Genomic DNA, 71,507 nt, shown 5'->3' on the forward strand with positions numbered 1-71,507 from the left:
GCTTTATCATCCTGTTGTAGATCAGAAGAAGCCACATAAAGACCATGAAAAGCAACTTGAACGGGCTCATGCTAAGACATCGCCCTCTGCTGCCATTAAGGTCAGTTCAATATAAATTAGTGAAAAACCCAGAAGCCTGTTTAATAAGACATATAACTATTTTTTTCTTTTCAGTTGTAACTATTAGCTGCCTACTTGAGCTTCGTATCAGCACATTGTAAATTGTACCACTGGTCATTACAGACTGAAAAATTGTTGTATCTTACCTGAATTTAGATGTTTCCACAAGGAAGCAAAAGCAATAATATTCGGAACATGTTTTAATTGGATTTCCCGTCATATTGGTTAGTTAAAACAGACATCTTTTTTTAGATCAATAGGATCCCTGTTCATGGGAGGCCCCTGAAACCAGCATAGTTCCGTACAGTTTTTTCTGCGATAAACCTGGCAGATGGGGAAAGAAAAGCAAAAGATAAAAACTGCAGGTTCACTACAGTTCGAGGACAGGCAACATCTCATACAGCAAACTTTTCTGCAAAGGGATAGTAGCCAACATCCTTCTTAGAACCCTTCTGGGTTTCTATATCTGGTAGAGGATTATTAAGAAGCACATATAAGTTTGAGGGAAAGAAAGTAGGTTGTACATGACCTAGATTCCGGACTGGCCATCAGAATAAATTGATCATAGTTGATAGTAGTTAAGTCCCAATCTGCATGTGTGAGCTATGGTTCCTATCCCTAAAAAACAAAATAGAATGTACTATGATGCCTACTACCCCCATTCCAATGAATAAGGGGTATAAATTTAGTCAAAAGTCAAACCATACTAATTTTGACTAAATATTTGAAGAAAGATCAATTTCTATGATGTTGAATAAATATATTATGAAAATATATTTTAGGGTTAAGTGCATTTTTGGTCCCTCATATCTTGCTAAAGTCTAACTTTGGTCCCTCTACTCTGTTTTGGTCTAAACCTGCCCTCGAAGTCTTAATTAAGTCCAATTTTGGTCCCTGGTGGTTGAACAGTTTTTGACTCTTTTTTTGCCACTGTGGATAGATTTGGACAGGTTTAGTCCACGTAGGACTATCTAACCTCGAGATCAGTTATGCAGTTAGCATTACAATGGTTCACTAGGGAGATCATAATCATGATCATTATCCGTTTGGCGTAGTAACCCTAACTCTTCCCCAACACCTAGCGGCGGTGCCTGACACTATGAGGGCGGATAAGCTGGGCGAGAAAGGCAGAATCGGCGGACATGCGAGGGCTTTTGCGTCAGGGGGAAAGGCGGAGGCGGCTGAAGTGGCGAGGATGGCTGCACCAAGCGAGAAAGGCGGATGCGGCACACATGTATGTTAGGGAAGGGGATTTCTTCTATTTGTTGACTAAGGACAAATGATCTCACATAGATTAAAAACCGGCCAATTTTATCCACGATGGCAAAAAAGAGAGTCAAAACCCGGTCAACCATCATTAAACTTAATTAAGAGTTTGAGGGCAGATTTAGACCAAAACAGAGTTGAGGAACCAAAATTAAACTTTTGCTAGACTTGAGGGACAAAAATGCACTTAACCCTATATTTTAGGGTGAATATATTGATATTGATTAAGTATTGTAATTGTTCATATTTTTGTCTATAACATTGGTCAAGCTAAAGATGTCGTTTACTTTGACTAAATTTATACGCCTTATTCATTGTAACGGAGGGTGCTTACTATGATGCATACCTATGCATACTGATGTTTTTTGAAAACGAATGACTTCTCGGAGGCATTAAAGAGCTAATGGCATCTACATTTAGATTTTCCCTGGAAGTATAATGATTCAGTAGAAATAAATAGAACAATATGAGAGCAAAACCCATGTCCCTGGAAGCATCTTACTATTCTTTGGTCTTGCAGACAGTATCTTCAGTGATTCTTTTACATGCATTATTTCGACAGGGCCTCATAATGGTTTCTTTTGTACAGGCAGGACAAGCAGACGCTACAAACAAATATTTTTCACCCTCTAAAATTAAACAATGGGCAATGGATGATTTTGTAAAAACAATATCATGGTTGGAGAGCCAAGAAGAGAAGGTGAGCAATTAGGGTTAATAAAGGGGTGAAGTGATGTGATGAAAGTACACTTCAAGCCTTATGATTTTGTCTTTGCGTCAGCCTCAGATTTGGTATTTTATGAAGTACTTCTACGAGCACTATATGGCTATCATAGAGATCATCTGCACTCCAAGTGACCCACCAATGATGAATTTTGTTTTTTGGATTTTCAAGGGGCCGAACACCCCCAACTCATTTTGAGTATGAAAATGAAACCAGACTTTGTTTTATTAATGCAGATCAGATCAAAATGTTTTCTCGGGCTAATATCATTAATGCAATGTATAGTATCTGTCGTGATGAAACAATCAACTAAAGCACTGGACACAAGGGTGTAACGTTTGCTGTTATATCTGACTTCTCTGGCTTCTCTTTTGATAGCCAGAGCCAAACGAAATGAAGGCAATAGCTGCTGAAGGGGTTATCACTTGTCTGCAGGATGCCATCGAATCCCTTGAGCAAGGCAATGTAAGGAATGCAACATCTCTACCTAGATATGCTGGGCTTTTGAGTTGCTTGTGTTTATTACTTGGAAGTATGAACAAATAATGTACTATATCTTTTATTATTTAGAATGGAGCACATGTGGACGGAGGTAGTGGTCTTAACTAAATAACCTGAAAACATTAAATTGATGTTTGCCTCGACGTCTGTTGTAGATCTGGGTCAAATTTCCATTGACCTTTTTCTGGAAAATGGAAACTTTATTACCCCTGGCATCTGCACCATAGATGCATCTAGCCTGATTTGTAGAATTTGCATTGACTTACTATGATTTTGTGATTATGTTTCCAATAGTGAACACCAGCGTACCGAACATTCATGTTTCCTAAACTATGAAGTGTTCCTTAACATGCGGTATACTCTCAGCTGACCACGATCAACTTCTCTTGTAGGATATCAGTGGAGTGGCGGATCAGTGGTGCTTTGTCCCCCATGTTGTCGATGAGCTAGTGCGACTGGATGGAAGAAGAAACGAGGGATCACTGTCTAAACAACAACTCACCCAACTAGCAGTGAAATGCAAGAAAATCTACCAGGCCGAGTTAGCCCACATGGAGAGTGATGACAAGAAGGGAAAGGTACGTCAGAGCAATCCTCCTGACACTGATAGTCGTGGGAAGACTGGAACAGATGATGCTGAGTACGACAGTGATGATACAATAGAGATGACAGAGGAAGAGATCGATCTCGCTTGCAGACAGTTCTCGGGGATTAGTAGCTAGGTGAGGAAAGTGTTTTTTTTTTCTTCTGAAGAGGAGAATGCTGACTATATATCTCTGGGCACAGTATGTTCGACAGTGATCGAATGTAGTTGTTGTGGATGGGAAATCTTAAAAAGTTTATCTGGAGCATGCGTTCTGTTCTTCGTCTAGTCTTTTTTGCCTTTTTTTTCTACTTCAAACAACTTATCTCGCGGTTTTGATCTACGATCAAGTTATCTCGTGCTTTGGTTTTCAGTATGATACACTTTGATCATGATGTTTGGGAACATGGCAGCCTCTAGGAACACGACTGAAATGTATTTGGAACTGAATTAATAAATATTTAAAATTAAGCATGCATATATTGATAACTTATAAATGAATTGTATTTGGAAATGAACCTAGATATATCTGTTATTAAGCACCACTTAAACAAAAAAATAACTTTATCTGAAATGTTATATAAACAATGATTATGATTAGTACTCATTATGTGTGAATCGTAATGTATGTGGACTTATTTGGAATGTATCTAGAACAGAATTGAAAACACAAGAACAGAACTGAAAACACATTTCAATATATCTACAACTTTTTTCAAAAATGTATTGAACTAAGTTGAACTAAAATTGGAAAACATATCTAGTTCTAAATGGAATCATATATGGAACTGAACTTGGATATTTGGGTTCCTTGGCAAACTAAAAAATACAATGGTCAATATTCCTTATAATCGATATACTTAATTATATCGCAAGAATCTTATGATTTTTCTGAATAGATAGTCATTGTAAATTTGAATTGAGACACCTATTCTATGATGGATTTATACGAACCTTATATTTTAGCGCCTTTAGTAGGCTTAGTAATTTCAGCAATTGCAATGGTTTCTACATTATTTCTTTATGTGCAGAAAATTAAGATTGCCCAGTATTTTTAGTGTAAGTAGTGTCATATGGTAGGGTATGTGGCTCTTTCCTGGTGGTAGATGACTTGTAGTAACGGCTTTTACAATTGGAGGCGGCAATACTAATTAGGGCTTCTTTGTTGGTGGCGCTCTTCAAACACGGAGTCGTGATTTTCAAGGAGAAAACCTGATATTTGGTCTTTATTAGATGTACGTGACAATGATCTTGCTCAAGGCATTGGGTTGGGAACACAACCTTTTCCTAGGGTGAAAATCTAAGCGACACAACGTTCGTGCATTGTTTCCTCCTTAAAGGTGTTGCTTTGGGAGAACCTCTTTTATAGTTTGGATGATGTCTTTGGTGCTAGTTACAATGCTGCTGGGTATATTTTTTCTCTTTTTATTGTTATGGCTCTAGCATCTTGTTGATGCATATGCTAGGTATAATTGGTATATGCGCGATATTGATATATTCTCTTTTTAGAAAAATCTAGAACAAAATAGAAAACATATTTGTGATTTATTTTGAAAATATATAGAACAAAATTGAATTAAATGTGAAACGGTTATAAATGGAATTATATATGAACATGCTATTGGGTAATTTAATCACTATCTTAAATGCTATTCGTTCAGAAATATAATCCTTGTCTAGAAAGTGATAAAAATCGAACATGCAATATTACTAAAACAAATGGTGATGCAACCATCTTAAATTTACTACTCACTTCAATTTAAATTAATTGACTTAATTTTGTTTAGATACGACACATTTATTGACTAGATATATCTGTATCTAACCGTGCTTGTTGACTAGATATATCTGTAGCTAGATAAAGTTGAGTCAATTTAATATGATTGGGAGGGAGGAGCTAACTTACTCAGACTTCCCATACATAAATCACCGGATTTTGACCTCCAATAGGAAACATGATATTTTACACAACTTTTTCACCGGATTCCACGAAGGAATATGGCGCCAAAATTCCACATGGTGCAGAAGAACTGGTCCCTCTACTCCTCGATCCAGATCTACTAGTGGATGACTGGATGGTGGGGTCGTTCCCATCTACCACGTGAAAAACCAAAACAAAAAAAGAGTTAAGAATCTGAATGGATGCATAGGACAAGACCCCGTGGCTAGGTCCACGAACGAAACCATATATAACACCCCAAATCAGAAACAGTGTCAACTGTCGCAAATCTAGCTGGTATACATGGGATTCCGCGCTAAATTCGCGTGCCTAACATGCGCCGTGCATCTCTCCATCGTCTCCAAAGTCGTCTCAGTTCGGCGAGTTCGTAGAGAGCTCTTAATTTTTGCCTAACATCCAATCGAGAGGGAGGGAGACCTCTTCCATTGCGTTCTCATATATAATCCATAGATCCAGCTCCTGTTCCCTCAGCAACAGTGTCCCTGAGCCGAGCTGAGCTGAGCTGAGCTCCGAGATGGATTCATTGCCGCCCATGGCGCACGAGGCCAACGGCAACGGCAACGGCAACGGCCGCCGGAAGAAGCCGCACGCCGTGGTGATCCCGTACCCGATGCAGGGCCACGTCATCCCGGCGGCGCACCTCTCGCTGCGCCTGGCGGCGCGGGGCTTCGCCGTCACCTTCGTCAACACCGAGTCCGTGCACCAGCGCACCGCCCTCGCCCTCGGCGTCGACCCGCTCCGCTACGACGTCTTCGCCGGCGCGCGCTGCGCCGACGTGCGCTACGAGCTCGTCGGCGACGGCTTCCCGCTCGGCTTCGACCGCTCGCTCAACCACGACCAGTTCATGGAGGGCGTGCTGCACGTGCTCCCGGCGCACGTCGAGGAGCTGCTCCGCCGCATCGTCGTCGACCCGGCGTCCACCTGCCTCGTCGCCGACACCTTCTTCGTCTGGCCGGCCACGCTCGCCAGGAAGCTCGGCGTGCCGTACGTCTCATTCTGGACGGAGCCGGCGCTCATCTTCGCCCTCTACTACCACATGGACCTGCTCACCAAGCACGGCCACTTCAAATGCAAAGGTAAAAAAGTCTTCTTTTCCTGCTAGAATGTTTGTTTGCTTCGCCAACCGGTTTGATCCTGGCTGGGAGGAAAAGTATCCGAATATTCCAAAGGCACCATGACGATGATGATACTGACATTTAGTAATAAAATAAGGTTACCAAATAGATATGAACTCGCTAGTATAATATACTACTACCTCTGTCTATTTTTAGATGTCAAAAATTTATCTAAATTTAAATGTATCTAGACATTTTTTAGGCATAGATATATCCAAATTTAGACGAACCACTGGACATCTATTAACGGACGGAGGGAGTACTAAAATATATGATTTCACACAAATGATATTGTTATATTTGTCTCGCAAAATCCTTTTATTTCATACTGCGTCTTTAACCAAAATTTGTGGACAATGTAGATCGTGCAATCGTGGGTCTCGTGTCATCTTGAATTAATAGTGTTACAAGATAGGCTTGGAAGTAATCAATTACAATCCTAATCATAATGGCCTGACCTGATTATACGCAAATATATAGGCCCTAACTATGGAATGGTATAATCGAAGATACTCCGTATAACATACTCCCTCCTGTGATCCTATCCAAAATATGTTGTATATAAAGTTTGGTCAAAGTCAAACTTCGTAAAGTTTAACCATGTATATTGATAAGAATATAAATATATACAATGAGAAACTACAATTATTAAAATTATCATGAAATATAATTTAATATTATATGTGTATATTATAGTAGATACTCGTATTATTATATATATTTGTGATCAAAGTTTGCTAGGTTTGACTTGCACGAAAAATTATGTGCATCATATTATAGGCAGGAGAGAGTATTTGGTTTGGTTAACATTATGAAGTGAATGAAAACCAGAAAAGTCAACCATGTTTTTAGAGCAAGTACAAAAAGACCTAATCAATTGACTATAATAATTTTAATATTATATTTATGTTTAACTGGATAAGAGAGAATATGAGAGAAAAGGTAAGTGAAGTCTAATGTAAGAGTCAACTAATGCACGGGCTCCTAGGCACTTAGGTTGAGCAGTGGCCTTGTATTAGTAAAATAGTGTATTTTTCTACATAACTATTGTGCATATTGACTATAAAAATGACTATAGATGACATGTTAATATCTTATAGGCAATTATCGACTATACTATTGAAAATGCTCTATATGAAGTAGTAAACGCAGCAAAGTGTGTCTCAAATTATATTTCAATTAGGCATCATTTTTTTTTGGTGTGGATATTCTTGGTCAAATGAGAATTAACTTAGTTCTTAATTAGTTAGATGATGTCACTAATCCTAATGTTAGATCTATGACTAGCATGAATCACGTAGCAAATCTAATGGATAGGAATATTTCTATAGTTGCGTCCCCACGTGTAATTAGAAAATTCTACGTTGCAATCCAACTTACAACAAATCATAGGTGCATGAATTGCGATACAATGCGAACGGTGTGGAATTTAACTGAGCAATAACTTAATTTTTAATTAGCTGAAAGTTAGCAAAACCGTTAATTTTTGGCATGTAAACTGAAAGCTGCAAGATGTACATACATTTTGATGATTCCCTATGGGATGTGGTGCAGAGCCTCGTACGGACACGATCACGTACATCCCCGGCGTGCCGGCGATCGAGCCGCACGAGCTGATGTCGTACCTCCAGGACACGGACACCACCAGCGTGGTGCACCGCATCATCTTCAAGGCCTTCGAGGAGGCGCACGACGCCGACTACGTCCTCTGCAACACCGTGGAGGAGCTGGAGCCGTCCACCATCGCGGCGCTCCGTGCCAAGAAGCCCTTCTACGCCGTCGGCCCCATCTTCCCCGCCGGGTTCGCCCACAGCGTGGTGGCCACGTCCATGTGGGCGGAGTCCGACTGCTCCGGCTGGCTGGACGCGCAGCCGGCGGGGTCCGTGCTCTACATCTCCTTCGGCAGCTACGCGCACATCACCAAGCAGGAGCTGCACGAGATCGCGGGCGGCGTGCTGGCGAGCGGCGCGCGGTTCCTGTGGGTGATGCGGCCGGACATCGTGAGCTCCGAGGACCCGGACCCGCTGCCGGAGGGGTTCGCGGCGGCGGCCTCCGGGCGCGGGCTGGTGGTGCCGTGGTGCTGCCAGGTGGAGGTGCTCTCCCACGCGGCGGTGGGCGGCTTCCTCACCCACTGCGGCTGGAACTCCGTGCTGGAGAGCGTGTGGGCGGCCGTGCCCATGCTGTGCTTCCCGCTGCTCACCGACCAGCTGACGAACCGCCGGCTCGTCGTGCGGGAGTGGCGCGTCGGCGTGCCCATAGGGGACCGGGGCGCCGTCTTCGCGCAGGAGGTGACGGAGAGGATCGACGAGGTGATGTCCGGGGAGGAGGGGGAGGAGCTCCGGCAGGCGGTGAAGAAGGTCAGGGCCACGCTCGAGGCCGCCGCGGCGCCCGGCGGGTCGTCGCAACGGGGCTTCAACGACTTCGTCGACGAGCTCACGCGCCGGTGCGGCGGTTGAGCGATTGTCAAGTGGCAGCGGATGCAGCTCATATTCATCAGCTTTTAATCGGTTGATCACTGTTTTGCGATTATAGCGATCGGACAAATAAACGGAGGAGAAAGCAGAAAAGCCGCAAGCAGTTGCACGGCACAAAAATCCGGTTGTTTCATCTGAACTGTGCGATTCGCGTGAGTGGGTGTTGCAACTTGCGACCACAGTATATTTAGTTTAACCAAGTTTTAGAAAAATGTGAAACATCAAATTTGTGGATCAGACGTTTTTGCATTGAGGAACATATGCTCCTAATTTTTTTTAATGAGGTTTAAACATATTGTGAGATGTTCACAAATTTCTATAGAAAATGTCTATGTGTTGGCAAAATCGTTTCATGAAAAACCGATATTTATCGTGAAGTGTGTAAAAAGATAAAAATCGATACCAAAAAAGCTTTTCACAAGAGATTTTTTTAAAATCTTTTTTACATAGGACATGAAAAATATTATTTTTCAGCGAAATTTGGCATACCAACATAAAATGTCAAGATGTACGCACGAAACTTTTGTTCAGAATTTTTTCGACATTACAATTTTTTTTTCTCGGTGACAACAACATATGCACCCACGATCAAATGTAGATTTCCGCAAGTTATTATAGTATAAAAACTTAGTATACGGGAATTCGATTCGGCAGCCGGGTGCTTATGCTTTCTCTACCAAAAATTATACAATAACGGCAATAAAACAAAATTGGTATTTTCGATGTCCATATATATTTTACAAATTTGGTCAAACTTAAATTAGTTTGACATAGGATGAAACTAGACAATCAATTGTTTTTATACGGGAGGATTGACTCACTGACTATATAATCAGCCTATTTTGAATTGAAGATGTTTTAACTTTATCGAAAAATGTAGAAATATCCGTGTTTTTAGTTCATTTTACTATGTATGTAGTCTCTATTAAAATACCCAAAAAATGTTATTATTTGGAATGGAGGAGTATGCGCTAGGGAATGACTTATATTGATTTACCAGTGCAGCCAGCATCTGTATATTTCAATCACAAGAGAATATACAAAAAAAAAGAATATACACTGGTGTCCGACACATTTGGACCTTCGGTGCGCGCGCACCCAGTTATACATAATTCAAAATAATGCTATTTTAAGGTTTTAGAAAAAAAAAACACACGTGTATATGTTATGTTGATACTTACTCATGTAAGTTTTGACGGAAAAATACGACTGTAGGTGACCTACACAGAAAATAAAAATTCCTATTTCTTTGAAGAGTATAATCCAAACGTTATAGTGTCACTTGGACATTATTTATTTATTCCTTCCCTGAAGATGTTGGAAAGGCCATTTCTCACATGTTCAACCAGTATTCGCGTGCAATAATGACACAAATAAAAAGATAAATCTGGTGAAGAACTTACGATGATCTCGGGCTTATCCTCAAGAAGATTACGTGAAAATGACCAGTGTTTTTCATCATCAATACCTGGTTAACAATTTTAAGTTACTACTTATAGTAAAAGCAGCTACGTACCAATATTCTGAAAATTGCAAGCACAGTTTGTGAAGAACCAATAGAAAACCAAATTGACCCTGAATCCATGAACGGAAAGTGGAAAACACATTCAATTTCATTGGTAACTTTTTAAGGATCTATGTTAATTGGCATGCCAATTCATGACAGCGACTCTACAAGCTAGTTGACCGTATAGGGTTCTCCGTAGTATACGACACAGTCATCACTCACTCCAAATTTATTACAACGACACTCATCATACATCCAGTTGAGCTAGCTATACGAGATCGATCCTGCCGATCGGGTGAATCGAGTTATGTTACCCCGGACACAGTGGGAGAGAGGCGAACCTGGTGCATCGGAGCCATCTCTAAGAGCATGTTTAAAAGACTCCTTATTTGCTCGTCCCGTATTAAGCGAGTACATGCCTGTATAAAAAAAATTGTCACGCACGAATCATTCTGTCTAACAGATATCTTACTTCATTCCGTATTTTTAAAACTTGCAAAACCCGGAAGAATTTATAGATAGTTCATCACATTGATCATAGATAGGGATATACAAAATTGCGCGATCCTATTGGATCGCGACTTCTACAATGCCACCTAGTCGTCGAGGATGACGATTTTGGCAGTGGCGGCGGCCTCCCGAGCCTTCATCTCCTCGATGGCGGCGATGGCTTGCGCCGTCTCCTCCGCCTCCGCCCGAGCCTTGTCGGCGGCCTCCTGCTTGGACGCGGCCAACACCTCCAAGAAGAGGGGGTCCTCCCCTCCTCCGTCTCCTCTTCCTCATCTGCGGCTCGCGGCGCTCCACCGCTGGAGCTCCCCTTCCATGCGGCCTTCCACGCGCGTTGCTGCTCCCACGCGCTCCACCACTTGTCGAAATCGCCGCCGCTCATCGGCTTCAGCGGCGGGTCGACCTTGTGGTAGCGGCCGCCCTCCGAGAAGTCCACGAGCCTCGGCGGCACCCAGTCGGAGCCGGCGTATTTGCACGCTGCACGCCGACTCCCGGCGGCGGAGAACTTGCAGTGGAGGCGCCACGCCTCCTCCATCGTGGCCGGCTCGCGGGATCACTTCGATCCGGCGGCGGGCGAGACGCCACTCCTCCGCGAAGCGCTCATGGCCAGCGGCGGTGCAAATGCGGCGGGCCATGCGTGCGAATTACTCGCCGGAGTGGGTGCGGGGAGGCGGCGGCGCACGGCGGGGCTAGGGTTGCGAGTGAGGGGTTGGACCCCCACTCGCACCCTCACCCTGTATTTGTAGGGGGTGGCGGGGTGGGTTTGACGGGCCCCGTATTCTGCCGATACGGGCCGGCCCGAATACGGGGCCTGCTAAACGGCCGTTTCGCCCTATCCCGCCGGAATTATATGGGGTGAGCGCGTTTGAAGGGGCCTGCTAGACATGCGCTAACAGCGGCTTGCATGGGAAGCTAGGTAAAGATATTCAATATTGACTGATCTGATAAACAAAAATCTTGGGAGACATATATAAGATATTCACCGGTACCAACTCTTTAAGAATCTAACATAAAGGTATGCCAATTTATATGAGTTCACAGCTCGTTTCCTTGTGACATGGAACCAGGGGGCTTTGCGCCTTTTTGTGTAAACTAGGACAATGCCCGCGCGTTGCTGCGGAAGAGAAAAAAATTTATTTAGAAAAAGGTAAATACTCATCAACAACATATATCCTAATGTGGTGATATCAAGGTGCGTTGCCACATGTTCATTTTGTCCAAATTAAGCTCATATCTGTCATCGGCTAGACCACTATCATTTAATCCAAACTACAAGCCGGAGATGAAGTTCTAAGAAAGTGGGCAAAATATCGGCCATGATTAACACGGCGAGCATAACTGGAGCACGAAAGAAACTCCAAGGAAATCGGCGGAATGAAGATGAAGATCGGAGCATGGGAAGATGGAGCTCAATTATATCGATGGACTGGCTGAGATGGCGCATTCATGCCACCTTTGTGTACAAGCAAATTTTGCATAAAATGGTCACATCAACATAAAAAACACACATAACTATATTTTTTTCAAGTGAAATAAGCAGAGAGCTTCCCTCGTGAATTCCGCCATCGGGAACTCAATAACACGGTCCTTCAGAGCATCCTAGGAACCCTTCCGTTTTGTTTATAATCAGCTCACACCACCCGCAAATCGCTGTCAGCCCACACACACAACATTTCCATTAGTACAGACCTTATCACTTCCGTTTAATCAGCTCACACCCTCACATCTTTGGTTTGTGTATTTCGGACTTTGCTTGTTGATGCTCCAGTCTGTATACGTATATAAACCGGTGGGGCTCGACCTAAGACATCAGGGTGGGACTAAATATAGGCTAAGAGCATCCCCACTCGTCTCCCCGAAGAGGCCCCCGAGCGACGTTTTTCTCATCCGACGGCGAAATTCGGTCCAGTCGCGCCCCCGATTTCTTGTTTTCCCCCGGATTTGGGTCTAAATCCATCCGGCCAGTCCACGCCATCCCCGGTTCCCCGAGGTGCGCTCGGGGACTCCGGACGAAGCGAAAGCGCGCGAAACACCGAGAATTCTCTCCCGCGCTTTCGCTTCGGCTTCACCGCAAAGATGGACCCGGCCAGTCAGCGGCACACGCATCGTCTTCCGCGCGCAGTAAAGGCTGCCGCCAGTCAGCTCGCCGCGGACGCGTAGCATCCACGTGGCATTTAATCGCCGAGTCCAGCCCCGCCTACATAACTCGCCGCGACGCGTAGCACCGACGAAACCCCAGCCAGAGATGAACCCTATCCGCCACTGCTCCCTCGCCGAGATCCATGGCGTTCAACAAACAGGACGACGCGGCCAACAACAGCTTCCCCCGCCGGTCGCTCCACGCGTGGGAGGGCCACCTCCTCCACCAGGCGTGGTACCCCTGCCCGCCGGATACGAGGCCTCCCGGCGGCGGGTGGCGGCTAAGTGCGGGCGGCGTGCCAATCCCGCCGCCACCCCGTGGACACGCCTCGACGTCGCCATCGAGGAGGCCCGTCCGACCTTGTCGGACCGAGAGCGCGCCGAGCCACGCTACCACCCCGACAACTACACGGCGTGGAACTCCTACTTCCTGCGGCGGTGGGAGCAGGAGCTCGCCTCCTACGATGGCCCGCCGCCGCCTCCGCGCAACAACACCACCGGACGCAAGCGTTGGTGGAGCGTGCCGGGCCGGACGCTCGATGCCGTCATCGAGCACATCGAGGGCGGCAACGCGCCTGTTCTGACAATGCCTCCGCCGTCGAGGGCATCGGCCAGCCGCCGCCGGGGCAGCTGGCAGCCACGGCGCATGGCTGCCAGCTCCTCGTCGTCCGGATCGGCGACGAGGTCGACGCCGAGCTCCAGGTCGGCGCCAACCTTGGCGCCGGTGAAACGGGAGCCTCTTTCCCCGTCCCGCAATCGTGAGCGTAGCGGCGGCGGAATCGTCATCCGCGAGTCGCCGACGCCACGCGGCCACCAGGCGCCCGGTTCGCCCCAAGCGCGAACCAGGCACCTCCGACGAGCGGAAGCGGAAGCCGGTGAAGGAGGAGGTCCACGACGCCGAGGAAGCCGCAATCCTCGAGGCCGTCATGGCGAGGTCCCTCCAGGACCTCGTCCCCGCCGAGAACGCCATGCCCCTCGACCAGGCCTGCGCCTGGTCGAGGGAGCAGTGGGAGAAGGAGGAGGCGGAGCGGCGAGCTCGGCTCCTCGAGCAGGCCGCTCGCTACCGCCGGCCTGCGACTCCTCCATCCGGTGTCCCCGTCCCCGTCATCGACCTCGAGGAGTCCGACGACGAGTGGTAGAAGCCCTCGCCGTCCCCGCCTCGCAACAGTAGCCGGTGGGGAGACCCCGGCGAAGGCAGCAGCCAGGCGGCGTTGGCGCCTCCGCAGTTCGACGACGACGGCTCCGACGATGATGGCGGCGACGGCGATAAGGACTTCACGGTGTTCTACCGCCATTTTGGCATGTAGAGCGCCGTGTTTTAATATTTAAAGTTGTATTCCCCTGGCCGAATTCGAAATATATTCGAATTCGGTCTCTATGTATGAACTTCGCCCTCCATATAGTAAATATCATTAAAGTTAGTCTAAATTCAATCTTTTTTGCTGTATTTCGTCAAGTTTTCGTTTTTTCAAAATTAAATCGCCGTCTACGACTGGGATCGCGGCTGGAAACTGGCGCCCCCACGCTATTTTTTCGTTCAATACAGACGAAATTAACCCCGGATTTTGGCATGAGGAGGCCAAACAAGTGAAGATGCTATAATGTAACGAGGGTCCTATTTCACGACCCTGTGGCTATCCTATTTGGCCCAGCAACCAAGCTAGGTCCAGCCAAAACGGCCGAAGGCCCAGGCCATCCGCCAATGCACCGAACCCTATCCTCTCGCCTCGCTCACAGTAGACGCAAGGCTTCACTGCTGCCGCCGCTGCTAGCTTCTCTTCGGCCGGTGCTCTACTGAGTACTGAGTACTGCCCGTCGACTTCCCTGCTTCTCTGGAGTCTTGAGCCGCGCCGCAACTGCTCCGGCCAGAGCCGCACGCTTACCCCTGCCTTCACGGTCTGCCACCCGGTCCTATGTTCCCGTCGGTCCTTTGTTCCCTGTCGCCGCTCGGCCGCTCCCTGTCCTCCTCCACGTCTCCCTCCTGCGAAGAGTCCGCAAGGCGCCTTGTCGCGCAGATGAGCCTGGCGAGCGAGCGATCGAGCTTGGCCGGTCCTGGGTCGGCCATGGAGGCGACGCGGAGTTTGTCCACAGAGCATAGCGTGGTGGGATGGGTCTGAGGGTAGACGGATGACGCAGAAGTTCGCTGGAGGGCGGGGAGGATGCTGAGCTCGCGTAGCCCCTCCCCGCCCGTGCGTCCGGATGGGTCTAGCCGGACAAAAATGCGGCCCAACACGGGGACGCACCGCAAAAGCGGATGGCCGCGGCGTCCGGAACGGCGCAAACCCGGCCCAAATCTAGGCTAGGTTTGCGTGGCCGCGGATGGCACACGCCGTCCGCTCGCGTTCGCGCGCTGGTCGCCTCGTCTCCCTTGGGCCCACCTGTCGGTGACCAGGGAGGCTATTAAATGGGGACTGGAGGGGATCTGGCCCTCCACTCCAGTCCCCACTCCACTCCCCGCAGCCGAAACCGCCGCCATGGCCCCGAAGCGACGGTTCGCTTCCGGAGCCAACGACGACGAGGCGAGCAGCAGCCGCCGTCGTCCGCCGGCGCTGCGGCCGTCCGGACGAAACCGAGGCGGCCTCCACATCGGAGAGGCCGCCCGCGGCGGCGCGGCATTGCCGCAACCGCTGCTTCTGGAGCCCAAGCCCGAGTCCTCGGAGGAGGACCCGGACCTCCGCGCCGCGCTCCTCATCTCGGCGGCGGAGGGGACGCGAAATGGCCGCACCTCCATGCGGCCATTCGCACCTCCGAGATGGAGGAAGCGGCCCGGCGGGAGGTCGAGGAAGCGGAGGGCTGGGAGCTCTACGCCCAGGCCCGCCAGGCGCGACGGGAGGAGGAGGAGGCGGCGCGGCGGGAGGAGGCCAGGCGCCGCGCCGACGAGGAGCGCCGCGAGGAGCAGCGGCGGCAGGAGGCCGAGCGCCGCGCGGAGGAGCAGCGGCGCCAGGAGGCCGTGCGCCGCGCTCGGTAGGAGAGCGGCGGCGCCTCGGGGAGGAGGCGCTGCTCCGTGCGCCGCCGCATCCTTGGGTCGCTCCGGACCCCCACTCGGCCTGGAAGGAGGCCCTGTGGTCTCCGTGGCCGGAGTCCACGGCGCGGTCGAGCCACAACAGTGCCTCGCCGCCCGGGGACGTCGTCCACGACGACGACGACGCCGACGACGCCCACAGGGGCTAGGTGGCGCACCGACGGCCACCGCGCCGCCGACCAAACCCTAATAGAGGGTTTTTAGTTTAAATTGTAAAAAGCCCATATAGGGGCTTCTTTTGTTAGTTATTTGCCCAAAATAGGGCTATGTATAAATTTGCCCAAAATAGGGCATATGTTTTAATCAAATTTCGTTTAAATTTGCCATTTTTCTTTTGTTTTCGTGTTTCTCCGATTATGCGCTGCGGCCGCGCGTTGCGCGCAGCGCGCGACCCAAACAGACACGCGGACGCGGGCCGCTGTCCGCGTGTCCGCTCGGCTACCCAAACGGCCCAAACTGGACGGCCCAGCGCGTCCGTTTAGGTCGCGGTTGGAGATGCCCTGAGGCCTGAGCTAGCAGCCTAGCAAGGCGCATGGTCTGCGCGGCGGATGACACAATGTACTGGTTGAGTTGCGGTGGCAGCGCCCGTCGCGAGCGAGCTCGTTTATGCGACGACAAAGCGAACCGTTTCGCTAACATTAGCGGTGGAATTGCTCGTAAATTTGATTGAAAAGTAAGGGTAATTTTAAAACGACGAAAAAATTAGCGAGAAACCTTACTTCCTTTATTAGTAGGTAAGAGCATCTCCACTCGTCCCCCCGAACAGGCCCCCGGCGAGCGTTTTTTCCATCCGGACGGCGTAATTCGGCCCAGTCGCGCCCCCGGTTCCTCGTTTTCGTCCGGATTTGGGCCTAAATTCATCCGGCGATCCCACGCCATCCCCGGCCCCTCGGGGAGCGCTCGGGACTCCGGACGAAACGAAAGCGCGCGTGGCCCCAACTTGTCGGCGACAATGGCCTCCGATCTACGGCAAAACCCTCGTCTTCCCGATCTACGGCAAAACCCTCGTCTTCCCGATCTACGGCAATACCTTCGTCGAACGAAAGCTTTGAACTCTCAAGTGGTGCAACATAGATAGATTATATATATTTCGAATATAATTCGAATAAACATAAAAATTACATATAAAAACTTTAAAACTAACTTAAACTACTACTTCTTCTTAGAAGGCCCCGCCTCATCGTCGTCGCGGCGACGCTTCCGGCTCGTCACCTCCTCGTCGGAGGAAGTTGACTCCTCCTCCTCGGCAGTGTCCTCAGCCTCTTCGTCGTCCTCCTCCTTTTCCTCGGCCTCTTCCTCCTCCTTTCCTCGGCCTCTTCCTCGGCCTGCTCCTTGGCCTCTTCGGCCTCCTCCTCGTCCTCCTCGTCGTCGTCCTCGCTGTCCGGCGGAGGGGAATCGTCGGCTCGCCGGACGATGCAGCTTTGTCCCACCAATGTCGCCATCCGGGCGGCTTCCTCGCCGTCGGTGTCCGATGGCCAAGAGAGATCGCTCATGGTTGACGGAGGATGGTGATCGACGAGAGAAACGGATGAATGGCGTCGGCCGTCGGAAACCGTATATGTAGGTCTCTCGAGGAAAGAGAGCGGCGGTTGTTCTTCCGCGGAGTTCGTGCTCCATTACGGCGGTTCTCGCATCGAGGCCACTTCGACCGTTCCCGACGAGTCGTTTCGGCTCTCCAGTCCACTTCGCGACGGTTCAATGCGTCGTGGGAACTCCGACGATTGCCCTTCCCGGTGGATCGCGCCGTCGCTATGCATGCGGTGGGTGTGCGTCCATGGGCTCGCGGCTGGAAAAATGGGCCTCCCCAGGCCAAAAACTTCATCCATCCGGCGCTAAATAACGCCGGATTTCGGCCTGGGGAGCCCCAACGGCTGGGGATGCTCTAAGAAAGAGGTATGCCAATTTACGAGGGGAATTTACAAACTAGTAGTAAATGGTATAGGTTCCCTCATAAAATCCGCACGGCCCACAAAAGCCGAGTTTGTATAAGCCTAAAATTAAAATTAACCACTATGGCACCAGTGGTCTAGTGGTAGAATAGTACCCTGCCACGGTACAGACCCGGGTTCGATTCCCGGCTGGTGCATAATTTCTACTTTTTAGATACAGTAGTACATGAGATTGCTGGTTTCACGTATTTATTTTTTTGTCCTCGCGGCAATATCCAACTTTGATTAAACGCTCGACTGGGCTTATTAAGAAATCAGCATCATTTGGTGCAAGAAGCACAGATTTGGACAAGCAAATCCGTGGTGCTCTCTTCGTTTTTTTATTTACTTGACGTTTTGGCATTAGTCAAAGTTCAAATTTAAAAGTTTGACTAGAAATATAAAAAAATATATCAATATTCATCGTACTAAATACATATAATATGAAAACATAATATATGAACATTCTAACACACACAAAATATGAGAGCCAAGCGCTAGCTAGCTTGGTGGCTAGGGCTCATGGAGTTGAGCCATCCCACCAAAGTTCGAGTCGCAGCTAAAGCACGCTCGGACTAAACGGGGTGTTATCCGCGTGAAAAATAACTAGATGAGGTTTCATCTATACATGTGGAGTCAGTAGTGATCTTAAAGGAGTACGAAACATATCAGCCAATTTGTCTACAAAATACTATGCATATGAATGATTACTTCAACCTTGTTTCAATAATTAAAGATGATTATGATAGGGGCAATGGAACCCAACACTATGATGAACCATGATCATTAGGCATGCCATCAAGTACAAAGATTTGGAATATACAAGTCTTACCGATACTTGCTTTCTACTTCTCTCTTGAGTCAAAGAAATAAAGTTTCTTAAAAGATCTATTCTATGAACAAATGTTAGGAAAAATTCTCAATGCATAAGTTTGCTTATGAATATATTGCATACAAGTTTGCTTAATTGTCCATAATACTTGTTCATTTACTATTACGCAAGATTATTTTACTCTTATGCATATTGTAGGTTTATGTTTACTTTTAGTTCATATGATGATTGCTTGCTACCATTTAATTATCAATGAACCATTATACGTTGTGTAGCAATGATCATGAATTCTTTATTGTGTTTCTACTAACAACAAATAACAAAGCTAATGTTAGTTATTATCAGCTTTATGCTTGAGGATGAGCATAGGTTAAACTTGGGGATATTGATGCATGTAAAATGCATACATGTTCTTTGTAGCTCATTATGCTACATTCCATCATTATTGATTCATATAAGTGGTTACAACCAAGATTTAGAATGATTTTGGGGATTTTCCTATAATATATCTTTTATTTGTATTATAATCTTGTAGGGCAGAAAAATCATGTTTTCGTATTTTTAACTTTCAGTGACCTTCGCGGGCTAAAAAGGATCTGGATTTTTTTCTACTTAAGTTTTTTGTGAAAAAAGAAAGCCCCGCAGGACTGGTCAGAGGGCTGAGATGACACATGGGCCCATTTGAACCTCGTAGCTCCGAATGTCATTCATTTATATACTGGTTCATCCGTCTTAACCTAAAACCATGTACAAAGAGGGTTCCATCACGATCTCATGATGACGGAGGCGGAGATCAAAAACACGTAAACAGTGCAGTGCACCGTCGACATAGATCTTAATTAGGGGGAACCGCCTCCAAGTGGCTCCACCCCCCTTCGGCATGGTCATCATCAACAACCTATTCATCATCTCCACACCCCACTTTCGTATCTCTGTTTTGTAGTGGAGTTAATACCACACAATAATATGGGTAAAGCCACCGTGTTGGTTATCTAGAAACTGGTAAAGCAAATGAAATGCTGAAAAACGGTGCACATAAAATGAGAAGACAATCATAGATAGAACCATCAAATAAAATTTTGGTAAAAAGGAAACTATAAAGACAATGGCATCAATGATGCAGGGTACAAGACTATGCCCGCTAAACTGACTGACTGACTCACCTACCGACTTGGGCGATCTTTTATTCCAACTTGGGCGGATCCATGGAGCGGGAAGTTAATCTGACACTGGGGCTGGTGCAGGTGCAGGCCCCTCCACACCGCAATTGACCTGCTTGATGGCGGTGGGGCACTTGATGAGATCCTTGAGTGGCCCCATCCCCTCGAGCTGCCTCTGGAGCTCGCAAAGCATGCAGTTGTCCTCGTCCTCAAGCAAAGCGGTGCAGCAAGTTGCGAGGTACTTGGCTATGTTGAGGAGGTCAGCGGGACCAGTCGCCGCCACACAAGCTTCTAATGGCGCAGTTACGTCCACACCATTGCATATCACCTGGCCCTGGCCCTCAACGGAGACGGCGGACCAGGAAGCCGCTGCCAGCAGCACCACCAGAACTGCACCCATCGGCTTCATCGCGACCAGCTGATGCAAAAGTGACTAGTTGGAGGATGTATGTGCGTTTGTCAGTTTGTTGTGTGTGTGGTCTGCTTGCTCGCGCGCCTGCCCTTTTATACACAAAGATCATACGGGATGGGCATTTTGTTTCTTGACAGCAACGCTTAGGAATCAATTCTACCAAGTGTAGGAGGTTCTACTGTGCAGTATACTAGCTAATACTCTACTCGACTGACCGACTCCTTTAATAATTAAAAAGTTTGCTTGAAGCAATTTACTATTTGGGTCAAAGAGCTCTGACTGAGCCCACGCTTCCCTCGAGCCGAATCCATTCAATTAAACTGACAGTCGGTTTCGTTGACTTCAGGAAGCACGTGGTGAGATTCCTGCACCACTATGTCTCTGAAAATACTAGGCTTTTTTACTGCGACGCTAGTGAACACAATCAGCCATAGATGGTTGAAATCTTTTCAAAAAAGATTAAAAGTTTACTTCATACCATTATTTAGGCTGAAGAGCTCCGACTAAGCCCACGCCTCCCTCGGGCCGAATCGATTCAATTTAACTAACACTTGGTTCAGTTGACTTCAGGAAGCACACGCGAGATTCCTGCCCCCCACTCGTCTCTGACAGTACTAAAATTTTCCTTTATAGTGACAGTACTAGTTTATTATCGGTGCACCGTCCAGGAGATTTCGGCATGTGTATCAAATTTTACTTCTGTTCCTCCATTGTTTTCTAACTGGCATACATGCCATGCGCAAACCAGTTGACGAAACAGATATCGGGAGCATGTGTCCTCTGCATAGACTTGTATTTGGTGTGCACGATGCACCTGATACGTTGCGTGTGTATGTGCTACTATTCTCTGCATTGTCACGATCTCTTTGGTTTTGTTGTACTGGAGTGATAATTCTACCTCTGCCTGAAAAAAAACAATTAAACGTGAACTGTTGTACTCTGAGTGTTCCTTATCACTCGGTTGAACCACAGCTCAACTAAGAAACTTGATCTGCCAAACCAATCCAATTTATCCTTTGTTATCTCCATTAACATTCACTTAACTGACATGCATTCACTAAAACATATAGTATATCCAACTAGAACAACATATATTCAAAAACTTCCATGGCACATTGGCCACAATTCAATTCGATTTGTCTAGTACAACAGTGGTAAGGTAGTAGGCTACAAACTTGACTTGCACTATTAACGGAAAGATTCATCTCACATGGCAACGGGCCGTTTCGGTGGGTGCCTATGAGCCGCGGGTCCTTCGCGAGGTACCTCCCCCTCGCAGAGACCTCCTGTCTCGCGAGGAGAGATGTCTTGCTCTTCAAATTTGGGCCGCCGTGAGGGCCCAGCATCATGTGTAACATGGTACCCTGGGTTCCATTACACCGCAAGGTATTATGGGTTGAGACGTATATATCAAGAGCGGGATTTGTTCATTCGCGTGACAGATAGATACAGAGGGCCCACTCGGTGAGATTGCATCCAAGTTGCGCAACACATGATTAGGTCATGAGGATGGAATCACACGAAACGAGTTGAATTGCCTTGTCAGTAACGAAATCAAACTAGGTATTGTGATACCGATGATCATATCTCGGATGAGTGACAGTATCGGCGTTAATGGTTTAAACGACGATCACATCTTCATGGAACAAATAGAGATCATTATGGTTTTCCAGACCTCCTGGCGATCACTGATCAGAGATCATCCTGATCATGTCTATAGTATTCCCGAACCGTAGGGTACCACACTTAAGGGTTTGAGAAACTAATGATAGTTTTTGGATTCATGGGAATTGAGAGAGAAGTTCGGAATAGGGTTCCAAGGTATCCGAAAGGTGTTCGGAATAGTTTGGGAGGTGTCTCAAATTAAAAGCAATTAAAGGATATGTTTAATATGTTGATTAAATGAATTATTATATTAAAATATATTTTCATTAATAAAAATATTTTTTATTTAATTAAAAAGTGCCTCACTACCCATATGGAAGGGGCCCATAAGGGGAAGGAGAGGGGTGGCTGGCCCACCCGGCCAATCGGTGGGGGGGGGGGAGGGGGAGGGGCGTGCGCGGCAGCCGTAGGGCTGATCGGTGGCCTCCCCAACTCCACCTTCCCTTTTATCCCACCTTGCCCCCTTATGAAGCCTAGTACCTCCCTTGCTCCCTATATATAGTGGTCCATTAGGGCAAAAAAATTATACAATTAAATAGAGAAATCTCTACTTTTTCTCTCTGTGCGGTTCCATGAAGAACTACATAGGGAGGAAAACAAATCCACCCAGTACACGGAAGCACTACTGGGATACGGGTCCAGGATATCTACTTCCGCACCCTCGCTGGAACAGAGACGGGAGCGTCGTCGAGCACCGCAAGTGTGCAAAACTGCGAGGTGCCAGCAACACTTGACGTCTGATGTCTACGCACGCTTCTATTCCTGTAGACAGTGTTGGGCCTCCAAGAACAGAGGTTTGTAGAACAGCAGCAAGTTTCCCTTAAGTGAATCACCCAAGGTTTATCGAACTCAGGGAGGTAGAGGACAAAGATATCCCTCTCAAGCAACCCTGCAATCACGATACAAGAAGTCACTTGTGTCCCCAACACAACTAATACACTTGTCAGATGTATGGGTGCACTAGTTCGGCGAAGAGATAGTGAGATGCAAGTGATATAGATGGTGGTAATATTGCAGGAAGTAAAGATGCAGTAAAACAGTAAACAAACGGTGTTTGCAGTGTTTGGAAACGGTGCCAGAAAATAGCTTGCTGGCGTGGGAGGCAATTCTCTGTGGTGTAAACAAGGCCTAGGGATCATACTTTTACTAGTGGACACTCTCAACATTGATCACATAACTGAATAAACAAATACTACTTTCTCTACACTCTCTTGTTGGATGACAAACACCATTCATTGTGTAGGGCTACAAGAGCTCCCTCAAGCCGGAGTTAACAAGCTCCACAACATTCGGTATTCATATTTAAGTAACCTTAGAGTGCATGATAGACCATTGCAATTATACCGAGTACTAACATAGCATGCACACTGTCACCATCAGGCTATGAAAGGGGGAATAGATCGCATCAATACTATCATAGTAATAGTTAACTTCATAATCTACAAGAGATCACAATCATAACCTACGCCAAGTACTACATGATGCAAACACTGTCACCATTACATCATGGAGGAGGAATAGAGTACTTTAATAACATCACTAGAGTAGCACATAGATGATATTCAACTAGATCACAAAGCTCATGATCACATAAAGATCACATGGGAGAGAGAGATGAACCACATAGCTACGGTACATCCCTTAGCCTCGGGGAAGAACTACTCCCTCCTCATCATAGGAGACAGCAGCGTTGATGAAGATGGCGGTGGTGTCGATGGAGATGCCTTCCGGGGGCACTTCCCCGTCCCGGCAGCGTGCCGGAACAGAGACTTCTGTCCCCCGAATCTTGGCTTCGCGATGGCGGCGGCTCTGGAACTTTTCTCGTATCGTGGCTTTTTCGTGTAGGTTTTCGCGACGGAGTCCTTAAGTAGGCGGAAGGGCAACCTCGGAGGGGCCCTGGTGGAGCCACACAATAGGGCGGCGCGCCCCACCCCTTGGCCGCGCCGCCCTGGCGTGTGGGGCCCCTGGCTCCCCTCTGGTCTCTCTCCGGTGTTCTGGAAGCTTCGTGGAAAAATAAGATTCTGGGCGTTGATTTCGTCCAATTCCGAGAATATTTCCTTACTAGGATTTCTGAAACCAAAAACAGCAGAAAATAGGAACTGGCACTTCGGCATCTCGTTAATAGGTTAGTGCCGGAAAATGCATCAAAACGATATAAAGTGTGAACAAAACATGTAGGTATTGTCATAAAACAAGCATGGAACATCAGATATTATAGATACGTTGGAGACGTATCAGCATCCCCAAGCTTAGTTCCTACTCGCCCTCGAGTAGGTAAACGATAACAAGAATAATTTCTGAAGTGACATGTTACTTACATAATCTTGATCATACTATTGTAAATCATATGAGATGAATGAAGTGATTCAAAGCAATGATAAAGACAATGACTAAACAACTGATCATATAGCAAAGACTTTTCATGAATAGTACTTTCAAGACAAGCATCAATAAGTCTTGCATAAGAGTTAACTCATAAAGCAATAAATTCAAAGTAAAGGTATTGAATCAACACAAAGGAAGATTAAGTTTCAGCAATTGCTTTCAACTTGTAACATGTATATCTCATGGATAGTTGTCAACATAAAGCAATATAACAAGTGCAATAAGTAAACATGTATGAATCAATGCACACAGTTGATACAAGTGTTTGCTTCTAGGATAGAAAGAATAGGTAAACTGACTCAACAATAAAGTAGAAGATAGACCATTCGCAGAGGGAAGCATGGATTACTATTTTTGTGCTAGAGCTTTTATTTTGAAAACATAGAAACAATTTTGTCAACGGTAGTAATAAATTATATGTGTTATGTATAAGATATCCTATAAGTTGCAAGCCTCATGCATAGTATACCAATAGTGCTCGCACCTTGTTCTAATTAGATTGGATTAACATGGATTATCATTGCATAGCATATGTTTCAACCAAGTGTCACAAAGGGGTACCTCTATGCCGCCTGTACAAAGGTCTAAGGACAAAGTTCGCATTGGATTTCTCGCTTTTGATTATTCTCAACTTAGACATCCATACCGGGACAACATAGACAACATATAATGGACTCCTCTTTAATGCATAAGCATTCAACAACAGATAATATTCTCATAAGAGATTGAGGATTGATTGTGCAAACTGAAACTTCCACCATGAATCATGGTTTTAGTTAGCGGCCCAATGTTCTTCTCTAACAATATGCATACTCAAACCATTTGATCATGAAAATCGCCCTTACTTCAGACAAGACGAACATGCATAGCAACTCACATGATATTCAACAAGAGAGTGGATTTGTTGCCACCCGGTGGCAATACCCCCCCGGTGGTTGCCGTTCGATGACTTGGTGGAGATTCGTTTCGCGCTGCCAGATGTCCACCGCATTTCAATTAAGACTCGATGGATCCCGTTGATAACTGATTTAGAACCTAATTCTACGTGCATGTGTCTGAAACAGCAGAGCAATGCAGCGCATGACCCGGCTAGTTGACCCCTTTTATCAGCTCTTGCACATGCCACATTGTGTCAGACAAAATGCATGCATGGCGCGTTGTACTAATTCTTTTTTTTTTTGCGAGGAAGAAGGCGAATTCATTGATACTCTGAACTTACAGAAAAGCCCAGAACAAAGCCAAAATTACAAAGAAGTCCTGCTGAGCTCCAGCTTCGACGGCAACCAGGACACTAATTCTTGCATGCATGCCCGCTCTACTACATTGATGAGTGTTGCATGCACGTCTGATACGCCTCGCACCATAGTGCTGCATGCACGTCTGATACGGATCGAAGATGTGGGAGCCAGAGCCGGCAACACCAAGTGTGCAAATGGAGGCAGCTTGGGCTGAATCGGAGGAGGTCGCTGTCGTTGGCGATTTAGCTCGTGGTGCATGGCGGCCGGTGCGACGCGTTATCATGCGCAGTGAATCTTTCCAGCACGACCACCTCACGTTGTAGCAACATCCATGGTTCACGTCGAGCTCAGCGGCGCTACTCTCTGTCCTCTCCTCGTGCGGCGCCATGCACAACAACATCTCTATCGGTGAAGTCGCAGCGTCGCTATTGACCGGTCGTGGTATTGTTGCTACTCAGCCTACCGGTTCCGGCCGGCCGGCGTATCATGGTTGATGAGTTCCGCGGTGGCATCGGTGGAGAGGCATGCGATGGTGGCGGTGAGCATGGTGACCACGATGAGCGTAGAGGTGACGAGCCAGAAGAGCCGAAGCACGAGCAAGTGCTGCACCGCACCAACCACCTCTCGTTGGCCACGCTCGCTGCCGCGGCGAGTTAGCCGTAGGCAACGCCAAGAACATGGCCTTCTGCTTAGAATTTCCCACCGCCACGATCACAGACACCGCCAGGGCCATGATCCAAGCTCGAGGCAAAGGAGGCAGGAGCCCCGCGGACGCCACCCAGCGGAGCAGCTGCAGCGAGCACCGAGCTGAGCAGCTGCAACAGTTGTTCACAAGCCAGCCTCATTTGGTTTGCCTTGCGCCAGGCGCCAAACGGACCAGCCGCAGCGCTGCAGGCAAAGCGACGAGGCAGTCAGTCACATCGAGCTGAATTTCCCCCGTCCCGGTTTGCTAGCGAGAGCTGGCCACGTAGACGCTGCAACAGCATGAGCTGGAGACTCGCTTTGCCAATGTGCCCACCATGGCTACAGGCGGCCATTCGTTCAACCTATTTCTTTGTTGGATATTGCCATGCACACTGGTAGAAAAACAGGCTTCCGGGAAGCCCCATAAGTCGCGAAGGTAAAGGAACCGCGACTAATGGGGTATTTAGTCGCGGTTCGTGTGGCGAACCGCGACCAAAGGCCTGGGCCCAGGGCGCACGGTGGCCAGCTCGAGTGCACGTGGGGGCTTTAGTCGCGGTTGGCTGGTGCCAACCGGGACTAAAGCCCCTCCCCTATATATACCCATCCAGCCATTTTGGAGCCAACACTTAGCCATTTGGAGCCATTCTCTTCACAAACTTCACAAGTGAGTGTTAGGTTTGCTTTTGGTTCCTCTTATGCACATAAGGTGTTTGATGAAATGCCCCAAGAGCATGAAACAAACATGATATGAAGTGTTGGAGCCACACTTGAGCTTTCTCATTTATTTTTTCCTCCTCGATCGCGGTTAGCAACTTGAACCTTTGATGTGTCGTCATTGATACAATATGCATGTGTGTGTAGTTCATTGTTTAATTTATATTGTTTGTAGCTAGTTAGTTTAACAAATGCATGATGGTTAATTATATATTTTATATTATAATAATGCAGATGAATCGGCAATGGATGTACGGTAACCGACTCTCCGGCGAGTTCAGTACGGGTTTGAAAGATTTCCTCGTAGTGGCTAATGCGAACAAGCTGGGGGGTTTTGTTATCTGTCCATGTGTTAAGTGTAAGAATCAGAAGGGTTACTCTTCCTCAAGAGATGTTCACATGCACCTGCTTCGGCACGGTTTCATGCCAAGCTATAATTATTTTGAATTGAATTAGTTTTATTTTTCTGAATTTTTTGATATATTATTTGTATTTTTAAGATTTTGAATTGAATTAGTTTTATTTTCCTAATTTTTTTGATATAATATTTGTATTTTTAAGATTTTGAATTGAATTAGTTTTATTTTCACATTTAGAAAATGAAAATAATATTGAAAAAGGCCTTTAGTCGCGGTTGGCCTGGCCAACCGCGACTAAAGGTCGTTTTTCCGCGGGAACCCGAAAATGGGGCAAAAATGCTTTAGTCGCGGTTGGGTTCACCAACCGCGACTAAAGGGCACCCTTTAGTCGCGGTTGGTGACCCCAACCGCGACTAAAGCGCCGACGGTATAAATACCTCGCGGGCGGCGCGCAGGATCGCACTTCTCCTTCCTCGCTGCGCGCCTCTTCGTCGACCTCGCCTCCGCCGCGCCGCCCTCGTCGCTGCCGTCGCCGCCCTCGTCGCGCCGCCGCCTCCTTCTTCCGTCGCCGCCCTCGTCGCCCGTACGTCGCCGCCGCGCGCTCTTCTTCTCTCTCTCGCGCCCGGCCGTCGCCGCCCTCTCGTCGCCCGCCGCGCCGCGCGCGCGCGCCGACCGAACCCCCGGCCCTGTGCGCGCGCCAGACTTGCGCGCCGCGCCGCCGCGCCGCCGGCCAGACTTGCGCGCGCGCGGTTACAGAGAGAGAGAGGAGAGAGGCGGCCGGGTGCGCCCCGGCGGTTTTTTTCTTTTTTTTCCTAATTTTTTGATATGCAACAATTATGAACTTTGACTTAAAAAGATTGTGTAAAAAAAATGAACTAAAATTTTGACTTAACAAAAATGAACTAAAATTTTGACTTAATAAAAATTGACTTAATAAAAAATGAACTAAAATTTTGACTTAATAAAAAATGAACTAAAATTGTAACGCCGCCGTACCGTCGCCAACGCCGTCAACGCGCCAACGCTACCTCTATTCATAAAAATGTAACGCCGTCAATGCTACCGCGCGCCTCTATTCAACGCGCCAACGCCAACGCCGTCAACGCGCCAACGCCAACGCGCTCGTCCTCGCCTCCCTCTTCCGCGACACCCTCTCCCACCCCTTCCTCGCCCCCTCCTTTTGCCACCGCTATTTCACCACCGCCACCGGTCTCTCGGAGGGGGCACCGCCACCGCGAGGGTTATGTGTCCTCGGCACCACCACCGCCCTTTCGCCACCGCCCTTTCGCCACCGCCACCGGTCTTCTCGGTCACGCGGTCACCGCGTCGCCCTCTCGCCTCCCTCGTCGCCCTCTCTGTTTATATGTAGAGAAGAGATGTGATAATGCATATACACAATTAATTTGTTTTTACTACATGTTTTCAGGACTGACATATGGCGGACGATAGAGCTGACCCGATTATGGACAACTATGATCCGGAGATACACCAATGAGCGAGACCAGTCGGATGAGCTCAACATCAAGAGGAATAACCTCCGGATGACGCTTAGTCCAGAAGCTCGCTTCCGACCACTTCAGGAGGAACTAGCTGGATGGTTCGCGAGGGAAGTCATCGATCCTACAGGAAAACACTACTTAGAGGACGTAGAACTATACATGCATTAAATTATGTATGGAAACTTGTTCAAACTTGTATATGGTCATCCGATGATATTGAATATATATTGTATATTCCTCTTGAATTCTTTTTGGTTCTAATTTCAAATTTGTTTGAAATTGTACATTCATATGCATGCATGTATGTAGTACCGTAGAATATGTGAAACTCCTTCAAAATTACAATAAAGCACAAAAGAAATAAAACAATACAAATTAAACAGAAAACAGGTTTAGGGGGGCAGGTTTAGGGGGCCTAAAACCCTAAACCTGCGGCGGCCTTTAGTCGCGGTCGGCCGAAGAACCGCCACTAAAGGGCCTCCGCCCCGACGGTCGCCCGGCGCCCACGTGGACGGGCCTTTAGTCGCGGTTCGTAAGCGACCGCGACTAAAGGGGGGGGGGGCTTTAGTCGCGCTACTTTGGTCGCGGTTGCGCAACCGCGACTAATGGCAGTTGCGAACCGCGACCAAAGGCCCTTTTTCCACCAGTGGCATTGTTCATGGATGCATGTTGGTAGTGAATCATTACTACACATGGTTCACGCAGCAGTCCATCTCTGGACAAAGCTGCACTGTCTGATCATTTCCCGCTTGGGGCAGAGGTACGTTAACACTACCATAGCTGCAGTCCGGGCAGAGGGTTTGCAGGTTGTGTAGTAATTAGCGGCATGACATGTGATAGTTCATTTGCATGCAGTGAGAATCTCTAAGCTGAATCGGACGGCAGCTAGCGGGGGGGCATTGTCACCCGGTGGCAACACCATATTTTGCTATTCAACAAAGATGTAATAGTTGGTGGCGTCCCCAGAAACATGGTTATCGCTCAACAAGCAACTTATAAGAAATAAGATACATAGCTACATATTCTTCACCACAATAGTTTTTAAGGCTATTTTCCCATGAGCTATATATTGCAAAGACAAAGAATAGAATTTTAAAGGTAGCACTCAAGTAATGTACTTTGGAATGGCAGAGAAATACCATGTAATAGGTAGGTATGGTGGACACAAATGGCATGGTTTTTGGCTCAAGGATTTGGATGCACGAGAAGTAATCCCTCTCAATACAAGGCTTTGGCTAGCAAGGTTGTTTGAAGCAAACTCAAGTATAAAATTGCCAAGTACATGATGCAAGAGCTTAAACATGATCTATGTAGTTCTTCATTAATAGGTGCAAAGTACATGATGCAAGAGCTTAAACATGATCTATATGAGCACAACAATTGCCAAGTATCAAATTATTCAAGATATTATACCATTTACCACATGCAGCATTTTCTGTTTCCAACCATATAACAATGAACGAAGTAGTTCAACTTTCGCCATGAACATTAAGAATATAGCTAAGAACATATGTGTTCATACGAAACAGCGGAGCGTGTCTCTCTCCCACACAAGCATGAATTTATTCAGAGAATGAAAATAACAAAACGAAAATAAAAGCACACAGACGCTCCAAGTAAAGTACATAAGATGTGACGGAATAAAAATATAGTTTCACTAGAGGTGACCTGATAAGTTGTCGATGAAGAAGGGAATGCATTGGGCATCCCCAAGCTTAGATGCTTGAGTCTTCTTGAAATATGCAGGGATGAACTACGGAGGCATCCCCAAGCTTAGACTTTTCACTCTTCTTGATCATATTGTATCATCCTCCTCTCTTGACCCTTGAAAACTTCCTCCACACCAAACTCAAAACAAACTCATTAGAGGGTTAGTGCATAATTGAAAATTCATATATTCGGAGGTGACATAATCATTCTTAACACTTCTGGACATTGCACAAAGCTACTGAAAGTTAATGGAACAAAGAAATCCATTCAACATAACAAAAGAGGCAATGCGAAATAAAAGGCAGAATCTGTCAAAACAGAACAGTCCGTAAAGACGAATTTTTTAGAGGCACTTAACTTGCTCAGATGAAAATGCTCAAATTGAATGAAAGTTGCATACATATCTGAGGATCACTCACGTAAATTGGCAGATTTTTCTGAGTTACCTACAGAGAATCCTACTCAAATTCGTGACAGCAAGAAATCTGTTTCTGCGCAGTAATCCAAATCTAGTAGCATCTTTACTATCAAAGACTTTACTTGGCACACCAATGCAATAAAATAAAGATAAGGAGAGGTTGCTACAGTAGTAACAACTTCCAAGACACAACAAAACAGTAGCAAAATAAAGACGTGGGTTATCTTCCAAGAAGTGCTTTCTTTATAGCCATTAAGATGGGCTCAGCAATTTTAATGATGCACTCGCAAGAAATAAGAGTTGAAGCAAAGAGAGCATCAAAAGAAAGTATGAAACAAATTTAAGCCTAACCCACTTCCTATGAAAAGGAATCTTTTAAATAAACAAGTTATGTAGGCATAATGCAACAAGCATAGAAAAGTAACACAAGCGCAACTTCAAGATTCTCAACATAAAGAGGGAAAACTTAATATTATTAAGATGCATATAACCATGTTTCCCTCTCTCATAATAACTTTCAGTGGCATCATGAACAAACTCAACAATATAACTATCACATAAAGCATTCTTATCATGAGTTTCATGCATAAAATAATTACTACTCCCAACATAAGCTTAGTCATTCTTATTAATTGTAGTGGGAGCAAATTCAACAAAGTAGCTATCATCAAATATAGGAGGCATATTGTAATCATAATTAAATTTATCCTCCATAGTAGGCGGCACTAGAAGACCACTATCATTATAATCATCATAAATAGGAGGCAAAGTATCATCAAAGAAAATTTTCTCCTCAATGCTTGGGGGACTAAAAATATCATGCTCAACAAAACCAGCTTCCCCAAGCTTAGAACTTTCTATATCATTATCAACAATGGTGTTCAAAGCGTTCATACTAATATTACTACTAGCATGCAAATAAGGTTCCATAGGTTTTTTAATTTTCGCATCAAACAATCCATGTCTTAACTCGGGAAATAGTTTAAAAAGCTCACGGTTGTTTTCCATTATGCCTTACTAGTGTTTAACAAGAAACAAAAAGATGCAATTGCAGGATCTAAAGGAAATAGCTTCGAGCACTCACACACCGGCAACAAGACTAGGAGATAGCTTAGTAGTCGGAGGATGTGAATACCTTTTACCTTACCTCCCCGGCAACGGCGCCAGAAAATATCTGTTGCCGTGGGAGTTGGCAATCTCTCGGGTGTAACTTCTCTTTAGATCCCCGGCAACGGCGCCAGAAAATAGCTTGATGTCTACGCACGCTTCTATTCCTGTAGACAGTGTTGGGCCTCCAAGAGCAGAGGTTTGTAGAACAGCAGCAAGTTTCCCTCAAGTGAATCACCCAAGGTTTATCGAACTCAGGGAGGTAGAGGACAAAGATATACCTCTCAAGCAACCCTGCAATCACGATACAAGAAGTCTCTTGTGTCCCCAACACACCTAATACACTTGTCAGATGTATAGGTGCACTAGTTCGGCGAAGAGATAGTGAGATGCAAGTGATATAGATGGTGGTAATATTGCAGGAAGTAAAGATGCAGTAAAATAGTAAACAAACGGTGTTTGCAGTGTTTGGAAACGGTGCCAGAAAATAGCTTGCTGGCGTGGGAGGCAATTCTCTGTGGTGTAAACAAGGCCTAGGGATCATACTTTCACTAGTGGACACTCTCAACATTGATCACATAACTGAATAAACAAATACTATTTTCTCTACACTCTCTTGTTGGATGACAAACACCATTCATTGTGTAGGGCTACAAGAGCTCCCTCAAGCCGGAGTTAACAAGCTCCACAACATTCGGTATTCATATTTAAGTAACCTTAGAGTGCATGATAGACCATTGCAATTATACCGAGTACTAACATAGCATGCACTACTCGTCACCATCAGGTTATGAAAGGGGGAATAGATCGCATCAATACTATCATAGTAATAGTTAACTTCATAATCTACAAGAGATCACAATCATAACCTACGCCAAGTACTACATGATGCACACACTGTCACCATTACATCATGGAGGAGGAATAGAGTACCTTAATAACATCACTAGAGTAGCACATAGATGATATTCAACTAGATCACAAAGCTCATGATCACATAAAGATCACATGGGAGAGAGAGATGAACCACATAGCTACGGTACAGCCCTTAGCCTCGGGGAAGAACTACTCCCTCCTCATCATAGGAGACAGCAGCGTTGATGAAGATGGCGGTGGTGTCGATGGAGATGCCTTCCGGGGGCACTTCCCTGTCCCGGCAGCGTGCCGGAACAGAGACTTCTGTCCCCCGAATCTTGGCTTCGCGATGGCGGCGGCTCTGGAACTTTTCTCGTATCGTGGCTTTTTCGTGTAGGGTTTTCGCGACGGAGTCCTTAAGTAGGCGGAAGGGCAGCCTCGGAGGGGCCCTGGTGGGGCCACACAATAGGGGGGCACGCCCCACCCCTTGGCCGCGCCACCCTGGCGTGTGGGGCCCCCTGGCTCCCCTCTGGTCTCTCTCCGGTGTTCGGAAGCTTCGTGGAAAAATAAGATTCTGGGCGTTGATTTCGTCCAATTCCGAGAATATTTCCTTACTAGGATTTCTGAAACCAAAAACAGCAGAAAACAGGAACTGGCACTTCGGCATCTCGTTAATAGGTTAGTGCCGGAAAATGCATCAAAACGTTATAAAGTATGAACAAAACATGTAGGTATTGTCATAAAACAAGCATGGAACATCAGAAATTATAGATACGTTGGAGACGTATCAACGTCGTGGGAGAGGACTTCTACTCGACCCCGAGGTTGGTGATGAGTACGACTACATCAACCATGTTTTAGCGGAACATTAACCGATATTGGTCTACGAGGGTACATTACTAAGTCTATCTCCATTACTGCATTACACCTAGATAGATCATGGGCAAATTAGGGTTTGTGATAAGAGAAGTTTCATGTTTACTGTATTGTGACCCAACAGCTGCCACCCTAACTGTGTGAGCTCTTGGATGTCGGGGCGGCAGCTCTAGAAGGTGGACTGCGCGGTCAGCTCTCCTACGAGCGACGTTGCGGTGGTGATGGTTTGTCTCTTTGGCTATGTGGGTGGCGAGGAGCAGACATCAGGGGATCCAGGGGTCGTTGGTGCTTCGGCGGTGGAGGCTCCTAGAGCATGTCTTGGATGCCTGCTTTTTTTAATGGTGGGTTGACCATGGTAAACTCGATGTGGTGTGGTTGTGATTTTGGGCGAAGAAAGCCCAGCGCTTCGGCGCTAGCAGCGATGGCATCTGTGGGTGGTGCGTCCCTCTTGGGGGCACTGTTGCGGTCACCTCCTCCTGGCAAAGCTCCGGGTGAAAACCCTTGACCGTATCGGTCACGATGATGGCGACGTGTTGCGTCGTCACCTTCTTGGGGGCATTGTCGTGGAGCTAAGGTTACTTGTGTCACAGCTTGCCATCATCAGCGAGCAAGCTTAGATCCTATCTCGAAGACCTTTGGTGCTGGCGCGGGGCGGTCTCAATGGACTTCTATCTTTTACATGTTACTGAGTTGCCACCACTCCCGGTTCTCGCGGTCCACTGGCAGGATCAGTGCTCCACAGCCCGGAGCGAGAGGCCATGCGGTCCTCTTCGGCGAGAGCTTGGTCAGTGCAGTGCGATGATGTCTGGTGGTTTCACAAGAAGGCGCAGTGTCACCTCTAGTCGGTAGCCGGGCCACTTCTTCTAGGGTGTACCTACTCCTATGTTTCTTGTTTTATTTGATTTGCTTTGTTGTAAAAGGGTTCCTCATCACTTTATCTCGGTTCAGCCGTGTAGCTTTATTTATAAAGCGGGACGAATGTCTGTTTCGAGAACAATTCTACCTGGAAAAAAACAGTCAACGGCAACTGTTCTGTTCTAGTCTGAATATTCCTCGTCACTCAGCTGAACCATGGCTTAACTAAGAAATTCGATATGACCAAACTAATCCAATTACATATTAACATTCACTTAACTGACATGCATTCACTAAAAAGATATACTCCCTCTGTCCCAAAAACTTTGTCACAGACGCATTTTAGTTATAGGTACATACTTATCTAGAAAAAGGCGATGAAGTTATTTTGGAACGAGGGAGTGCTCAAATTAGAACAATATATTCAAAACTTGCAGGGCACAGTGGCCACAATTCAATCCGACGTGTAGTACAACAGTGGTAAAGGCTGTAGGCTACATACTTGCACTAGCAACGAAAAGATTCATCTCACACGGCAACGGGCCGTTTCGGCGGGTACCTATGAGCCGCAGGCCTCAATGCTATTCTTCTCCTGAAAACTAGATAGAGGGCCAGTAGAAAGAACAGGGCCAGCAGATACAGCCAGACGTAAGCTTCCCGGATGAGGAACGGCTTCCCGCCATCATCGCAGCGGCAGCCGCAGTCGTTGCGAACGGGCTTTGTTTGCCTGACAGCTCCGTCTGGATCCAATATGAAATCAAGGTTCATAGCTTCACGTTCCAGCATGATATGTGTTCTTTTTGGTGTGAAGCCTTCCATTGATGCCACGACTGACAGCAACGAAAGAAAGCCCATGTGGTGTCATTAGCAATGGATTACTTTTTTCTATCCAAGATTTCAGAGTGAAAATGAAGAAGGAAACGAAAGAAAACTAGGCCAAGTGAGGACGACATCCTGCTCTTAAGAGTTCCCCATCTATGTTTTATACATGCATGCGATCTAACTATATATGTTGATGTTTTGGATGGAAGGAACGTAAAAAAGCCTACCTTCGTAGCTCTCGCCAGGTGCAAGCATTCGATGGTAATCGCCAAAAGTTCTGCTAGCATTTATCTATGAAAAAACAAGAGGCAAGTATTATGATCTCTGACATGATAAACCTGGGAATTTCTATGAACTTACCAGTTCATCCATGATCAGTTTGCAGTCAAGATCCAAATATCGCTAATACCTACAGGTTAACGTTGCCAAATAAACTAACCTTCGAGTCGATTCCCTTAACCATCAGTGAGCCAGGTATAGGGCGACCAGTATCTGCAGCAAATATCCTTCCATGAACTCCTGTCTGAAGCAAGAGTCAAGTCTGGTGGGCAAACTGATAAACATTGCTATGTTCTAGAACAAAAGAAAAACAAAAGGGAGCAAAACCCAAAGAGACGAAACACAAGGTGTGTCCAGTTAGTGCAGGGCACAACTTTGATGACACTGAAAGGTGCTACTCCCTCCGTCTCAAAAAAACTGCTCAACTTTATCTAGATACAGATGTATCTATACCTAAAATGTGTCTATATACCACCGTATTTAGAAAAAATTAAGCAGCTTTTTTTGGGGATGGAGGGAGTATTTCAGAAACTACTAATAATGAGATGGTGACATAGTGCCTCGAGATCTTAACACAGACCCTGGTGCAAACAGGGAGATTGAAGACCCTGTGCCTCAACCCATACACTAACTGACAGCACTTCACTTCAAATAAACTGTAGTTAATGTTTTCTTGTGCATAATCATAGCACGTCGAACAATGTGGAAACGTACCTTCACCATGCTTGCGACAAGATTGAGCATGCTCATCTTATTTTGTTTCCATATGACAAGAAGCTGTAGCAGAAGAACATAAAGAAGATCAGAACAAAACATGTATTCCTGGTGGTCTAGAACAGCTGGGCAGAAGCATATATAACAAGATCCAAAAGTACCTCAGATGCTTTTGGCCATTTTACGTCACTAATTTCAAGGGTCAACTCAAAGCAGCCTCCATGTATATAGTTCCAGTCTTGCATGCCGCCATAAATGGGATACCTGCATCATAAACCATAATATGTTGGATCTTGAAAACTACTGACACAAGTTACTGGAATGTTTATAAAGGGAAAGATTGACATGGAGTAGCAAAGCAATGCTAGTGTGTGTTTGTTTACCAGAGTGCTCCATTTGTGATACCTCCTCTGAATTCTTTGCTCAAAGACATGTTATAGTGTGACTTACTATACACTGATGCCATGTACCGGAATGCCTTGTCATCAGGACATCCATAATACTGTTTTCTGTAAGCAAGACAATTGTTAAGAATGGAGAAGTCTGATATTAAGGAACTATTGCTTGTGGTTCTAAAGACTAGAAGTGAACAAAAAATAGCAAAAGAACCAAAGTAAACACTATACGAACAATTGGAACTCAAGCAAACCACACAGCAGTGTATACTGCATTACAAGATAACATTAAATGACATTTAAATCCAAGAGTTCCGACAGAACAACACCACCCATTGATATTTTGGTTAACCATTCTGTGCATGACTATATTGACCAGCGCTTATAAACTTTGGCAACGTGCTGCTAATCTATCTTGATGGTCCTATAAAGAAGAATAGTACAACCAACAAGTCTATGGGGCATCAAGACAATATTTATGTTGAACAGGCATAAGTAGCCACAGGCAATCCAATCTCTAAGTGAAGCATTTGCAACATCAAAATTCAAGTACCAGCATCAACAAGGACTCGAGGAGGCTAAAAGATACAATTGCGCATCATTTGAATCATCAACAAGGACTCGAGGAGTACTAAAACATGTCTGGATAATCCTTAGTTAAAATCTTATTGCCGCATCTTTGTAAGATGTAGAGAAATAAATGCACAACAGTACTAGCAGGGGGTCCTTAAAACTGAATGTAAATAGGAAACTATGAAGCACCTTTTATCTCTAGATCCATCCCATGGATAATTTGCAACAAGAGCACCCTGCAAAATTCAAATCAGGTGGTGATGGATGACAATCATGAGCTAATTTGTACAATGAGCAAATGACTATATCAGAGTAATGTCCGTGCAACATAAGTAGATCAACTGAAAATGCATAAAAGTTAGCGGATTTTTGTATTGGACCTTACACAATTAATCCTGAAAATGGTGGATGGTAAGGGTGGTAGACCCATGGCCCTTGTCTTCTACATACTCCTATTCGAAAACATCACTTTAATATTACACGTTGTACTTAAAATCTTCCTACTTGCAAGCATCATTTCTAGTATGTGCACAATAACACACTCCCATCTGTTATAGTTATTATGATCAAATAGTACTGTCCCAAAAGAACCTGCTAGGTTAACAAATTAGTTCATGAATTAGAGAGTCAGCCTGATCCAAAGCATCAGGTTTTTTAAATTAACAGTATTACAGTATATATCCAAGAAAATAAGAATATATTTCACGTTATAGCTATATATACATCCAAACTGTTAATTGCACAGCAAATATAATTTGTCTAGGCTTTTTTTTAGAGAGAGCTGATACACTTAGCGTAGTAATTGTACATACTACAAAACAGTTTCGTTGCTGCATATGACTTTCTTGGGGGCACACACAAAACACAGTTTTGGGGCATTCTTGAAAACAAAACATAACAGTAAACCAGTTTTGCAAGTGAGATGTGGCTCACCATTTGACGAAGTAGGCTTGACCACAGAAACATAAGTAGGAGGATAACAGCATATAAATAACAAATAGTTTCACAAAGTAGTGGTAAGGAAGGAGTAATCACCCCATGCAAACTAGCCGAGGCTGTAAAGTGTTCTTCCTTTATCCAGTTCATAATAGCTCTAGTTTCAGGTTGCCTGTAGTTAATCTCATCGTTGATGGGAAAAAACTGCCAGCATTGAGAATATAAATTAATGGCTCCACGAAAGAGGAAAATTGCAATTTGGAGCGTAGAATCTTTCATAAGAAATCAATGCATTAGAGGAGTGCTCACTTGGTCAGGAAAGTCTCTGTTGAGATCAACATTGTTTGCATTACCACGCCTCCTAAGAGCAAATCCATCTGGGTTCATTGCCGGAAGTATATGAAGGTGTGTATTCTCCACAATAAGAGTTGCCTACAGAAATTAGTTAACCACTAAGTTCTGAATATAGCATATTAATACCAATTTTCATAAAACTGATGGAAATACATGGAGTACGTAGGTCTTATCAAAACTATGCTTACGAAAAAAAGTGAGCCTAGTATCTGCAATGTTGAACAATATGCTGGACATTACATGATCAATAACAATGCATCCAAAATAACAATTTTTGTAGCCTATGTTAGAATCTAAATTTCTTTCCATGGATTAATTAATTTCTATTGTGGTTGGTTACTAAGCTTAGTGATGGATGAGGTGACGAAGGATATACAAGGAGATATTCCTTCGTGTATGCTCTTTGCTGATGATGTGGTGCTAGTGGATGAAACCAGGGTTGCCGTAAATAGGAAGTTAGAGCTATGGAGGCAAATTTTGGAATCAAAAGGGTTTAGAATTAGCAGGACCAAGGCTGAGTACTTGCAATGTGACTTTAGTAGCGTTAGGTGCAAAGACAAAGATGTTACTTTAGAAGGACAAGTAGTGTCTAATAGGACACCTTCCGATACTTGGGATCAATGCTGCAATGCAATGATGATATCGATGCGGATGTTTGCTCGCATGGAAATCAGTGATCCATGTGCCGGAATCTTAGTTTACTTGTTCTTTTTTCTCTCTCCTTGTTTTGGATTCCTTTTGTTTCCGTTGGGTTTCATATCTAGCCTACCCCAAGCTTCCAGTTAAGATCATGTAAGGAACAAGTCAAAATACTGCACATTGTTTCACATAGAAAAACTGTAAGTGGTTGGTCAGTCGAAAGCTCCACAGCTAGCCAAGAGCATGTAGAACATACCAAGGGATCCTTCAGGTAGTTATCACACAGCCAATACGCAAGTTGCATAAGGACTTCTCTTCCAACAGGCTCATCGCCATGGACATTCCCAATGTACTGCAAATTCAAAACAAAAACTACATCACAAATACGAAAACGGCAACTAGTGAGTTCTTACTTATAGTATAATAAGAACAGAATTGCGAGTTCAAGCAAGCTAGCAGAATTATTGCCGACATGGCCTTGTAACATTCACAGGAAAATCATATGTTCAAATTTTGGATGCGATTCCATTACAGTTTAGTTAACTGTCCTCGGCATGGTGGACAAGGGGTAGTGCCCTGTAATTCACAAAGAAGCAAGGCAAAGCATAACAATTATAGTGCCAACCATTCAGGAAAAAGAAGTGTAAGTCATTCAAAATATGAAACAGAAGACACCCATTGCTGTTGAAGAAATTGCACATGTGAATACTACTCTCTCACAGCTGTTCTCTTCAAGCACAAGGACATGAAAGCAAATAAATGATAAAACAAGATGGTCATCAGGCTGAAATTATGGAGCACTTCCTCTTTAAATTCTTATCATTTTCTGACAACTGAGAAAAGAAAAACCCACATAAACAAACCCCAAACCTTGAATGCTGGTTCAGCTTCTTTTTGCCCAGGTTTATCTGATATTTCAATGACCCACTGCAAGAACAATCAGAATAGTTATCCAATATACAAAAAATTACACCAATCAAGCATTAGAGAAATCATCATTATTAAGTTGCATACCAGTGGGGAACCATTTACACTCTTCCCGATGCTGATAACAGGTTTGTGCAATCCCTCAAAGAGAGAAGAAAGAATAGGTAAGTGAAGTTTGATTAGATAACTAGATGGGCATACAGAAGATATATCAGACTGGTAGTCTGCAATAGTACACACTCAGTTGAATAAATACTAAAAAATGACAGAAGCACCAAAAACCTTTGAGATGAGTTGAAGAAAATGTTCATAGCAAACAAAAGTTCCACTAACAGGATAACCCAACCAGAAGAAAGTTGACTGTGCATGGTTCTTTTGAAGCTTGCGGCTCAAGAGACAGGTAACTAGGATGGCAATCTGAACTTTTAGAACAAAATACACACATTTATGGATGGACTTGTGTTTACAAGTTAACATGAAAAGAAGGAACTATCTTATTATTTTTGCCTTCTACTTTTACCTATTAGTGTGACTATGAATTGTTCAATCCCACGTGTTCAGTGCATTTGAATTGTAGTGTATACATAGCCTACCACACGTGGTCACCAACTAATTATTACAATATTGATATGACATGGCTAAACAAACTGATGGTCCCAATAATGGTCGATGAACTGAACATACACATCCACATTCACAGAGAGCAAAGTATTATACATGATGTACCTGTACACCCTAGAGACATTAGCACAGCGGCTCCCAAAGTCTTGTACAGCAATCTCAAGTTCAGAATTGCTCATATATCCATGAGTCATTTCTTCCCTGAAGTTGTTGGAAAAGGCCATCGCTGACATGTTGAACCAATATTCTTGTGCAATAATGACACGAATAAAAAGTTAAATGTGGTGAAGAACTTACGTGATCTCGGGCTTATCCTCGAGAAGATTACGTGAAAATGACCTATGTTTTTCATCGTCAATACCTGGTTAACAGTTTGAAGTTATTACTTATAGTAGAAACAGCTACCGATATGCTGAAAATTGCAAGGAAAGTTTATGAAGAACATATAGAAAACCAAATGCATGCTGGACTAATCCATGTACAAAAAGTAGAAAACTGATATTCAATTTTGACTGATAAAGCACGACAGAACACATTCATTGGTAACTTTATAACGATCTAAGTTAAGGCATGCAAATTTATGACAGCGATTCTATAAGCTAGTTGATGGCTTGATGACGTGCAGGGTTCCCCGTAGTATACGACAAATTCATCACTCACTCCAAATTTATCACTAAGACACTCATCACGCATCCAAAGAGTTTTATCAGTACAGGTTGTACTCAAATGAACTGAATCCCAGGCAAAGCCACGCTAGGTAGGTTCATCAATGCTAGCAGCAGCCCCTACCAAATCCACCAATATATCAAGTGAGCTGCTGGATCTACATCCAGTTGAGCTAGCTACACGAGATCGATCCTGCTGATTGGGTGAATCGAGTTTTGGCACGAGGCCAATGCAGAGGCCCGGGATGATGGAATCCAGACACAGTTGGAGAGAGCGGAACCTGGTGCGGCTTGCGGAGCAAGGTGAAGATATTCAGTACTGGCTGATAAACAAAAATCTTGGGAGACAGATATAAGATATTCAGCGGTACTAACTCTTTAAGAATCTGACATAAAGGTATGCCAATTTATGAGGGCAATTTAGTAGTAAAATGGTATAGGCTCCCTCATAATTACGCACTCATGAGCCAGTCCAAATGTAATCCACGGTCGGTGCACTAACACCATTCCCAGTCGCTACAGGTTCTACCAAAATGAACTGATTTCAAAAAATAGCAGCAACTCCCCTACCAATCCCACCATTATCAAGCGAACTACCGGATCCGCGTGCCGTTGATCTAGGTACCCGAGATCGATGTTCGCACGGGCGAATTGAGTTTTGGCCGCCCCATGAAAAGGTAATCCAGAGACACGGGGACAGAAAGGAGAACCTGACGACGGGTCGGCGCCGCCTCTCGCGGCGGCTTGGGTGGGAAGCGAGGCGAAGGCGCGGAGGAGGAGGAGGAGCAGGAGGAAGGAGAGGCGCCGGATCGCCATGAGGCCACCCTGGAGGTGGAGGTGGGGAGTGGCAGCGTGAGCTTTTTCGGTTTGACTCGCACCGGCCTCCTACTAGGCTCGGTTCGGAAAAGGAGACCAAAGTATTGTAAATTAAAATTTAATTTAAACCACAGCAGCACCAGTGGTCTAGTGGTAGAATAGTACCCTGCCACGGTACAGACCCGGGTTCGATTCCCGGCTGGTGCACATCATTTCTTTTTTTTGTCCTTACGAATTTTTAAGCAAAGAACTAAATTCTCTCTGACACTTTTAAGGTTCAGTTGACTTCAGGAAGCACGTCGCCAGATTCCTTCCCCTACTCGTCTCTGTGATAGTACTACGGAGTAGTTTTTTTTTTAACAGTGAAAGTACTACTCCCTAGTTTATTACTGGTGCACTGCCTAGGAGATTTGGGCTTGTGTACCAATATGTTCTTCCGCTCTTCCATTATTTTCTAACTGGAGTACACATTGTATTGTCCATACGCAACCAGTTAAAAAACAGATATAGGACGAATTTTAGAGTCCAGGAGATATACCAGAGACTGGACGAGCTGCTGATCCGTGAAGAGATCATGTGGAAACAGAGGTCTCGGATTGACTGGCTGCGGGAAGGCGATAGAAATACAAAGTATTTCCACCAGAGAGCTACGTGGCGAGCAAAAAAGAACAAAATTGTTAGTCTAAAAGATGAGAACGGAAGGGTTGTAAAACGCCAAGAAGAAATGAAAAAGGTGGCTTCCTCTTTTTTTAACAATCTGTTCTTGCAAGATGAAAGTGTTTGTCCAAATGAGATTATTAACCTCATGAAATCCAAACTGACTGCTGCTATGAATGAGTCTCTCACTAAGGATTTCTCTGATTGGGAAATTGAAAAGGCTCTTTTCCAGATTGGTCCACTTAAGGCCCCTGGCCCAGATGGTTTCCATGCAAGGTTCTTTCAGAGAAACTGGAAATTTCTAAAAATGAGGTTACTTCGCCATCAAGCATTTCTTCTCTCGAAGGTATTCTCCCTCCGGCTCGAACGATACTATTATTGCTCTTATTCCTAAGAACAATAATGCCGAGGACCTAAAAAACTACAGGCCGATATCTCTGTGCAACGTCCTGTATAAGATAATTTCTAAGTGCTTGGTTAACAGGTTGAGGCCCCTGATGAATCTGCTCATCTCTGACTGCCAAAGTGCTTTCATCCCTGGTCGCCTGATAACTGATAATGCAATCATAGCTTTCGAATGCTTCCATGCTATCATGAACTCCAATGGTGGTCCTAATGACTTCTCTGCCCTGAAATTAGACTTGTCAAAAGCCTATGATAGGGTTGACTGGATGTACTTGGAAGGAGTTCTAAGGAAATTGGGTTTTGATGAAAAATGGATAAAATGGGTTATGCTCTGCGTGTCTTCTGTTAGGTACCAAGTTAAAGTCAATGGAGAATTGACGGAGTTTGTAATCCCTACTAGGGGTTTAAGGCAGGGAGATCCTCTCTCCCCCTATCTTTTCCTCTTTGTAGCTGCTGATCCGTGAAGAGATCATGTGGAAACAGAGGTCTCGGATTGACTGGCTGCGGGAAGGCGATAGAAATACAAAGTATTTCCACCAGAGAGCTACGTGGCGAGCAAAAAAGAACAAAATTGTTAGTCTAAAAGATGAGAACGGAAGGGTTGTAAAACGCCAAGAAGAAATGAAAAAGGTGGCTTCCTCTTTTTTTAACAATCTGTTCTTGCAAGATGAAAGTGTTTGTCCAAATGAGATTATTAACCTCATGAAATCCAAACTGATTGCTTGCTATGAATGAGTCTCTCACTAAGGATTTCTCTGATTGGGAAATTGAAAAGGCTCTTTTCCAGATTGGTCCACTTAAGGCCCCTGGCCCAGATGGTTTCCATGCAAGGTTCTTTCAGAGAAACTGGAAATTTCTAAAAAATGAGGTTACTTCTGCCATCAAGCATTTCTTCTCTGAAGGTATTCTCCCTCCTGGCTCGAACGATACTATTATTGCTCTTATTCCTAAGAACAATAATGCCGAGGACCTAAAAAACTACAGGCCGATATCTCTGTGCAACGTCCTGTATAAGATAATTTCTAAGTGCTTGGTTAACAGGTTGAGGCCCACGATGAATCTCGCTCATCTCTGATCGCCAAAGTGCTTTCATCCCCAGTCGCTCGATAACCGATAATGCAATCATAGCTTTCGAATGCTTCCATGCTATCATGAACTCCAATGGTGGTCCTAATGACTTCTCCGCTCTGAAATTAGACTTGTCAAAAGCCTATGATAGGGTTGACTGGATGTACTTGGAAGGAGTTCTAAGGAAATTGGGTTTTGATGAAAAATGGATAAAATGGGTTATGCTCTGCGTGTCTTCTGTTAGGTACCAAGTTAAAGTCAATGGAGAATTGACGGAGTTTGTAATCCCTACTAGGGGTTTAAGGCAGGGAGATCCTCTCTCCCCCTATCTTTTCCTCTTTGTAGCTGAAGGCCTAACTATATGCCTGCAAGATGCAATCAGCAAAGGAAATTTGGAGGAATTTAAAATCTGTAGAAGGGCTCCTGGTATTTCACACCTGCTATTTGCAGATGATAGCCTGCTTTTTGTACAGAATAACATCCAACAGGCTCAGGAAGTGAAGAGGGTAATCCAGCGTTTTGAAAAAGGCACGGGCCAACTTATTAGCCCAAACAAATGCTCCATCATGTTCAGTAAGAAAGCTCCTCCGCAAACCCAACTTGATGTGAAGCATGTGCTGGAAATTCAACAGAGTACTTTTGAGGAAAAATACCTTGGTTTTCCGACTATTGAAGGCAGGGTTAAGAAAGACAAGCTCACTGCCTCAAAGGACAAACTTCGTAAGAAAATGAATGACTGGAATGGTAAGGTTATGTCGATGGCAGCTAAGGAAACCCTTATAAAGTCTGTCGTTCAAGCCATTCCTGGTTTCCTTATGGGCCTGTTTAAACTCCCCTTGGGATTCCATGAAGACTACATGAAAATAACCAGACAATTCTGGTGGGGTGAGGATGATGATCATAGGAAGGTTCACTGGGAAGCGTGGGAAAATCTTGCAAAACCTAAGGCTCTAGGGGGTGTGGGCTTCAGAGACACTGCCCTTTTCAATCAGGCCTTACTGGCAAAACAGGCTTGGCGCCTTCTCACTTTTCCGGATAGCCTGAGTGCAAAGTTACTGAGAGCCATCTATTTCCCTAGGGGAAATCTTCTTGATACTGTTTTTAAAGCTGACGCCTCCCCGGTGTGGAGAGGCATTGAGCATGGGCTTGAGCTTTTAAAACAAGGAATTGTTTGGCGGATTGGTGATGGGGAGTCTGTGAGGATTTGGAGGGATGGTTGGCTTCCGAGGAAAACTGGGTTGAAAATCACCTCCCAAAGAAACTCTTCAAGACTCATCAAAGTTAAAAGTTTGATTGATGGTGATCAACAATGGAGAAGAGATTTAGTAAATGAGACTTTCTTCCCTCATGATGTTATGCATATTCTAAACATCAAGCTGCCTACAACGCCCATGAAAGATATGCCAGCTTGGAATTTTGAAAAGAATGGCAACTTCACGGTAAGAAGTGCTTATAGACTGGCTTATAACTTAGCACATTCGGGATCTATCTCAGAGGGAATTAGCCTCACTGGAGATGCTGATCGAGCCCTGTGGAAGTGCGTTTGGTCTGCACCAGTTCCAAACAAAGTAAGGATATTTGGGTGGAGGGTGGCCTCCGACAACCTGCCGACCCAGGACAACAAGTGTAAGCGCACCCTGGAACACTCTAACATCTGCACCATTTGTGGAACTGAAGCTGAAAATAGTTTCCACGCAACTGTTGGTTGTACAAAAGCAAAGGCGATTAGAAAGGAGATGAGAAAAGTTTGGAATCCGCCCATTGAAGAGGAGTTCGGATTCACGGGAAGAGGTCGGCTTCTTGTGTTGCTCTCAAAACTGAGTAAAGTAGAGCAAGGGCACGTGTTGCTGCTACTTTGGAGGGCCTGGTTTTTAAGGAACGACATAATTCATGACAAAGGTACTGCTACGATTAAGCAATCTGTTGAGTTTCTTAAATCCTATGCCCTGGAGACTTCCTCTTCTCTAGGAAAATACAAAGGGAAGAATGTAGCGCTCTCTTCTGGAAGCCATACAGATAGGTGTAAGCAAAATTTTGAGAAAACCTGGGTTAAACCTCGACGTGGATGCACCAAGGTCAATGTTGATGCCTCTTATAGCCAGGAGGGTAATCAAGGAAGTGTGGGGGTGGTAGCCAGAGACGAAAAAGGAGAGGTCTGTTTCTCTGCTGCAAGACTGTTGCTCGATTGTTCTTCTGCCGTTGAAGCTGAACTTGAAGCTATCAAGGATGGCCTATCCCTTTCTGCTACGTGGGTCCAGGGAGAGGTCATTTGTGAAACAGATCGCCTTGTTCTTCGTTTACGCTATTAATAAGCCTGAAAAGGATGCTGTCGCAACTCGTTACATTGTCAATGATATCAAAGAGCTCTCGTACTCGACGGTAGAACCTCCGTTGTTCATGTCAGCAGATCTTGTAATCGTCTTGCCCATAGTATAGCTGCTATTGCTAGATCTTGTAATTCTGTAGGATTCTGGTTGGGAGCTGTCCCAGATATTGTCGAACCTCTTATGATTGAGGAGTGTAAGTTGGTTACAGATTAATTTAGATACTTTCTTTCAAAAAAAAAACAGATATAGGCATGTCCGTCGTCTTCCGCATGGACTTGTATTTTGTGTGCATGATGCAGCTGATACGTTGTTGGTGTATGTACTGCATTGACGCATTGTCATGATCTCATTGGTTTTGTTGTACTGGGGTGATAATTCTACCTAGTCATAAGAGTTAAACGAACTTTTGAACATCTCTTTGGTTTTGTGGTACTGTGCCACTTCTTTTTTCATTCCTAAATGACACTTGAACAAACTTTTGAACATCTCTAGCTGGCCATTCGGAAAACTTTCAATCAGCTATAGTCCCTCATTGCCATATCATGTTGGATGACATGTTTGAAATAGATGACACGCCTGCCTGCCGTGACTCTACCTCAACCACCAAGAGCAGCGGGAGGGCAATTCCTCTTCAAAGAAGCGAACTAAAGTGCTCGTTTGTTTGGGCTGTAGCTGAAGGAGAAGCAGCTGGAGCTGGTAGGATCTGAGAACCAGCTGGAGCTGGACAGCTGGTGAAATGTAAAAATGTTGTTTGGCATCCTGCTTCTAGGACGGCTTGTGGACAAGCAGCTAGCAGTGATTCTCTGAAATACCCTTGTATGTTGAAGATGATGTACAAGTATTTCGATAAATTATGTTGATCATGATAATATGCTTATCACTTTGTTAAGCATTCTTTTCTACTTCATAATAGAATATTATAATAAACAAAATTAAACCATAATAAATACATTAGATTTTTCATAATATACTTTCATGGTCAATATTACCATTAGTAGGAGGTCCAACATTTGGTTCTGATACATCAAGCCACAAAAAAAACGAGATTCATTTGGACACTAGCTAGGTAAGACGTCATTGTAATCAAACTAGCTACACATCTCCGATCAAACCATCCGCAATATTTTCATGAATCACATGCATGTCTCCATGCTCAACACCCACCTGAACTCCAGGAAGTGGTACAGATGGTTCAGGTTGTTTGTTTCCCGGCATATAGTTTTCATTTTGATCACACTTGTAGAACTCTTTGTCATGTAGATTACTCTCTCTTATCCAATTTTGAAGTGCCATACATGCAACAATAATGCATGTTTGTTTCAGAATTGGGTAACTTGTGATATGTAGTAAAATACGCCACTTCATCTTCAAGACACCAAAAGCTCGCTCAAGGACATTTCGGAGCGGTGAATGGGCATGGTTAAAGACTTCTCCTTTTCCACTTGGTTTGCGGCCTTGTCGAAACTCCGGCAGATGGTACTTGTGTCCCTTATATGGAGCAAGATAGCCGGTTTGATTGGGATATCCGGAATCAACAAGGTAATATTTTCCTACAAGAAAAACATGTTAGTGCAAGGAAAAGGAATCAACATTGTATCATTTCCACACTTTATCAGTTGAATCAAGATTTCTAACCTGGGGGTGGATGTGGGAATTCTTCTTCATACTTTCTCAAGGTATCTTTGAATATCCTTGTGTCATGTGCGGACCTCAGCCATCCGGCAACTATTGATGTAAATCTCATGTCAAAGTCACACACAGCCATCACATTTTGCGTCGGATATCCATATCGTCCCACATGGTTTACAATCTCATCGGCGGGGACAACAACACGTATGTGTGTCCCATCAATTGCACCGATACAATCATTGAAGTGGGGATAGAATCTTGAGTCTTGAAGCCTTGAATGCAAAGTGGAGAATTCTGGATCTCTTGGTTTAATGATATCCGTAGCTAAACAAACTAAGCACTCCAACACCTCATTGAATAAACATTGAGGATACATTCTGAACATGGAGTAACAATCTGGAGGATCGCTAAGATTTTCAAAGACCCATTGTTGACCGGTGCATAATGGTCCCTTCCTCGGTTTCTTGTTCAAGTACTTCTCATCGTGGTTCATAATAAAATAACCAACCATTAGCATCAGCTCGTCTTCTTTTGATTGAGCATCCCTAGCAACTTCATGATCACTTCCACTGTCACTCTCACTAGTGCTCATCTACAAAACAGCAAACAACAACATATAGCAGCACATATCAGCATATAGCAGCAGCATATAACAGCAGCACTTATCAGCATATATCAGCAGCACTTAACAGCAGCACTTAACAGCAGCATATAACAGCAGCACTTAACAGCAACATACAGCAGCATATAACAGCCACTTAACAGCAACATACAACAGCATATAACAGCAAGGTCTGAGTATGTCACACATAATAGCAAGAGTTTGTCACACATAATCAGAGCAGCAAGTATGTCACACATAATAGCAAGAGTATGTCACACATAATAGCAAGATCTGAGTCCATAATCACCTAATACCTCAATTTAAATCACACAGCAATAAGATTACAGGGAGATTTATCACCTTGCTCTTCTTTCAGCAGGTTAGGGAGCGGGCAGCGACGTGGAGAGGCCGGCTGGTGACGGCCAGCGACGTGGAGGAGGCGGACGGGCTGTGAGCGGCGGCCAGCGTGGAGGATTCGTCCGGGGGCGCGCGTCGTCGTGGCGCCGGCGGTTGGAGGCGAACGAGCAGCGAGGCGGGAGAGTCCTGCAGGGGTGCGGTGGGAGAAGCCGGCTGCGTGGCACGAACCCGGCGGCGCGGCACGAACCCTAGCGGGATTGTGCGAGTCGGGTGGGATTTGGGGATTTTTGTGAAGGGATTTCCTTATATATACCCGGTGGCATTTTTTCTGTAAATACATAGACATCTTCTGGCATGAGTTAGCGGGGGGAGGGGGGGTTCACCAGCTGCGGGAAAGCTGCTGGAAGTTCCTTCGGGGCAGCTTGCGGGCTTGTAGTGCAAAATAGATAAGCGCTTGTAGAAGTTTGGACCTAAAAGTTAGGTGTTTGTTTGGTTTGTTCTTATAGGGACCCAAAAGCAGTAGAAGTACAAGCTCTAGCCCAAACAAACAGGCCCAAAGAAAGAAGGACTATTACTACCACTTAGCCCAAGGCAAATAACTAAGTAATTTGAGTCCGCCCATACGAAATGACGTGAATTACCTATTTTTACCTAGAGGGTCCAATACTAGTCCAAGATCTTTAGAAACTAGCCATGCTAAATGGCATGAGCTAGCTGTTTTGTTTTTTGCCAAAAGCGGCTAAATCATTTGAATCTAGTTACCCCAACTAGCGTAAATAAGGACGTGAATAAAATGAGTTATAGATGGTTGGAAGTTTTTCGAAGAACCAAACATGGGTAAAAGTTTCATTAAGACAATTTATTTAGGTCAAAGAGATTAATTGACCTAAATAAATTGATCTCTTTGACCCTAACCCTAAACCCTAAATCGAAACGATTCAACAAAACCAGAGAGATGTTTAAAAGTTTATTCAACTGTTATTTTCGAGCATCAGTAGAATTATCACTCTAGTACGACAAACCAAAAAGACCACAACAATGCAGAGAGTAGTACGCCCAACGCTATGTAGATGCGACGGTGCGGATCAGTCGGGGGTGCGCGCAGATTTGGTTGTTGGCGCCAAAATTTGGGTGGCTGGTGCGAAAGAAGGGCAGGGGAAGCAGCGGAGAGGGATAGGGTTTCGACCCACCTCAGCCACTCCGTCCGCGTTATGTAACGGCCAATGCAGGTTGCAAGCAGGGCGCTCCAAAAAAATTGCGAACCAAACCACAAATATGATGTCTCAGAGCATCTCCAGTCGCGTCCCCCAAATGAGCCGCGGACAAGAAATGGGGAAAAAAGTCGTCCAGTCGCGTCCCCCAAAGCTAATTAGCGCCTCATTTTGTGTCCGGCGTCCCCACATGCTAGTCTCTTTCCCCACACTTTCTCTCACCTACTTTTCCCACATGGGGTGGTCCCCTCTATTAAAATGCATGCATCCGGACGCTGTTTGAGGGACGCGGCTGGGAAGGGTCTCTTTTTTGTACAGATTTTTGGTCTCTTTTTGTCCGGCGCGGTCCCAAACGTGCTCCAAATCATTTGTGCCGGACGCTTTTTGAGGGACGCGACTGAAGATGCTCTCATCTAGCATAAAAATTGCATCAACCCTATACAATAGCGCCTTTTTTTTTGTGCGGCCACCTAGAGATGCTGTGAGAGCACCTGGGGGACTGGGGGGAGGGGTGGGCCTGGCAGCGTCAGCTTTTCGGTTTGACTCGCAATGGCCTCTTAGGGCATGCCCAATGCATAGCCCTAGGGGTGTTGCCTCACACCTTTAACTAGGTTTGGGTGGTCCAAAGTAGGTTCGGATGAGGAGGCAGCCTCTTCATCAGGAGGCAACCTCTTCAGCCATAAAGTGGAAAATGTGAGAGGGAAAGAGAAAAACCAAATCAGCTTTTGAGAGAAAGACATATTAATGGGACCATAACATGGCATGCATATGTCAAAAGTTTTATCCAAGCCTAGTTGGACAGCTGCCTCCATTGCTCATGCCCTTAGTAGGCTAGGCTCGCAAAAGGCGCCCCAAAAGTGTTGTAAAATAAAATTTTGTTTTAATCACAATAGCACCAGTGGTCTAGTGGTAGAATAGTACCCTGCCACGGTTCAGACCCGGGTTCGATTCCCGGCTGGTGCATCATTTTGTTTTGCTGGCTTCTTGCATTTTGAAACTGACGTCGACATCTAGCTGTATGTTCCTTGCGAGTTTTTCAGCAAGAGCAATTCTCCGACACTTCAAAATGAGCTGTTTTTCATGCTTTTTTAAAAAACTGACGTCGACATTCAGCTTGTTTACAGCGGGTATGCTCCTTGCGAACTTTTCAGCAAGAGCTAATTCTCTGACACTTCAGCTGCACTGGTTAGCCAGCAAAATCTCTTTCAATGTCGCTAATTCTCTGACACTTAAAACAAATCCGCATTATTTGGCGCAACAAGCACAGAATTGGGCACTCAAATCTGAGGTAGCTCGAAGGGCAATACGTCACTTATTACATACTGTTATTATTATTGATTTTCCAGAAAAATATAAAGGGAAACTTACAAATAAACTTTACCAAAACAAGGCGGAACATATGATCCAATCGATACACCATTTATCCGTGTACAAAAATTTTAATAAACAAAACTGTTAGTAGTAGTATTCTTCCATATTTTGCTCCCAAAACTGTGCAGTAAACACGACATTTGGCATATGGTTGTCAGACTTTCCAGTCAGAATCATTCTAACGGGGTGCCAGTGTGCAATAGTGAAGGCTCTTCTGCACACCTGGGTACAGGGTGTCTCTGTTGTAGACGCCATCAACACAACCTATAAACATAAGGTTTGCAGCGCCAGTGCCACTGAAGTTGGAACTTCTCACAATGAAATAACCACCGTGGACCAGTGGTGGTGTACAACATCCTGCTACAGTCTGTACCCAGTGAACTACGACGCAGACCTGAAATAACAAGAAAATGGCGTGAGACTAGCAATACTCTGGAAGCTGGAGACATGATGTGCAGAACCACATACAAAAACTTACCTTCTAGAAGATGACCACAACAATAAAATACAGCTCAACTATTTTGAACTGGAGACCTTCAGTAGCTCATGGAATGCTTCTTGAGGAATATCGACAGATCCTACACGTTTCATGCGCTTCTTCCCTTCCTTTTGCTTCTCTAGCAACTTCTTCTTGCGCGTAATGTCACCACCATAGCACTTGGCCAGAACATTCTTTCTCATTGCTGACAAACTGGAAATGACACAAGACAAAACACTCAAGCATCTACTTGTCAAATGAACACGTTATTACTTATAGAGTACTCCAGTTAAGAGAACCTGATACCGACCATAATTGCTGTGAATAATGCCATCAACAGTTGGACATAAATTAGGACTGGGTGAGACTAACAACAAACTAATAATAACCTGAGAGCCCTAGACAAGCTAACTGGACTTCTTTTCACATGTTTTACAGCCAAAAATAATACAAGATAATAATAACCTGAGAGCCCTAGACAAGCTAACTGGACTTAGAATGCACAAAGATCTTTAATAAAAAATAATGTAAAAAGTGATGCAATATTTAAGAAAATTAAAGCAGAACTGATAGCTTACGTTTCTCTTGCGATAACCTTTGAACCAATTGCTGCTTGTATAGTGATCTCAAACATTTGCCTGCACAATAAGAGACCAAAGCGTAAGTGGAAGGAGTGGGGGAATGAAATAAATTATTCCAACTCGGTAGTCGTACAAGGATTAAAAAGGAATGTTGTAGGAGCATCTCTCTCAATAACAAAACCCTTTATTTTCTTCTTCAAAAGTCTCTGTATCTTTTTCAGTGTAACTAAATTCCCTTCCAATTTAATTTACAAGTCATAAAATATGCTCAGAAACAATCTAATCAAATAGCACTGGCGACCATTCACATGATTGTGCCTTGACAAAAGTAACAATTTTTCACAGCTCGGTGATTTTTTACACAATAAACCAGAAAAAAAAAGTAATAAACCAAGGTATAGTCTTGGCATTCAAATAGCCAACTGCTGCAGAAGGAAATATAATTTATCTGGATTGCTTTGGCTAATTATTGAAATTAAACAAAAGTGTTACTCAAGATACGATGTCAACTTCACGATTCAAAATTTAGCCTGATGATTAGACAAGTTTAGGATCTATATCTGCCAAGCTCCTGCTTTCTATATAAATTCCATGGATATAGATTTACTCAAGAACCGATTTTACACAGATTCCCAAAATGAAGAGCGTAATGAATACCTTTCTATAAATTTCTTGAGCTTGTCCACTAATTCTCTTCCAACCTTCTGAGCTTTCTGGTTATGGATTATAGTTGCCATAGCATCAACAGGCTGGCCATTAAGTAGAATATCCATCTTAACAAGATCAGATTTTTGATACCTGTTGAAGTGAACTAAAGTAAGGAAATCTAACAAGAACCAGAAATAATGATTAGAAAGTTGTGGCATTTTTTCCCTCTCATAAAAGAAATTCTCAAATGCTACTACCTGTCCCATATTATAAGACGTTTTGATAGGCAAATAATCCTACCTAAAATGTCTTATAATATGGGACATATTTAGTATTTGAACCCAATGCAAACAATTCTTATACACCACTTCGCAAATTAATCCAGTAAGAAAAACAGTTTGGATAATTTAAAAACTGGAGATGTCAAAAGCAAAAGTTAGTTCTTGTTGGTACGTAGTAGACGGGATTAGAGAGAAGAGTTGCACTAGAGGACCATATTCATGAGCAAGGCCTACTATTACTTCCAAAAAATAAAGAGGATATTAAATATTCAAAGGAAAAGAACAACCAAAACAAAGGAATTCAATGAACAACAATCTTGCAACCATATTTATTTTAATCTCGGAATCTCTAAATGGTAAAACAGTAGTGTAGCCAGACCATATCTGATATTTTAATTGAAAACAAGACATACTCAGAATCTTCATAGTCAAAAGTAGCATAGCCAGATGTAATGCTTTTCAACTCATTGTAGAAGTCCACAATGATCTCCCTCAAAGGTAATCGGTACTTTAATAAAGCTCTATGGCTGCATCAACATAGCCACAATAAGAAAAAAAAATAGAAAACTTTTATTTAAAAGACGTGGCTCGGTGGAAACAATTACGCATCAATGAACGTATATTCTTGCTGCTCGCCCCTCCTTTCTGAACAAAGCATAATTACAGGCCCAACATACCTAAAAGAAGTGGTTCATCATCATCAAAATCTTTCTAGTTGTGCATATGTATCATGAAACAGAAAAAAAAAAGAAAAAAAAAAAAGAGAAAGGAAGCAGATCTTACTCACTAGGAATAATGATAGTAGCAATGACTGTTGGCTCCCAGCAGGCCGTTACACGTTTTCCAGTATTTAAAGACAAGGCTGCAGGGTTTTCAATTTGCACTTTGCTGGACAAAAGAATCTAAGATCAGATATCCTAGCAGAGAATAAGTATAATACCATTATAAATGCTCACCTTTCATCGCCATACTCAAAGATATATGGAACAGTTGGTATGGTGGATATAACCTGAGCTCCATACTCCTAAGCAAAACAAAGTGACAACTTAGAATCTTATGACGTCAACGTAGAAATTATTTCATCAGATGATGCATGAACACTGTCACCGTCCTTTATTCCATCAACTTCTCGGTGAGAGGAGAAATGCATGTGCACATGGTTTAGTTGAGAAAATAGAACTCCACAATTGAATTATGATATAGGTGCATAGATATTGCAAACTCAAATGTGGGTGTAATTGTGCAAAGTAATTTCGTATAATCTTCAATCTAAACGACATATTTGCTAAAAGTTTCCATTTCCAAGACTAAAAGGACCACAAAACCTTTGGGCTGTTGATTTCTAAATTGAGGTATCATGCAAACTAAACACTAAATTACTGAAAGATGTTCATTACTTTGTAACAGAAGATTTTGCCTTAATACAGTGTACATAATCACATGGCTTCTGATATATTAACAACATACATTTTCCAGCTATGTATCATACCCAATGTACTGAAAACAGGTCTACTAGACAGTATACTCATGCTGGGTACCCTCGCCTGTTACTAGTAGGTAACAAGTTTAGTAGATATAACAGGCCAATTAACATATAATCAGCCATAGTAGGCAAGATAGTGAAGATACATTCCCTTACAATTGAGTAGCATGGATGCTCAACTGGCATCTTCCAGTAATTGGGATGCAAGTTTTCCTTCAAACGTATACTGACCCTTTTTTGGTGTTTGTGGTGGTATTAATTAAGTGCAAGGCTTATTTACAGCTGTGCATAGTGAAACTCATAATTAGATGGCCCCGATAACCTGACAAATTTGCAAAAGTAATAGCAAAACTATACTTGTTCAAGCCGTTGATGAAACACATCCATGTGCAGCAATCCTAGGAAACCACATCTGTAAAGGATAGACAAGAGACAAACTCATGTGCGGATCAACAACTGAGGCGTGTTTCAACACTTAATAGCATGTGATACATTGAAGTGAAGTATACTGAGCATGCAGAAAACCTTATACCTGAAGCCCATGCCAAGTGCAGTGCTTGTCTCTTTTGTAACAGAAACACTGGCATCATTACATGTTAGCTTTTCAATTGCATGGCTAAGAGCTTCAAAGTCAGAACCATCAGCTGGGTATACACCAGAGAAGACCATGTGTCGCACAGGCTTGAAACCTGAAAGGCTATTCTATATGATGTCACATAATACCACAAAAGAAAAAACAAAAGCAAAAAAGAAACTCCTATGAAACTGCCAATATATCAGCTGTGATTTTTTTTAGGATTATCAAATTAATCATCTGATAAAAATTGATTTCAGGAGGGTGTGGATCCCATACCAGGAAGTGGTTCAACGATACTCTTTGCCTGATGAAGAGTGTCGCCAATGCGTGCTTCTTTAGTTGAACGCATTCCAGTTATAACATATCCAACTTGTCCAGTGTAAAGCACTCCAGTTGGGGTAAGCTCAGGATGCATAATGCCAACATCAAAGACTTCATATGTGCGGCCAGTCGCAGCTGATGAAATCTTATCTCCCTTACGCATCGCACCATCAACGATGGCAACATGACAGATCACCCCTTTGTATTCATCGTAGTATGAATCTAAGAGCAGCATTCGCACAGGTGAATCACAACTTCCAGGCGGACAAGGTATGCGCTCAATAACAGCAGGTAACACCTGGCTAAGGCCTTGACCAGTTTTGGCAGAAGTCAGCAGAGCTTCACTTGGATCGATATCAAATAACCTCTTCAACTGGGCCTTCACATTATCAGGATCGGCAGTAGGCTGATCAATCTTGTTAATGACAGGAATAATGCTAAGGTTTGACTCAAATGCGAGGTAAAAATTTGCAATTGTTTGTGCCTGTACACCTTGGGCCGCATCAACTACTAGAAGAGCACCCTGGCAAGCTGCCAAGGACCTTGAGACCTCGTAACTGAAATCTACGTGGCCTGGAGTATCAATCAGGTTAAGCAAATAGCTTGGAGTATCTGTCCCAAGGGAGTCGGAAGTTTCTACAGCATGCTTATAGAACATAGTTGCAGTTTGGGCTTTGACGGTAATGCCTCTTTCTCTCTCTACCTGTTGATACCAGATATGAATGTTACAACAAAGGGCAGAAAGTATCGAATTATACAACAGAGATTTATCCACCTCAGCACTATCGCCTGATAGAGGAACTTCATGACATTGGCAATATTTAAGAAATAGGAAAGTCAAAGTGAAGTTATTTCATTCATGTTGATATTACCATCCAAAAATAAGTAATGACACAAATGATGGAGGCTAAAGATAAATCCAAACACGCTCAGCTATTTGTTATTTAGAATGAAGAATTCCCATGTATTTACCAATTTCCATATGAAGCAAGCATATCTGGCTCATTTTTCTTTAATATCTGCCAACCCCTGTATATCCGAATGTACTGATCAGTAAAACAAATGCTAATAATGTTTTTCATGATTGTGTTGCCCTTTCTCTACCTCCAAGTCAGTTTTTGTGACTCAGGATTTCTACAGCGACTGATGTGCCACATGACTGGATTAATCAGATAGACGTAATTGTATGTTGTAATACTCTTACAACTTTTCTCTTGTGCATTTGTTGTCACTCCAAAAATGAATCACCCTTTTATGAAAGACATTACGTTGCTAATACTACAGTCATACTATGTACGAACTTTTCTTTTCGAACCATACATGCATCATTATAATATGTTTATGCAGTAAAATTAAGCAACCTGAGAACCAACATTTCACTTGAACTGGCCATGTTTCAGTAAAATTATTTTTTAAAGTTCCTACAAACGAGCAGGCATTCAGCTAGTAATACTTCATTGTATGCTGAAGGGTTCCATTAAAAGTTAACAACATCATCAGGGAATAAATAGGGGGATTTTGCTCTTAAAGGAGAATTTTCCACTCACGCATTTGTCAACATTGGGCAATCAGCCTTTATCAAAGTCATAAGGTTGTTAATACAATTCCACTATGAACGAACTGCAATTTATACAGTCCATTTCTTTCAGCATTTCACTCGAATTGCCCATGTTTCTAGAAAGGGGAGCTTTCGCGTCGCACCTGCAGCTTGTCGAGGTACTGAGGCTGGCCATGGCCCTTCTGGATGGTGCCAGTGAGCTCCAGCAGCCGGTCGGCGAGCGTTGACTTTCCGTGGTCGACGTGCGCGATGATGGAGAAGTTCCGGATCCGCTCCGGTGGGTACTGCCCCAGCTCCGACCCCGAGACGCCGGGGCGGGGCCGGTGCTCCGGCGACGCCTGGGAGGATAGGAGGCGCTCGGGCAGTGAGATCGTCCGTGGGGGAGCGGAAGAGTTTGCTAGCGTACGGACGGCTCGGCGGGCAGCCCGCCGGAGTGCGGCGGCGCCGGCCATGCGGAACCACGGAGCTAGGGTTCTATGAGGGATTTTGGTGAAGAAAGGTGGATGAGTGGCGTAGGTGGAAGTTGTCCATAGACTACAAAGATGTTTGTGTGACTGTAATGTGGGACCGTTTGCATTATTTCTTGTTACATAAATAAAATTTGACAAAGAACTAAGGGCCTGTTTGATTTAAATTATTTCCAAGACTGCTCTTTTTCATTAAGCTCATACGTCCAAATGCCTATATTTAACGTTCTAGAGAGGATGGCGGAGAATTGTCTGATTGCTGCTCCATGAAGTGGTGAATTTCGTTTTAGTCTATGTGTGTTACAGGTTTAGTGTCATAAGTTTCACATCAATACAAGGGTTCAACGGCATCGACTTTGGCTCTAGGGCGATGGTACTTAGGTTAACATGCACAAAAACTTTTTGACTGTCAACGTTGTGTTGACGATTCGCTCTTGCGGTAGTAGTGGTTGTTAGGTGGTTCAAGGACCTTTGATCTATCTTCTTTTTTGGATGTTTTGTACTTTTATGAACTTCTATAATAGATCCGAATTTTTCTAGTAAAAAAAGAGTCACATATTCTACTATACAAGGGTTATGAAAATTTCACTTATTTAAGTTCTAAGGGATGTCGAGCATCCAAATTTAAGGTTATGAATGGACGTTTGTTTCTCTTTCACACCATTGATTTAATAATATAATAACTCCAAAAGATAAAATAGAAATGATATCCCAAAGATATTTCAATGGCTATGCGAAGTAACACGGATTGCGTCTCTCAGCGGTGTTCATCCCTGTTCAAAAGAGAGTGGATTATGATTCAGCCAACTTATAACTTTTTATTTCACGGTCAACTACTGCTAGCATTGTGTTAAGATTACCTCATCATTTATACAAACAACTTGAAATTTGATCGAGGGTTCTCAATGGTACCTTAAATATAGTTATCTTAGTAGGACCATAAATAACAATATCGTATCTAAATGTATGATTTTGATCCTTTTTTCATGGTTTAATGAGTGCAGCATTCATGCTCCCGAGTTCCGGGGCACTCGATATTTAAAAATTGAAAATAATAGTTTAAAGTTTTAAAAAATTATAAAACCACTTACGTGGGTACATGAACATGCTCTGTATGTACATATTTGTAGAGTTTTCTGTAGAGTTTCGTTGGATAATACTTTATTTATTGGATACATAAAAATCACAAAATCTATGCTTTGAAAAGAAAAATCTAACTCTATTTTGCTTCCAACATTTATCTTTTCTTTTGTATAAACCACATGTAATACTCCCTCTGTCTCTCACTAAAAGTGTATGAACTATGTCAAAATTTTAATTTATCTATCTACTAGATAATGTCTAGATATATCTAAATTTTAATAAAGTTAAGATACTTATGGTGGGAGCGGATGAAGTATTATTTTTGATGCAAATTTGATCACACACACTAGACTTGCATATGTACTGCAACAATATCAAAACCTTTTTTCCAAACAACCCAGGAAGACAAAAAATGAGACCTAATAGAAATAAAAGGAAACCAAAACAAGAAGGAGAAGGAAAAAAGAGTGTAAACTAAAATTCCGGGATACGGATCGTTGATCTCCATGCACTCTTATCAAGAGCCAAAACTTTAGGTACATTTCAATCACTCATATCTCTTTTTTCCGCTTCCACCCAAGTCAACTTTTGTCATCTTCTACCCCTTATAATCTCCTACATACTCTTTAGAATTTCATTGTTAACGAGAGCTTCTAGAGGTCTCCGTTGGATATGCTCAAACCATCTTAGTCGATATTTGACTAGCTTCTCGTTGATCGGTGCCACCCCTAACGTATCGATAATTACACCGTTCCTAATCTGATCCTTTCTTGTATGGCCGGACGCCCATTGTACATGCTCATCTCCTTGGATGCGTTATTTTTTAATGGACCAGTATTCTGGACGGGAAGGATGTGAACCGGGGTGCATGTGCACATGAACCCTATATTGAAAGTTCCAAAAAATGCTATTTCAAAATAATAGTCCAACATTTCTTGAAAAAAATTGCATGTATCTCCAATAGAAAACAGAGCCTTCTTCACTTCCTCTGGAGTATAAGCTTTTGTAAGGTCGCTATTCATCTGATCAGAAATTTTGGGAATCACTTTGGATAATAAAGCATGGTCAGGCTCATCTACTTCAGTCGCAAACAAGCCAGCAAAGTAATCAGAAATAAGAAGGTTTAAATATGCCGTTCCCTCAAGCATGGTCAAGAGCCACTATGAGACGCCCTAGAAGATCTTCTTTTACAATAGAATCCCCAATAATGTTATTGATGTCTATCTTACTGGTAATCTTAGTAGTGCCTATGTATTTCATACTGGTTCGGTTGCTCACATTTGTAACTCGAAATAGGAACTACAGAATAAACAAGGACTAGCGAGGGATGAGGTGACGATGCGCGTTGGACATGGATCCAAGGTCGATGTGATCATCGTCGACACGCTCCCTCTACATCTACCTTCGAGATTAGTTTTAAATCTGAATAATTATTATTTGGTGCCTGCGTTGAGCATGAACATTATATCTGGATCTTGTTTAATGCAAGACGGTTATCCGTTTAAGTCTGAGAATAATGGTTATTCTATTTATATGAATAATATCTTTTATGGTCATGCGTCTGAGATGAAAGGTTTATACTTGTTAAATCTCGATAGTAGTGATACACATGTTCATAACATTGATGCTAAGAGAATTAAATTGAATGATAATTCTACGTATATGTGGCACTGTCGTCTTGGTCATATTGGAGTGAAGCGCATGAAGAAACTCCATTCTGATGGATTTCTTGAATCACTTGACTTTGAGTCACTTGATAGATGTGAAGCATGTCTAATGGGAAAAATGACTAACACTCCATTCTTTGGTACAATGGACCGAGCTACAGACTTATTGGAGATCATACATACCGATGTGTGCGGACCAATGAGTGTAGCATCGCGCGGTGGTTATCATTATGTTCTAACCTTCACGGATGATCTGAGTAGATATGGGTATATTTACTTTATGAAATATAAGTCCGAAACTTTCGAGAAGTTTAAGAAATTCCAAAGTGAAGCAGAAAATCAACGTAACAAGAAGATTAACTTTCTGCGTTCTGATCGCGGAGGCGAATATCTGAGTTATGAGTTTGGCATGCATTTAAAGAAATACGGAATACTTTCATAGTTGACACCGCCGGGAACACCACCGCGCAATGGTGTGTCCGAACGTCGTAATCGAACTCTCTTAGATATGGTTCGATCTATGATGTCTCTTACCGATTTGCCATTATCGTTTTGGGGTTACGCATTAGAGACAACCACATTCACTTTAAATAGGGCACCATCTAAATCCGTTGAAATGACACCGTATGAATTATGGTTTGGTAAGAAACCTAAGTTGTCGTTTCTTAAAGTTTGGGGCTGCGAAGCTTATGTAAAGAAGTTACAACCTGACAAGCTAGAACCTAAAGCGGAGAAATGCATCTTCATAGGATACCCTAAAGAAACAATTGGGTATACATTCTATCACATATCCGAAGGCAAAATCTTTGTTCCCAAGAACGGATCCTTTCTTGAGAAGGAGTTTCTCACGAAAGAAGTGACTGGAAGGAAAGTAGAACTCGACGAGGTTATTGAACCTTCTCTCGAAGATCAGAGTAGCGCAGCACCGGAAGATGTTCCTATGCTGCCTGCACCGATAAGAGAGGAAGCGAATGATGTTGATCATGAAACTTCGAACGAAGAAGCTACTGAACCTCGTAGATCGACGAGGACTCGTACCACTCCTGATTGGTATGACCCCTGTCTAAATATCATGATTGTGGATAACAATGATGAAGGCCCTGCGACGTATGAGAAAGCGATGATGAGCCCATATTCCAACAAATGGCAAGAGACCATGAAATCCGAAATGGGATCCATGTATGATAACCAAGTATGGACTTTGGTAGACTTACCTGATAGCCGCAAGGCTATCGAGAATAAATGGATCTTCAAAAGAAAAACAGATGCTGATGGTAATATTACCATCTATAAAGCTCGACTTGTCGCGAAGGGGTTCCGAAAAATTGAAGGAGTTGACTATGATGAGACTTTCTCACCTGTAGTGAAGCTAAAGTCTGTGAGGATTTTGTTAGCAATAGCTGCATTTTTCGATTATGAGATTCAGATGGATGTAAAAATAGTGTTCCTTAATGGTGACATTAAGGAAGAGTTGTATATGGTACAACCTAAAGGTTTTGTCGATCCTAAAAATGCTGACAAGGTATGCAAACTTCAGCGTTCCATTTATGGACTGAAGCAAGCATCCCAGAGTTGGAACCGACGTTTTGATAAGGTGATCAAAGACTTCGGGTTTATACAGACTCATGGTGAGGCGTGTATTTACAAGAAAGTGAGTGGGAGTTCTGTAGCATTCCTGATATTATATTTAGATGACATATTGTTGATTGGGAATGATATAGAACTTCTAAGCAGTATTAAAGGTTATCTGAATAAGTGTTTTTCAATGAAAGACCTTGGCAAAGCAGCATATATTTTAGGCATCAAGATTTATAGAGATAGATCAATATGCCTAATAGCTCTTTCACAAAGTACATACCTGGACAAGATTCTAAAGAAGTTTAGAATGGATGAAAGCAAGAAAGGGTTCTTGCCTATGTTGCCAGGTAAAGTCTTGAGTAAAACTCAAGGTCCGGCTACGGCAGAAGAAAGAGAGAGGGTGAACAAGATCCCCTATGCCTCGGCAGTAGGCTCTATCATGTATGCCATGTTGTGTACTAGACCGGATATCGCACATGTTGTTAGTTTGACCATCATATATCAGAGTGATCCATGAATGGAACACTGGACAGCGGTCAAGAATATCCTGAAGTACTTGAAAAGGACTAAGGATATGTTTCTTTGTTATGGAGATGACCAAGAGCTCGTTGTAAGCAGTTACACCGATGCTAGTTGGAACACTGATCTAGATGACTCTAAGTCTCAGTCTGGGTACGTGTTCATATTGAATGGTGCTGCAGTAAGCTGGATGAGTGCCAAGCAATGCACGGTGGCGAAATCTTCAACTGAATCTGAATATATAGCTGCTTCGGAGGCTTCATCGGAAGCAATATGGATGAAGAGGTTCATTACTGAGCTTGGTGTGGTTCCTAGTGCATTGGACCCATCAGTCATTTATTGTGACAACATGGGTGCCATAGTCAATGCACAAGAGCCAAGGTCACACAAGAAGCTGAAGCATATCAAGCTACATTTTCATGTGATTCACGAGTATGTCTAAGATGGTGATGTAAAGATTTGCAAAGTACACACATATCTGAATGTGGCAGATCTGTTGACAAAAGCTATCCCTAGGGCAAAGCATGACCTACACCAGAACGCCATGGGTGTTAGGTACCTTACCATGTAATCTAGATTATTGACTCTAGTGCAAGTGGGAGACTTTTGGAGATATGCCCAAGAGGCAATAATAAAATGGTTATTATTATATCTTTGTGTTTATGATAAATGTTTGCATCCCATGCTATAATTGTATTAACTGAAACATGATACATGTGTGTTATGTAAATGATACGTCCAAAACGTATCTACTTTCCCGAACACTTTTGCCATTGTTTTGCCTCTAATTTGTGTATTTTGGATGCAACTAACACGGACTAACGCTGTTTTCAGCAGAACTGTTCTGGTGTCTCGTTTTTGTGCAGAAATCCAACTTTCAGGAAAAACCTCGGGATTTTGACAGAAGGCCCTATTTTCCCAGAATACTGACGGAGCCAGAAGGACAAATTAAGTGGAGGCCCGAGGGCCCCACACCATAAGGCGGCGTGGCCTAGGGGGAGGGGGCGCGCGGCCCTATGGTGTGGCCCCCTCGGCTGGCCTCTGACGCCCTCCTTCGGACTATTTATCGGCCTCGACCTAAAAACGCACGGGGAGAAGTCGAAGTCGCCAGAAACCCTCCAGAACGCCGCCACATCGCGAAACTCCGTCTCGGGAGCCAGAAGTCTCCGTTCTGGCACTCCGCCGGGACGGGGAATTGGAGGAGATCATCGCCGCCATCACCGCCAACGCCTCTCCATCAACCAGCCATGTTTCCCCCATCCATGTGTGAGTAATTCCCCCACTATAGGCCGAAGGGGATGGTAGGGATTGGATGAGATTGGTCATGTAATAGCATAAGATTGTTAGGGCATAGTGCCTAGTGTCCGTAATTGGTACTTTGATGATATTGTTGCAACTTGTTATGCTTAATGCTTGTCACTAGGGCCCGAGTGCCATGATCTCAGATCTGAACATGTTATTGTTTCATCATGATATTCATTGTTTATGGTCTTACATGCAAGTTGTATACACATGTCGCTGTCCGGAACCAATGGCCCCGAAGTGACAGAATTGGGACAACCGGAGGGGATGGTAGTGACGTGAGGATCACATGTGTTCACGGAGTGTTAATGCTTTGCTCCGGTACTCTATTAAAAGGAGTACCTTAATATCCAGTAGTTTCCCTCGAGGCCCGGCTGCCACCGGCTGGTAGGACAAAAGATGTTGTGCAAGTTTCTCATTGCGAGCACGTACGACTATAATTGGAACACATGCCTATTGATTGCTTAGTACTTGGATACCATTTTATTATTATCGGCAAATGCCCTGCTATGATTATTACATGAGTTTCTCTCATCCATGCAACGCCCGTCATCCGTCCCCGTGCCTACGGTATTTTAATCCTCGCTTGTTTACTAAAATCACTACTGCTGTCTTTGTTACTCTGCTGCTTGTTATTTCACTACTGCTACTCGCTATAAAGCTGTTACTATCGATAAACTCTTGCGAGCAAGTCTCGTTTCCAGTGCAGCTGAATTGACAACTCCGCTCGTTAAGGCTTTCAAGTATTCTTTGTCTCCCCTTGTGTCGAATCAATAAATTGGGTTTTACTTCCCTCGAAGACTGTTGCGATCCCCTATACTTGTGGGTCATCAAGACTATTTTCTCGGCGCCGTTGCCGGGGAGCATAGCTTTATTTGGAAGTTCACTTGGATTGATATTGTTCGCTGCAAATTCTCCATCATGGGTAAACCTCGCGATACTAAAGTCGCCATATTACCATCCACTACAAGAAAAAGGTACAACTCTGAGTACCTCTGCTGCTCTTGATTCACCATCTGTGATTGATAAACTTGTTTCACCGCCACATGCTTCACTTGCTGGTACTTCTGCTGAATCTGAAAACTCTCATAATATTGATAATATTTCTGCTGTTCTTGATGATAGTGGTTCATTGGGAACTTTTCTAGATGCTACAATTGCTAGGTCTAGACAAATTGAAAATACTGAAACTCCCGATGTTACTACACTGTTAATTCACCCGAACTTGAATACTCTAGTGATGATCTTGATGAAGATTATGTGGAACTTGATGATGATTTTATTGAAAAATGCAATGCTACTACCGATGCAAGAAAAATTAAAAAGTTGCTTGCGGAACATGCTCGTTAGATATAAACTGTCTCCCGATCCTAAATTTGCCACATCTCCTATAAACATTAAGGATAAAGATTATGATTTTTCTCTTGATCTATCTCATATAGCTATTGTTGAGAAAACACCCTTTTGTGGTACTTAAAAAGAAAGTGCTTGTTGAACACATGATTGAGTTATCTACTACGAGTAGTTTGTTTTCTGATGATGTTAAGAAGCGTACTTACTTTGTTGCTAAAATCTTTCCATTCTCATTAAAGGATGACGCTAAAACTTGGTATAATAGTTTGCCACCTAGTTCTATTAAAAGTCCAAAAGAATTGCTTGATGTTTTCTTCCGGAAATACTTTCCTGCTAGTGCTCAACATGCTACTTGATGTCTACGGGAGCTTCTATTCTTGTAGACAGTGTTGGGCCTCCAAGAGCAGAGGTTTGTAGAACAGCAGCAAGTTTCCCTTAAGTGGATACCCAAGGTTTATCGAACTCAGGGAGGAAGAGGTCAAAGATATCCCTCTCATGCAACCCCGCAACCACAAAGCAAGAAGTCTCTTGTGTCCCCAACACACCAAATAGGTGCACTAGTTCGGCGAAGAGATAGTGAAATACAGGTGGTATAAATAAGTATGAGCAGTAGCAACGGTGCCGGAAAAGTGCTTGGCGTGTAGTTGATGGTGGTGGTGTTGCGGCGATAGTAACACGATAGAAACGAGTAAACAAGCAGTAGTAACTCAGCAGTAGTAACGCAGCAGTAGTAAACAAGCGGTAGTAACTCAGCAGTATTTAGGAACAAGGCCTAGGGATTACACTTTCACTAGTGGACACTCTCAACATTGATCACATAACGGAATAGATAAATGCATACTCTACACTTTTGTTGGATGATGAACACATTGCGTAGGATTACACGAACCCTCAATGCCGGAGTTAACAAGCTCCACAATAATGCTCATGTTTAAGTAACCTTTAGTGTAAGATAGATCAACGCTACTAAACCAAGTACTAGCATAGCATGCACACTTGTCACCTTCATGCATATGTAGGAGGAATAGATCACATCAATATTATCATAGCAATAGTTAACTCCATAATCTACAAGAGATCATGATCATAGCACAAACCAAGTACTAACACGGTGCACGCATCTGTCACCTTTACACACGTGCAGGGAGGAATAGAACTACTTTAATAACACATCACTAGAGTAGCACATAGATAGTAGTGATACAAACATGCTTGCAATCATAAAGAGATATAAATAAGCACCTCACTATGCCATTCAACGAGTGAATAAGTATTCTGTGAAATCTAGCCTAAGAGACCCACACGGTGCACACACTTGTCACCTTTACACACGTGGGACGAGGAGTCTCCGGAGATCACATAAGTAAAACCCACTTGACTAGCATAATGACATCTAGATTACAAGCATCATCATATGAATCTCAATCATGTAAGGCAGCTCATGAGATTATTGTATTGAACTACATAGGAGAGAGATGAACCACATAGCTACCGGTACAGCCCCGAGCCTCGATGGAGAACTACTCCCTCCTCATGGGAGCAGCAGCGGTGATGAAGATGGCGGTGGAGATGGCAGCGGTGTCGATGGAGAAGCCTTCCGGGGGCACTTCCCCGCTCCGGCAGGGTGCCGGAACGGAGATCCTGTCCCCGGATCTTGGCTTCGCGATGGCGGCGGCTCCGGCAGGTTTCGTGGGTTTCGTCAATTGTTATCGGGTTTTCGATCCGGGGGCTTCTTATAGGCGAAGAGGCGGCGCGAGAGGGCTGACAGGGGGGCCACACCATAGGGCGGCGCGGCCCCCTCTCGGCCGCGCCGGCCTAGGGTTTGGTGGCCCTGTGGCCCCCTCCGACCTCTCCGGTGTGTTCCGGATGCTTCCGGGGATTCTAAGATCTTTGGCGTTGATTTCGTCCGATTCCGAGAATATTTCGTTACTAGGATTTCTGAAACCAAAAACAGCAGAAAACAGGAACTGGCACTTCGGCATCTTGTTAATAGGTTAGTTCCAAAAAAATGCACGAATATGACATAAAGTGTGCATATAACATGTAGATAACATCAATAATGTGGCATGGAACACAAGAAATTATCGATACGTTGGAGACGTATCAGCATCCCCAAGCTTAGTTCTGCTCGTCCCGAGCGAGTAAAACGATAACAAGGATAATTTACGGAGTGACATGCCATCATAAACTTGATCATACTATTTGTAAAGCATATGTAGTGAATGCAGCGATCAAAACAATGTGTATGACATGAGTAAACAAGCTGAATCATATAGCAAAGACTTTTCATGAATAGCACTTCAAGACAAGCATCAATAAGTCTTGCATAAGAGTTAACTCATAAAGCAATAATTCAAAGTAAAAGCATTGAAGCAACACAAAAGAAGATTAAGTTTCAGCGGTTGCTTTCAACTTGTAACATGTATATCTCATGGATAATTGTCAATGCAAAGCAATATAACAAATGCAATATGCAAATATGTAAGAATCAATGCAAAGTTCACACAAGTGTTTGCTTCTTGAGGTGGAGAGAAATAGGTGAACTGACTCAACATAAAAGTAAAAGAATGGTCCTTCACGAGAGGAAAGCATCGATTGCTATATTTGTGCTAGAGCTTTTATTTTGAAAACATAAAGAGAGCATAAAAGTAAAGTTTTGAGAGGTGTTTGTTGTTGTCAACGAATGGTAGCGGGTACTCTAACCCCCTTGCCAGACAAACCTTCAAAGAGCGGCTCCCATTTTATTTTATTTTTGGATGGCACTCCTTCCAACCTTTCTTTCACAAACCATGGCTAACCGAATCCTCGGGTGCCCGCCAACAATCTCATACCATGAAGGAGTACCTTTTTATTTTAGTTTTATTATGATGACACTCCTCCCAACCTTTGCTTACACAAGCCATGGCTAACCGAATCCTTCGGGTGCCGTCCAACAATCACATACCATGGAGGAGTGTCTATTTTTAGTTTGTTAATTTGGGACTGGGAATCCCATTGCCAGCTCTTTTTGCAAAATTATTGGATAAGCGGATGAAGCCACTAGTCCATTGGTGAAAGTTGCCCAACAAGATTGAAAGATAAACACCACATACTTCCTCATGAGCTATAAAACATTGACACAAATAAGAGGTAATAAATTTTGAATTGTTTAAAGGTAGCACTCAAGCAATTTACTTTGGAATGGCGGAGAAATACCATGTAGTAGGTAGGTATGGTGGACACAAATGGCATAGTGTTGGCTCAAGTATTTGGATGCATGAGAAGTATTCCCTCTCGATACAAGGTTTAGGCTAGCAAGGTTGTTTGAGGCAAACACAAGGATGAACTAGTACAGCAAAACTCACATAAAAGACATATTACAAGTATTATAAGACTATACATCGTCTTCCTTGTTGTTCAAACACCTTACTAGAAATTATCTAGACCTTAGAGAGACCGATTATGCAAACCAAATTTTAGCATGCTCTATGTATTCTTCACTAATAGGTGCAAAGTATATGATGCAAGAGCTTAAACATGAGCACAACAATTGCCAAGTATCACATTACCCAAGACATTTATAGCAATTACTACATGTATCATTTTCCAATTCCAACCATATAACAATTTAACGAAGGAGGAAACTTCGCCATGAATATTATGAGCTAAGAACACATGTGTTCATATGAACCAGCGGAGCGTGTCTCTCTCCAACACAAGCATGATGTAATCCAATTTATTCAAACACAAACAAAAACAAAAGCAAACAAACGGACGCTCCAAGAAAAAGCACATAAGATGTGATGGAATAAAAATATAGTTTCAGGGGAGGAAACTGATAATGTTGTCGATGAAGAAGGGGATGCCTTGGGCATCCCCAAGCTTAGACGCTTGAGTCTTCTTGATATATGCAGGGGTGAACCACCGGGTGCATCCCCAAGCTTAGAGCTTTCACTCTCCTTGATCATAGTATATCATCCTCCTCTCTTGATCCTTGAAAACTTCCTCCACACCAAACTCGAAACAACTCGTTAGAGGGTTAGTGGACAATAAAAATTCACATGTTCAGAGGTGACACAATCATTCTTAACACTTCTGGACATTGCATAAAGCTACTGGACATTAATGGATCAAAGAAATTCATCCAACATAGCAAAAGAGGCAATGCGAAATAAAAGGCAGAATCTGTCAAAACAGAACAGTCCGTAAAGATGGATTTTATTAGGCCACCAGACCTGCTCAAACGAAAATGCTCAAATTGAATGAAAGTTGCGTACATATCTGAGGATCATGCACGTAAATTGGCATAATTTTCTGAGCTTCCTGCAGGGCAGTGGGCTCAGATTCGTGACAGCAAAGAAATCTGGAACTGCGCAGTAATCCAAATCTAGTACTTACTTTTCTATCAAAGACTTTACTTGGCACAACAAAACACAAAACTAAGATAAGGAGAGGTTGCTACAGTAGTAAACAACTTCCAAGACACAAATATAAAACAAAGTACTGTAGCAAAATAACACATGGGTTATCTCCCAAGAAGTTCTTTCTTTTTAGCCATTAAGATGGGCTCAGCAGTTTTAATGATGCATTCGCAAGAAATAGTATTTGAAGCAAAAGAGAGCATCAAGAGGCAAATTCAAAACACATTTAAGTCTAACATGCTTCCTATGCATAGGAATCTTGTAAATAAACAAGTTCATGAAGAGCAAAGTAACAAGCATAGGAAGATAAAACAAGTATAACTTCAAAAATTTCAGCACATAGAGAGGCATTTTAGTAACATGAAAATTTCTACAACCATATTTTCCTCTCTCATAATAACTTTCAGTAGCATCATGAGCAAACTCAACAATATAACTATCACATAAAGCATTCTTATCATGAGTCTTATGCATAAAATTATTACTCTCCACATAGGCATAATCAGTTTTATTAGTTGTTGTGGGAGCAAATTCAACAAAGTAGCTATCATTATTATTCTCATCAAGTGTAGGAGGCATAGTATAATCACAACAAAATTTACTCTCAGCAGTAAGTGGTACCAAAAGACCACTATCATTATAATCATCAGAAATAGGAGGCAAAGTATCATCAAAGAAAATTTTCTCCTCAATGCTTGGGGGACTAAAAATATCATGAAAACCAGCTTCCCCAAGCTTAGAACTTTCTATATTATTGTCAACAATGGTGTTCAAAGCGTTCATACTAATATTACTACCGGCATGCAAAGAAGATTTCATAGGTTTTTTAATTTTCGCATCAAACAATCCATGTTTTAAATCAGGAAATAGAACAAGAAGCTCATTGTTGTCCATTATGCCAAACTAGTGTAAACAAGAAACAAAAAGTTGCAATTGCGGGATCTAAAGGAAATAGCTTTGAGCACACACACAACGGCGCCGAGAAAAATACTTTACACGAGACCGTAGTATGAGAGCCTTTTACCTTTCCTCCCGGCAACGGCGCCGAGAAAAGTGCTTGATGTCTACGGGAGCTTCTATTCTTGTAGACGGTGTTGGGCCTCCAAGAGCGAGAGGTTTGTAGAACGACGGCAAGTTTCCCTTAAGTGGATACCCAAGGTTTATCGAACTCGGGGAGGAAGAGGTCAAAGATATCCCTCTCATGCAACCCTGCAACCACAAAGCAA

General features: G+C 43.7%; 4 protein-coding genes and 3 non-coding genes across 9 annotated transcripts in view; 5 read left to right on the forward strand and 2 right to left on the reverse strand.

Annotated features, from left to right (window-relative positions):
• LOC124666786 (DNA-repair protein XRCC1-like) overlaps positions 1–3,482 on the forward strand; it is a 5,472-nt gene extending 1,990 nt beyond the window's left edge. Inside the window, exons 5-8 of the mRNA XM_047204118.1 lie at positions 21–100; positions 1,976–2,086; positions 2,489–2,575; positions 3,004–3,482. Coding sequence (XP_047060074.1) covers positions 21–100; positions 1,976–2,086; positions 2,489–2,575; positions 3,004–3,333 — 608 coding nt within the window. The 3' untranslated portion in view covers positions 3,334–3,482. The remainder of the gene's footprint in view (positions 1–20; positions 101–1,975; positions 2,087–2,488; positions 2,576–3,003) is intronic.
• Positions 3,483–5,457: 1,975 nt separating this feature from the next.
• On the forward strand, positions 5,458–8,769 carry LOC124666795 (UDP-glycosyltransferase 86A1-like). Its single transcript, XM_047204125.1, has 2 exons — positions 5,458–6,230; positions 7,824–8,769. The coding sequence occupies exons 1-2, from the start codon at positions 5,669–5,671 to the stop codon at positions 8,723–8,725; spliced, it is 1,464 nt and encodes a 487-aa protein (XP_047060081.1). The 5' UTR covers positions 5,458–5,668; the 3' UTR covers positions 8,726–8,769.
• Positions 8,770–17,933: 9,164 nt separating this feature from the next.
• Positions 17,934–18,004, forward strand: TRNAG-GCC. Its single transcript has one exon. It is a non-coding gene; the product is annotated as a tRNA-Gly (tRNA).
• A 17,118-nt stretch (positions 18,005–35,122) lies between these two features.
• LOC124666802 (carboxypeptidase SOL1-like) lies at positions 35,123–42,356 on the reverse strand. 3 transcript variants are annotated; one of them, XM_047204134.1, is made up of 15 exons: positions 42,251–42,356; positions 41,173–41,236; positions 40,981–41,076; positions 40,342–40,372; positions 40,198–40,254; positions 39,584–39,679; positions 38,644–38,766; positions 38,434–38,538; positions 37,588–37,634; positions 36,814–36,939; positions 36,592–36,694; positions 36,431–36,493; positions 35,877–35,960; positions 35,665–35,728; positions 35,123–35,445 (listed from the first exon to the last, which is right to left on the reverse strand). In XM_047204134.1, the coding sequence occupies exons 1-15, from the start codon at positions 42,354–42,356 to the stop codon at positions 35,144–35,146; spliced, it is 1,467 nt and encodes a 488-aa protein (XP_047060090.1). In that variant the 3' UTR covers positions 35,123–35,143. The 3 variants fall into 3 exon arrangements, with proteins under 3 accessions (XP_047060090.1, XP_047060095.1, XP_047060103.1); XM_047204139.1 differs by lacking the exon at positions 42,251–42,356 and having other exon boundaries at positions 40,342–40,395; positions 41,173–41,183; XM_047204147.1 differs by lacking the exons at positions 39,584–39,679; positions 40,198–40,254; positions 40,342–40,372; ... (1 more) ...; positions 41,173–41,236; positions 42,251–42,356 and having other exon boundaries at positions 38,434–38,506; positions 38,644–38,711.
• Positions 42,357–42,492: 136 nt separating this feature from the next.
• TRNAG-GCC lies at positions 42,493–42,563 on the forward strand. The gene has a single exon. It is a non-coding gene; the product is annotated as a tRNA-Gly (tRNA).
• Positions 42,564–51,506: 8,943 nt separating this feature from the next.
• Positions 51,507–51,577, forward strand: TRNAG-GCC. The gene has a single exon. It is a non-coding gene; the product is annotated as a tRNA-Gly (tRNA).
• Positions 51,578–51,966: 389 nt separating this feature from the next.
• On the reverse strand, positions 51,967–58,364 carry LOC124666824 (translation factor GUF1 homolog, mitochondrial). The gene is made up of 12 exons (XM_047204154.1): positions 58,056–58,364; positions 56,310–57,057; positions 55,989–56,145; positions 55,814–55,868; positions 54,930–54,997; positions 54,757–54,861; positions 54,579–54,650; positions 54,387–54,500; positions 53,702–53,842; positions 53,042–53,101; positions 52,464–52,676; positions 51,967–52,379 (listed from the first exon to the last, which is right to left on the reverse strand). The coding sequence occupies exons 1-11, from the start codon at positions 58,362–58,364 to the stop codon at positions 52,502–52,504; spliced, it is 2,004 nt and encodes a 667-aa protein (XP_047060110.1). The 3' UTR covers positions 51,967–52,379; positions 52,464–52,501.
• Positions 58,365–71,507: the final 13,143 nt, after the last annotated feature.

This window comes from Lolium rigidum, chromosome 1 (assembly GCF_022539505.1).
Source record: "Lolium rigidum isolate FL_2022 chromosome 1, APGP_CSIRO_Lrig_0.1, whole genome shotgun sequence".
Taxonomy (NCBI): Eukaryota; Viridiplantae; Streptophyta; class Magnoliopsida; order Poales; family Poaceae; genus Lolium; species Lolium rigidum.

Coding starts and splice junctions, on each gene's coding strand:
- LOC124666824 (XM_047204154.1), bottom strand. CDS start 58,364: ATGGCCGGCGCCGCCGCACTCCGGCGGGCTGCCCGCCGAGCCGTCCGT. Junction 57,058..58,055: donor AGTACCTCGACAAGCTGCAG/GTGCGACGCGAA, acceptor TGGTATCAACAG/GTAGAGAGAGAAAGAGGCAT. Junction 54,998..55,813: donor TTCATCAACGGCTTGAACAA/GTATAGTTTTGC, acceptor TGTTTTGCTTAG/GAGTATGGAGCTCAGGTTAT.
- LOC124666802 (XM_047204134.1), bottom strand. CDS start 42,356: ATGGCGATCCGGCGCCTCTCCTTCCTCCTGCTCCTCCTCCTCCTCCGC. Junction 39,680..40,197: donor AAGCTGAACCAGCATTCAAG/GTTTGGGGTTTG, acceptor TTGAATTTGCAG/TACATTGGGAATGTCCATGG. Junction 36,494..36,591: donor AATGGCCAAAAGCATCTGAG/GTACTTTTGGAT, acceptor CTTCTGCTACAG/CTTCTTGTCATATGGAAACA.
- LOC124666795 (XM_047204125.1), top strand. CDS start 5,669: ATGGATTCATTGCCGCCCATGGCGCACGAGGCCAACGGCAACGGCAAC. Junction 6,231..7,823: donor CGGCCACTTCAAATGCAAAG/GTAAAAAAGTCT, acceptor GATGTGGTGCAG/AGCCTCGTACGGACACGATC.